The sequence below is a fragment of the Copidosoma floridanum genome, unplaced genomic scaffold, assembly GCF_036245765.1.
Source record: "Copidosoma floridanum isolate Cflo_tuat_1 unplaced genomic scaffold, Cflo_Japanese_pri ptg000006l, whole genome shotgun sequence".
Lineage (NCBI taxonomy): Eukaryota > Metazoa > Arthropoda > Insecta > Hymenoptera > Encyrtidae > Copidosoma > Copidosoma floridanum.
The window spans coordinates 17741023-17799845 of record NW_028321883.1 but is presented as its reverse complement, the minus strand read 5'-3'; the positions used below and the strand labels follow the sequence as shown (position 1 = coordinate 17799845).

General features: G+C 33.3%; 3 protein-coding genes across 3 annotated transcripts; 2 read left to right on the top strand and 1 right to left on the bottom strand.

Annotated features, from left to right (window-relative positions):
• The first annotated feature begins 4805 nt into the window (after nucleotides 1–4805).
• Nucleotides 4806–8365, top strand: LOC106640491 (isocitrate dehydrogenase [NAD] subunit gamma, mitochondrial-like). The gene is made up of 3 exons (XM_014354554.2): nucleotides 4806–5487; nucleotides 6312–6767; nucleotides 7135–8365. Exons 1-3 carry the CDS (start codon nucleotides 5254–5256, stop codon nucleotides 7657–7659), a joined length of 1215 nt encoding a protein of 404 aa, XP_014210040.2. The 5' UTR covers nucleotides 4806–5253; the 3' UTR covers nucleotides 7660–8365.
• Nucleotides 8366–26678: 18313 nt separating this feature from the next.
• On the bottom strand, nucleotides 26679–43443 carry LOC106640469 (organic solute transporter subunit alpha). The gene is made up of 6 exons (XM_023389236.2): nucleotides 43329–43443; nucleotides 40091–40286; nucleotides 36748–36979; nucleotides 29963–30119; nucleotides 27663–27803; nucleotides 26679–26914 (listed from the first exon to the last, which is right to left on the bottom strand). Exons 1-6 carry the CDS (start codon nucleotides 43441–43443, stop codon nucleotides 26679–26681), a joined length of 1077 nt encoding a protein of 358 aa, XP_023245004.2.
• Nucleotides 43444–50728: 7285 nt separating this feature from the next.
• LOC106640467 (uncharacterized) lies at nucleotides 50729–57414 on the top strand. Its single transcript, XM_089598469.1, has 3 exons — nucleotides 50729–50767; nucleotides 53516–55697; nucleotides 56864–57414. The coding sequence occupies exons 1-3, from the start codon at nucleotides 50765–50767 to the stop codon at nucleotides 57337–57339; spliced, it is 2661 nt and encodes an 886-aa protein (XP_089454595.1). The 5' UTR covers nucleotides 50729–50764; the 3' UTR covers nucleotides 57340–57414.
• The last annotated feature ends 1409 nt before the right edge of the window (nucleotides 57415–58823 follow it).

The window sequence follows — 58823 nt, the reverse complement described above, 5'->3', positions numbered from 1 at the left end:
TATCCATTTTCATTGTCGTCTTCCATTACATGGAATTTAGTATACATTCATCAGGTTATTGCCATTGTGTCAGCATTATCTGGAGTGTATTTTGAGTCTTTAATAACAATGCTTTTCTTTTTGGCGATAATTGAATTAGAACAGCTTAAAAACGAATTTAAAAGTACAAAATATTTCAAAGACTTGACTCGTTGTATTTTTAAACACCAATTCATTCTGTGGTAAGGATGCGTTATTGAATCATTACAATAAAGTAAAAAAAAAAAAAAATAAAAAAATAAAAAAATTTTTAAAACACTGTCTTGATATAGGTATGTTGACCAAACCATCGGCGTGGCTCGATTTATTATTTTGAAATCACTAGTATTAATACCTGTATACTTAATTTTTGGAGGCTTGAGGCTGTTTACTGTGAGTACTAAATTAAATACTTATTCAAGACCTTTTACTGTGACCACTGTATCTGACTTGTGAATATAAAAAATTGTTAACGAATAAAATTCATGATAGACCGAGTCTTCAGGAGTAACTCGTTTGTTGAATGCAATATTGGTAATTAACGGACTTCAAAGATTATATATATTTACACTCTGTACTGAAAATTTAAAGCAATTGGTAAGAAAGAAGCACTACAATATACATTGTTAATTTTTACTTTAAATTATTATCCTTACTGAAAATTGGCACGAAGGGGTTAGACGTAGGACTGGCAGTATATTCATCTCACTGGTACGACCAAAACCGTGAAAATGTATTAGCAAAGTCTATCGTAATATGCCGATGTCAAAAACCAATAGTTGTAGCGATCCCTGGAACATCGGATTCATGGGGTATGAATTATTTAAGTCGCGTAAGTATAAACTTTCATTTGATAATCAATCGTGACAAAAAATTAATGAAATGCTTTTCAGTTTTGCTATTTCATATTTTCGTATATGATGACCATTAGAGCAGTACTTAACTTATGAATCGTAAGCAGACTTTTTTATTCTGGAAATAGTATCTTTGAATGTTTGCCTTTGCAAAAAATAAATTATACATTATTAAGTACTATTTAGAATTTTGTTACACCTTGTTAACTGCTTTATTTTCAAACATGAGAATGATAAAATTATAGTCAGCCATATTTATAAACAAACCAGCTGTACTTGCAACTTTATTTAACTGAGTTTTATATGATGTATTGTTTAATTATTGACTATCGTGATGTGTATGTTATGGAAGAAAATATGAGTGTCGAAGACGTCTTAACTTTTTCACAGTAATAAAACAGAGATAATTTAAAATTGATGTGAAGAATTGTATATGTGATTGGTGTATTGGTTTGTAATATAATGAGTGGTTTATAATAATAACAATAATAATAATAATAATAATTTTATTTATTAAAATTTGCCTCACGACTATAACCTAGTATGGAATTTTTTTTTATATAAATTAAGCAATTAAGATTATTTTAAATCGAGAGATGATACAATAAAATGGTATTAAATTTGAAACTGATAAATTGACGTCTTAATTTTGATATTTTTGTAAAACCACCATTAAAATATAAAATTTAATATTATAAGAAAAACTATATTACTAATTTTTAAATCGTTTCTTAATTAAAATTGAATTGTTTTTATTTGCTTTATAAGATTTTTTTTTTTTTTCACGATCCAGCCAAGACCCTGCCAAAATCTTAGTCTTATCTTGTCTCGATGAGTATTAATTTTATTTCTGTACTATCGAAAAAATTATCAGCTGTTGTTAATATCCTGTAATCTTGCAATGAATTTTTCGAAAATTATAATCAAATTCATGTTTTTGCGAAAAACAAAAAAAAAAATTTATTGCCCTTTTAATAAGATTACACCCATTTTTGCTGCCTCGAATTACCTATATACTTTTTTCATCATCAACGAACTAGATTTCCTGGCCTCGCCCTCTTTCATTAAGACAGTCGAAAGGACTTTCAGTCAGCAACGCATCTTTCATTACTAAACCACGGCCCCCGCATCGAAATTCTCGTATACCTATATAATACACACACAAATCTGAAACGAAGCCAGCAGTGGAGCTTGGAGTCAACGGCGTCACTACAGCGGCTCTCCCAAGCTTCGTTTTTCTAAACTGTGGGGATCCACCCACCGAGTTTTCGTTCCATCCAAGCGTTGAAGGAAAAAAAAGATCATCTCCAGAGGGGTAAAAGAGAAGAGAGACAAAATACTTCGGGTGCCATATGTCGGCGGTGGTATGGTGCCAATGACTTAGTTTTTCCCATTTTCATCCGTGACAAGCACCCGTGGCGCTGCAACAGATGGCTTAGTGAGCCGTACATATGTATACGTGAATGCAGAAGATGGAAATGTGTTGGGGTGAAATTTGGTGTGAGTGTGCAGTAAGGGAGGGGTCAAATGGATGAGAATGATCAAGGGAATTTGCGGGGCAGAAAGAATAAGATGAATTTGCGATTTTCCATAGGTATAGTATTAATGGTTGGAGAGTTGTAACTGCCACTTGGTAGTTTTTGTTGATAAATATTTTTGGGGGTTGAAAGTTTGTACTTTTCAATATGTCCTCTTAATTTTGCAGAGTATCATGTTGATCTAGTAAAATAGTGTAATTTTGTTCAACTTGTCCGAGTTTTACGCACAACCGCAAGTTCAAGTTGACTGTCTCAATGTAAATATCGTTTAGATAACGGCATCTATTTCATAAAAATTTAAACTATAATACAAAAATTATGAAATTACGTTTATTACAAAATTGATAATTTGAGTTAATATACGTGTATTCTTTAGCTCTGATATTATATTCTGCTTAATAAGTTACCCAGAGTTTTTTTTCTCCGAGTAAATCAAATATCTCATGGAAGTTATGGCATATTATATTTATGAAACAATACATTTGACTGATATCATAAAAAGAAGTATGGAACAGAATAATGTACGAAATTATACACATCTCTCGTCCATAAGATAAAATTGAAAAAAAAATTTTTTTTGCTTAACTTCTAGAACTCTCTATATAACTGGTCATTTTTATAATATAATGTACATATGTCTCTCTCAACCATTGATTTTTTAATAATGACATTATGTATCCAGAGAATGAGATTATTTCTTGAAAGTAAGTGAAAATAAAAATCTTACCCTTTACGTAATCCCCTTCTTTCTTTCCAATTGAAATCGTATGAATTTTGTAGAAAAAATTAAGTGTCACAACTGTATACACTTCATAAAAAATGCCTTTCCACACCCATAATGCTCTTGTATCTATTTTCTTTAAGACTTTCATCATCAACTTAAGATATCTTTAGTTAAGTTAGTGAATTGTCCTGAATGTAATAAAATAATTTATAATCATGAAAATGAATTTAAGGCTTTATGTATTTTTATAAATTATTTGCATGATACTAAATAATCATTTTCGTATGAAATTACTGATCAACTAATACATTTTTTGGAATATTCCCATTATTATACGTTAAAGGTGGTGCGTCGTTTTAAAACGATTAAAATATGTCAGAAAAATATTTTCAACAAAAGATGACAAATATGTACATATTTTAATAATTTGATATAGTTACTCCATAGGACGTAAAAAAATTAATAAGGTATTTAAAAATAACAATATTATAAAATCTGAAAATGCTTGGAATGCAGAAAAAAAAAAAAAAAAATAAACGAACTATCCAGCAAAGCTACCCTATATGATACACACTAAACGTCATTCTTAGACGTCTTTTTTTCAGTTCACTACAAACGGTACCTTAGAGCACTAACTGTTTTTTCCTTCATGCCACCGGCGATTGTCCGAAAAACTGACCACAACGTAGTGGTACAAATTTTTTCCCTCCCAAAAAAAATGTACGTATGTATATTCATCAAGATCCTATCCAAGTTATCTCGAGAGAAAAATCTGTGCGCCGACAAAGCAAGAAAGAGCAATGCACTCCCCTTCCAGCCCGGGAATGGAGAATTAAAAGCGCTCTGGGAGAGCTATCAGATGAAAGTGACCCAGAAAAATCTCAGCTCGCATTATAGATACGCCCGTACAAATGCGACACTTTTTTTTAGTGCATTACATGCTCTCGTCTCTCTATAGCCCAATGTATACACATAATACACACACTCGAGCTCAAGGGAGCGTGTAACGCGGTGCGCAAGTGTGTCAGGGGCCATTAAGGCCAATTAACGGGCGGCGGAACATCTGAGGAGGTACACAGTATAGCCCCCATCTCTCACGATCCCCCCGTGCTGAAAACGTGTATCTCGTCATTTAAGCGCCATGTAAATGTAAATCTATTCTTTAAGCGTGGTTATAATTATCTCCAAATACATCTGGCCGTGTTTAAAGATTCGGTTGGTTAATGCTTTTTGTATAGCAACAGGTACCTTTAAAAAAAAAAAGATGCAAACATCGCCGGGAATTCTTTTAAGGAATAAATTTCATGCAAAAATTACATATATTCATTCCATATTTATAATTATCAATAGCAATATCGGTGGTCAAGGTAAATATACAAATGGTATTGTTCCAAATTCGTATCAACAACAAAGATAGAACGATTCGTGTTGACAGACTTTTCTCGATTCTGTAAACTCGAGGGTATAAAGTCCGAGGTGAGTGGTAAATCAAAAGCTTTTGCACTTGTGTCACGTGGTGTGTGCCATCCAGCTGACTGTCCCGAGGCATTGAAATTTTCGTAAGTAGCCGACCTTCAATCGCGTGCGAGTATACATCTCTCTCATTTCTCCCCACCACTGGTAACCGAAATGACTTGTTGAGCCTCATGTTCTCCGCTCCGCAATTTTCATTTCTTGTATAGCAAAGGGACACAAACCCGAGTAAAGCCACAATAGGCGCAGTGAAAGTTGGACCCGAGTTGCCATCGGTATACCTATCTGCTACACCATGTGGCAATAAATCCGAAAGTATGACGTGATTCATGTACGCTTACATTTATTTAATGAAACACTGATATGAAAATTTAATTCTTTCGCAAGATACGATTCGAGTTCAGTTGGCGCCGTTGCCTAGTGGAAGAGCGAGCGCGTGGTTCTCGTGCATACGGCATTTTTAACCTGCGAAGCAGATCGGTGGACACGAGTTTTTTTAAGCTATTGGTAACACTCTGCTTGGAGGGACAAGAAAAACTAGAAAATTATCGAGTGTTGCATTATAAATTATCTTTTGAGCGACACGTGGGAAGTGTTGAAGAACTAAAGTTTTTTAGTTGATGGTATTCGTACGTTGTTAGTGGATATGGCTCTAAATGCCACTTTTAAGGCCATCAAGCCGAATAGATTAATCACCACTGGTTGTCGACGACTTGCCACGGGAGTATGTGACACGTGTGTCGACGTTCAAGACGAAATGCCCGCAGTAGAGTGGAATAAATATCATCTGGGGCCACGGACGCATTACGGAGGGCGGTACACGGCGACCCTTTTGCCGGGAATGGGTATCGGTCCCGAGCTCATGGGATACGTCAAAGAGGTAGGTTGTACCTGCGTTGTTATCATCAATTGTACCTGCAATTATTTCAATGTGTGCGTAGTACCTATATATCTCAAACGTTCGAAGATTTATAGAAATTAGAGTTACATGCAGGTGCTTAACTGAAATTGTCGAGCAAAAGTCAATCGCAAACGTCTCGTTCAATAGTAGTTTGAATATTTCATACGAAGATATTTCGTACGAAAGCAAGACTGAGATTGTAAAAAAAGTGTCATTGTATTGTTTGCACCAACAAGTTTAAGATTTTGTGGGAAAATATAAATTCAATCGACCACGTCCCTGAAATTGAATCTCGTCGGAAGCTATACCAATTGAGAAAAAAGTCTTTAGAAATTGATTTATTGAGATTTGAAGCCATAAGTGCTGGTTAATAAATATTAAATTCATGAAGTCCGAGAACAGTTAATATTTAGCATGAGCTTGTATGCATGGAAACGATATCAATGTTCATACAGTTAAAATACATGTATTATCGCTATCTAAAAGTACTTGATAAACATTGTCTTTAAAAAAAAAAACAATTGCTCCACTAATTGGATCCAAATGAAATTGTACTTTTATCAGTGAGCTGTAACTTTTACGTTTCAAATTATTTCATAATCATGTTTTTATGCTTTCGAAATACTGTGGGGAAAAAAAAAAAAACTAGTTTTTAAACATTTTGTGCATTTATCCACAGTTACTTCATTAAAAGTAAAAGGGGAAATTTTTACATAGCATTGCACTTCCGAGTATTGTTTTATTCCTAATATTTTTCGAGCACCATCTAAGATTAAACCGCGGAAAACACCGCGATTTTCCAGATATTCAGACACATCGGCGCCCCGATAGACTTCGAGGAGATAAACATGGACATGATAAGCCACAACAGCGGCGACTTGTACCACGCCGTGACATCCGTCATTCGAAACGGCATAGCCCTCAAGAGCAACATAAGCCCGTGCAATTCCTGCCAAGCAGATAACTACTCGCCAACAGACAACCACGACGACGCGCTATCGACGACCAACGCGAAGCTCCGAAAGCGCCTCGACCTCTTCGTCAACACGGTCCATTGTAAATCATTTCCCGGGTTGCCGCAGCGCCACGAGCACGTGGACGTCCTCGTGGTCCGGCAAAACACGGAAGGCGAGTACGCCATGCACGAGCACGAGAACGTCAAAGGGGTCGTCGAGAGTATGAAGGTCGTCACGCGCGTCAATGCCGAGAGAGTCATCCGCTACGCTTTCGAAAGCGCTGTGCTGCACAAGAGGAAGAAGGTATACGGGAGGGCATAAGGAGATACCGTTTTTTCCTCTCCCCTTTTGAAATTCCGTAAAATAATCGTACGCTAGTGGTGATATCGCGACACGGTAGGGTCAATAAATCGATCAAGGGCTGATGACGATCGAGAACAACCAAGTGGTCTTACAAGTTATACCATGTTTGCTTTTCGATCGAAATTTTGTACTTACCGATAACATTTTTGTTCTCGTTTGTACGAGTGTTCACTGAAAGGGATAACCGATATAATTCCAAATATATGTTTATTCATACGCGCACACACTAGCATTTAGCGTCTTTGGCGTATCATTGATTGAAGTTAATAAAAAAAAAAAACAAAAAAAAAAAAAAAATGAATTTCAGGTGACCACGGTGCACAAAGCCAACATAATGAAGTTGTCGGACGGCTTGTTCCTCGACATATCGCGGGAGATCGCCAGGGATTACCCCAGCATCGTCCACGACGACATGATAGTGGACGCGGCCTGTATGCGCCTCATCTCCAATCCGAGACAATTTGACGTCATCCTGACGACGAATCTCTACGGGTCCATCGTTTCCAACATATTGTGCGCGATGGTGGGTGGAGCTGGCCTCGTGTCGGGAAAAAACGTGGGCGAGTTCTGCACGAGCTTCGAGCCAGCTACGCGTAGCTCGGGCTTCGAAATTGCCGGGTTGAATTTGGCCAACCCCATTGCCATGCTCAACGCCGCGGCTGACATGCTGGCCCATTTGGGACAAGAGAGCCATGCCCAACTCATTCACCGTGGGATCGAGGGTTGTATCAGGGACAAGGTGTGGACCAAGGATTTGGGTGGCACGGCAACGAGTAGGGAAGTTGTGGACTGCATCTTGCGACACATTGATGTAGCTATAGCTGAGAGCTAGATGATTCGTGAGCGTGCTTTTAGGTTTACTGTAATTTTGGTTTTTATTTTTATTCTTGATTCTTTTTTTTTTTTTTTTTTTTTTTTTTTTGCCGATGAGCAACCTTAGTTGACACTGAAAGAACAGTTTGTGGTTCGATAAGAATCTTTTTTTTTTTTTTTTTTATTCGATTGTTTAAAATATCCTGCTTGGAGGAAATATATTGTGACCATGCTGAGCTGTAACATTGATCACCACCATGGACCATGAGCCAATTAATTCTCCTTGAGTGCAAATTAATAATTTGTCCCTAATGTATTACTTTATGTGATTATACTTGTGGATAATGATATTAATTAAGAGTGTTTATTATGACTAGATTGTGAATGTTTTAAAAGAGGTTCTTTTTGTACAAAGCTAAACAAAAGTGCCATTTTATCTTTATGCCACCTAACCAAGTTGGTTGAATAATTTTTGTACTCAGCACAAAAGCTAGTGAAAAGGCTACAGATCTCGTGTTTTTTATTTTTACCTGTAGCTCAGTTGATAATATATTTATCACTTGAGATCTGAAATATTGTGATTTTATACTTTTTACATGAATTAATTTTATGCCACAATATAATTAATTATGGTATTTTAAATCCTTGATTATTGTATCATTTTAAATATCTTACGTTGTATGTAGGATTTTAAATTACTTTCAATATTTTTTTTAATAGTGAATTTTTTTAAGGGTCTTCAAAAAGTCGAAGATTACATTTTTCTGATTATAGTTTAAAATATATAATTGTAACTGATTTTTCAGACTGTTTTGTCAAAAAGTCTGGTTATAAAGAAAGATAATGTTTTACCATTAAAACTGTAAAAAAATGTGTGTCTTCTCTGAATAAACATATTCCAATACAGTGATAATAAGTGATTATTATTAATTAATACTCCAAAGTCCATATACTTAAATAATTTTATACTTCGAAAACATTACAAACTGTTTACAAGTAGTGCAACTGTTTATTTACTCTTAGACCTCCCTGAAATTTCAGGATCCAAGCTCCAACAGAAACGTATGTTGCTAGACAGTGAAGCACATCCTCATATTGTAAAAAATAAATAAAAATTCATAAATAAAATAAAATACAATACTATTTTTGTAGCATTAAATATTAGACGACGTATCATGGATCAGTATCACTCGTAAGGTCATTATGTATGAAAACAGTCTGTAAAGAAACTAAAAACAGATGCATATACATTACATGATCCATACTTTATTTTTCATTTTAAATTACAATACTTACACGGCTTAAATATTTCATATCCCATGATTCCAATATTCCAGGGAATGATACACCGAGTGCCTCTTGACTTCGAAATATTACAATAGACTTAGTTAACGCAACTTTATGATTTTTCTCGTACCATAGAGATGAATATACTGCCAATCCTATGTCGTATCCCTAAAAAAATATTCATAATTCGTTACGTAAGAATTTAAAAAATGTATATTTGTACGAGTCGTGCTTACCGATTTCTTCAAATTTTCAGTACAGAAAGAGAATACGTATAATCTCAAGATGGTATGAATTATGGAAATTTTTGGTACCATACGCATTGAAATCGGTAACTCTGTCTGCACAAGAGAGAAAACACTTACACTTAAAAACTTTTATGAATCTTCTACCTTAGTTTTCTCACTTACGCTAGAAACGTTCAAACCATGCATAATAAAATACAAAGATAACATTGTGATGGATTTGAGAATGTAAAGACGTGCCAGATGGTTCGTATCATGTAGATATCTGATAAAAAAATTTTAAACGTTACGCAATTTTTATTTTTAACGAAAGTTTGCATAGTACGCTTACCTTATTATACACTGATGTTTAAAAATGCAATAAGCCAAGTCATTGCGATTGTCCGCATTTTTTAATTTACCTTTAAGCTCTTTTAATTCGACTATAGCGAGAAAAAAAAACATCGAAATAAGAGAATCTAAATAAGGAATACATACGGAAGGTACCATCGCAAGCAATTGATGGACATATAGTAAGGCCCAAAAAACCGATGAGCTTATGGAAAACGGATAATGATTCAATAGAGGAAGTTGCATTGGTACGCTAAAAAGTGACTCAAAAATAAACAAAGATACTAAAATTGCTGTGATTCCAAGAGAGGACGCATGCAATTTAATGTAGTGTGAAGAATATTTTTTTATTAGAAAAGTTTTCTGATTATCTGCGCATGAGATGAAATCTTCAAAAATTTTTAACAAATTCTATAAAAATAAAAATTCATTTTAGCAGTAGTGATTTTTTTTTTGTATTAAAGAGATAATTATGTTGGTTTACCTGTATCTGTAGTTTCCAAGCCTTAGAATACAACAATATCAGTACGATTTCCAGACAAACGATTAACTCGAAGCCATATATTAAAAAAGTAGATAAATTTGATCCAGTATGATAATTTGACAGAGAAATCGACACTGCAAGGAAGGTTTGGTTGAAAATGTAAAAATACCAAATACACTGATATTTCAACTTTGCCAATATCGAAGCATTCTCGTGTGGTGAAGAAACTGCACAATATTTTCCTATCAATTTGTATACTTGAAAGTTAAAGAGTATCGATAATAGTGACACACAATTTTTCTTGATCTTGTTAACAAAATTTATTCCTTTGTTCCCATGCATTTTTCAATTTTTCAATTATACTATTTAATTAGATGCAACTAATAAGTTTCCTAATTTTGTATTTCGGTATACAATTAAAAAAAGTATACGTTCAGTAAAAACAATAAGGTAAAGGTTGAAGTCATAAAGAATATGATACACATCGTATTGCTTCAAGTTCAATAAGGTAGGAACACTAATTGACCAAATGAATATTGGGTACGTACTGTTAATGCACTCTCCTAATAATGTTTAAATTGTAATGGAACCAGTCAACCGCTTGAAAACTTCTAATAAGTGTAATGACAGATGAATAATCGTATACGGTAATGGCGTGTTGCACATCGATCAATTCATTATTTACAGAATCAATAAAGAAATAAGAAATGATTGTTACATTGTCATTACAATATAGTGAGTATTTGAATACATCTCACGATGGCCCTTAGACCTTTACCAGAATGAAATAATATAATACTTACACTATTTTTAATTTAATATTTACGTCACCTGAAAGTACATTCAAATTACATTATAGAATTTAATAAATTTGCAGGATAGTCTAGTAAATCAATAGTAAATACAATTAAGAAAAAAAAATACTTTTAATAATAAAAATAAGACATTTACTTACATACTTCCAAGAAAATAATCTATCAAAATAAACTTAATTTTATTACATCAAGAAATTTTTCTTATTTGAAAAGAATATTTGGAATAAAAATTAAGATATTTTATTTTAATTAAGAGAATATTTACTTAGAATTGTTCAAGTAAATATTTTATTGAACCTAAGAAATTTTTTTTCAGTGTATATATTTATGTAATCAGAAAAGTTAGGGCAAAGAAAGATCTAATTTACATTTTTTGTCGATCTTTTTAGTTGATTAGTCAAAAAAAAAAATTTTACTTCATAGATTGCATACATAACTTAAGCCAATACTTTCAATTCAATACTTTTCAATTTGTACAATAAATTTTTTCTTTTGATTTAGTTTTAAACTATAAAATTCAAAAAAATGTAAGTATCAATTGAAGTCCTCAACATTGTGAATATAGTAAACGTGACAGTTACAAAGAATCTTACTACAGATACACATTATTTTAAGCCAATCACAAAGACATCTTTGCGTTGTAATTATAATTTCAATTAATTATAACGAAAATCTAAGAAGCCCAGTGTAATAACTTGAGAAGTACTTGGAAACATAAATACATTTTTTTGAACATACGTCAATGATATTGGATATCGATACTTCAACGGGGCACACTTAATAAGTCTACTTAGTGAACGATAATTACGTACAATAATAAAGTATTGATTAATTAATTAGTAAACAAATTAATTATGTAACAAAAAAATTATAAAAAAGGTATCAAACAGTATTAATAGTATAAACTTTAAATTTATTCTAGTAAGATAAGTGTTCTTTTTTTACTAAAAACCTAATAAATAAAGAAACATATCGAACTTTGTAGGTTAACATATGTGGACCTTCACAAAAAATAAAACTGTTTTTGAGAAAAACCTCTAGCATCATACGTTATATATTCTTCAACTTAATAATGCCAATAATAATAATATATAATAGATGAGATTTTTTTCAAGCAACGATTTAACTAGAAAAATGCCGAAGAAAAATTCCAAAAAACGGAATAAACCTAGTATGAAATGATTAACGTGCAGACAGTAAAAATATAGCACCATTTTTTCCCTTCATCCCGTAGCGCATTGCAAACGCGGCTCCTCCCTTTGCCTTCGCACCTTCAAAATTTTCTTGACAGCACGATGCGATATAAGTTTTGCCGCCAGCGCCAGCTATAGAGCTACAGTAATCAAGAGTGGGCGTATATATAGGGTGTTACGGAAACGTTGTACCTTCTGTTGATTCCATCGTATGCACGTTTACAATACGAACCACATGCATACAAAAATAAGTAGCCTTTGGGCATGTGCATGGTGTCAGAAAGTGGAGCAGCTCGTAAAGTGAAATGATGATTGTAATTTTTCGAAAGTGGATGTATTGTGTTTTCGGTTTCTTTTTTGTCCGAGAATCGAGGTATTTGTTGCTTTGATGAAGCCATTCTTTCGATCGCTAGTTGTTTTATGACTTATTTATGACTAAATTATAAGCTTGTAGCTTTAAAATCATTTTTCAAGGTGGGTGCACGAGTGCCTTTTATGCTTCCTGCATCATTTTGAAAAAATACTGTTAGGTGTGCAGATTTTTTTTTTAATAAGAAAAACAATCGTCTGGATTTACTGCCAGAAGGAATAGTCCAAAGTTAAGGCCTACAATTTCTACAATAATAATCATGCACTTTCCACACATCATGTTTGGATATAGTCAATGAGACAGAATTTTCTTACGTTTTGAGTTTTCCCGCTTGATATGAAGTGCAACAAATAAAACTGGTACATCTTTCTTGCATTCAACATCCAGTAGATCATACTACATCAATGCCGATCCAAGAAAGTCCCACTTAATTTGTTAAAACAAGCCATGTTAAAGAATCTCATGATGAACCTTTGGAAAATCGCTTCCAAAAACTCGTCGGGTCAATTCTCTTTGAAGATTTGAGCTGTTTTGTTCAGTGAAGTCGTATGCTTTTCTCATTTCAAGATGATTTTACAATACAGACTGAATTTTTTTTTAGTTCAAAAACGACTTAAGGTAATATAATAAGCTCTCTTTATTTAATTTCATAAAAAATTTAAGGATCCTATAAAAATGTTTGAAAAGTAACAATTACACCAGATTATAAAGTTTCTTGAATTTGTGTGAACGCTATTTAATGAATATTTATATTTAATTATTAATGATTTTTTCAATGTTTTAGCGATAACTTTATGAATATTACCTTTAAACCCATAATTTATTTTGGTTATGAAACATACGTAATTAGGCGTCCTACAATATCATTGTCAGAGGTTTTCCAATCGTGCAGTTTAATTTTCAAGACATCTTTTACAACATCATTGAACAGTTTGTCGATACTAGGTAATAACTTGATATTAGTTATAAATTCAAACGTTACATTCAAATTAAACGAAAAGAAAGTAAATACCTAAATATACACTAAGTGTGCTCGTGCACATATAATTTCGCACCATAACACGAGAAAAAAAAGGTTTCACGAGTAAAATCACTCGGAAGAACCAGAGTTTTCAATACAAACATCAGGCACGCTTAGGTATGGTACGACATAATGGATAAAAAAAAAGACGTAACAGAGTGCCACCTGAAAAACCAAGTTCAAAGTAGTTACACGTGCGATACGGACGGATGGACGAATTTTCCGCCAATTAAAGTTTTCCAGCTCGCTCGCCTCCGCCTTTCATACATCCACCCGCCAACACGTAGTGTATTCGTCCTTTGAGATTATCTGTTGATTGTACGTACTCGTGTGTGTATTTGTACGCGAGAGGGAGAAAAAGGCGTCAAGCGGAAGCTCTCACGGTTAATTGACTCGCACCAACAGCAACACCGTGACCACCCCGGAGTGCTTTGAACGTGCTCGAGCATGGGAGCTGTGTTTTTTTTATTTTAATTTGTTTCTCTTTCTTTTTCTCTTTTTTTTCTTTTCTTTTTTTTAGACAATTGCGCGATGACGGGACGCTTATTTTAGGAAGCGAAGAGCTGTCGCCGTCGGTTTCGAGTACTTTGTCGATCTTTCTTTTCTTCCTCTTCTTCTTTTTTTTTTAATTGCATATTCAACGTCAGTGTATTACACTCGAGAGGGTGATTGAGTGCCAATTGTGGTTGTACGGTATTGGTGTGTGGGTTGCGAGAATATGTTCCTAGGATCTAGCAAACGGCCATTCGTCGAAATAACTTGGAGAACTAGTAATTATACAACGTGAGAAGCGTTTATTTCTCCTTGTTCACTTGGAACGCTTTGTCAGCGTTTGGTATTAGTTGTGAGTTTTCATGATTGAAATTTCGGAGAATTTTCTTGTATAGCCTACTGCTGTTGTGTTTAGTGCAGTTATGTATCGGTTTATTTTGTAAAATGTTTTTAATTTTACCACTATTTTGTTTAGTTACATCACAGGAAATTCACATTTATTAGGCTCCTCATCTGTTGTTGGCATCATTAAAAAAAAAAAAAAAAAAAAAAATATCTATTTCCTGATACTTTCCCTCGATTGCTAAAAATGTCAATGTCAGTAGAAAAAATAAGAAAGTGCCGTACTTTTATCCTTTGTAGTGTTATATACAAGAGAAATTTTACATAAATAACAATGCATGAAGGTGTATTAGTGTGTTTCTATTAAATTGGCCATAACTCAAAACTATTTATTAAGATAAAAATAATGGAATTTGTGTGTAAGTGTTTGTGGAAATTTTCTTAAATTTTCTGAACTCTGAATTCACACTGTATGTAATCGTAGGAAATCTTTTTGTTTTTGTTTTAATACTCTAATATTAAAATTTTTAGAAATTTTCTAAAAAACATGTATCATTGTAATTAAACAATGTATAAAAAAAATTTGAAATAATATCTAAAGGTTTGCGGGTTGGTAGTATTATGTTTTAATTGTTAGAAATAAAAAAATGCTATGATATGAAATAATACTTAAAAGACCGAATTCTGCTTAAGAAAAAAAGAAAAAGAAGCTTTGTTCAATGAATTAGTAGTGATTTTTAAATTCTCTTGTACTTTAATGCAATAAATATAAAAAATAAAAATTATGAAAACACCGAATATTACGTTACTACTAAACGCCTTTGAAACATCAAGTTTAATTAATTTAGTTTGTTACAATTAAAACAGTAGATCTATAGATCAGTTAAAATATTGAATAAAAAAATAAGCATGAAATTTTGAAAATTCGTAGCAACAGATAAGGTACGACAATGTTTATTTGTAGTTTAATTATTTTTTTTTTTAAATAGTAGACTATTCACCTAAACTTCGTATCATCTGATGACTACACAAATTTATCCGGCTCTATGACGGTTTTAATGCGTAACTACAGGCTTTTTAATTTACAAAACCAAATTAAACTTTTTTTTTTTTTTTTTTTTCATATTCTAGTCTAATGAAGCAAAAAGAAAACACAAAAGCCCACACGCAACAACAGCAACTCATGAGAATCCATTTCTTCAGTGACGGACCCACCTCGAGAAAAAAAAAAAAAAGCAACTCGAGTGTCCTAGAAAACGCATCCCTTTTTTTCCATCCTCTCCATCCACGCTCCCTCCGATCTTCCATCCACATCGGCGTACTTGAAAAAAAAAAAAAAAAAAAAAAAAAAAGTAAACGCTCATGGTGCAACGAATAAAAGATTCAGCAGCCGAAAGTCCTTCCTCCTCCCGGAGGAGAAAGCCAATTTGAGCACTTCATTGAACGGCCAAGCGATAAATTGGCCCTTGCCGTGAAAAATCATTCATTTCTCCTTTATTCCCATCATTTCTCCTCCCCATCTTCCCTCTCCCGTACCGCTACTTTGAGAAAATCATCCTCGTCTCCTTTCTATTCTACCCCAGTCCAAAGGATCTCTCTCCTTTTTTTTCTCTCGTCGTTTCCTTTTCGGCACACTGTACACACAACGTACACTGCCTCTTCACTCAAAGGACACTCGCAACTCACCGAAAGACCGAGAGAGAGGGATAAAAAAAAATGAAGTGCACGAGAGAGGAAAATCATCGTGTCCTCACCCCGTTACGTACGGAAGGAAAAAAAAAAAAAAAAAAAAAAGGAATTGGGACTCTTTATTCATTGTCGAGAGATCGACGATGAAAACGCTGGCCCGTTCCCTCGATAATGAAACAGAGCGGTTATACTGTTAAGCTATTTACGTGCACACGAAAAAAAGAGTCGAATAACAAGTGGGTATACGCATACGGAGCTTACATTTTGGAGATTCACCCGGAGGCGGAACTCTTTTACGATCTGACCCGTGATTTTGGTAAACAGTAACATTGCACGCATACACACATATGTGTGGACACTGGGTGAAAAATTCTGGGAGCTACTGACGAATGCTTTTATTTTATTTTTTTCTTTTGCTCGGAGGTCTCCTAAGCTTCTAAGGCTTCGCAGCTGGAAAATCGTTGAGTTATGGGTGGATGTTGAGTAATCCTTAAGGTTGTCACTGTTGTTGGATTTTCATGCGTGAGAACGAGATCACATATCCGGGCGTGCTCTCAGTTAAAGGTTACTTATTACATCATGTGTACAATAGTATTTAGATTGAGCTTTTAAATACTCGAGTGCATTAGGAGTTAACCAACTGGAGAAGGTATGATTCTTTTTTACATCTTCTAATATGGAGCGCACATATGCGGTCCTGGGGAGTTTAGAGATTTGTTGGTATTTATAAATATTTTTGTGGGTTTCTTTTTCACGAAGATAGTTCGAATGCTCATAATTATAATGTAGAGACAATTTTTGTTTGTTTATTTTTTAAATTACTTTACAGATGTGACTGATGGATACTTCAATAGCAGATTTTCTTAAAGGTATACTATTTTCAATATTAGTTAAAAAAATTCTCGCCATGACAAAGATACTTCAATAAAAATTAAAATTGTTTCTCATTGGGGTTCTTTCTCATGGGTATAAAATTGTTTCTCATGGGTGAGATGATTATATTTTCAACTCGCTTGATAAATTGATATCAAAAAACTGTATATTCATTAAGTAGGTCCTATAAGTTTTGTCAGTTTTTCTTCATCATATTTATTTCAACAATTTTAAACACATAATCACCAAAAATTATGTAATGCATTGATATATTTAGTGTTGTCAGTTCTGCCAGTTTTTCTTCATCAAAGTCAATTGAACAATTTTAAATAAATTTTCACGAAAAATTATTTAATGCATTTATTAAAATAGTACTGCAAGTTCTGTGAGTTTTTCTTCATCCTGTTGTTTTAAACCATCTTAAAACTGTTTGTTTTTTTTCTTGACTACATCGATTTTAACAGCTTACAGGTACTAAAATATTTATGCATATATCCTATAATCCTATTCCTCCGTAAAAATCACCCGTTTTGAATTTTCAACTCACCACAACCTATTCGCTTCATCGCAACCAACTACACCATCAAAAAAAAAGGAAAATCAGATAAATTTATTACAACAGCTTGACATTGTAAGCCTGAAAAATAACAAACACTTTACAAGCAAAAAGTGATCAGTGTCTCGCTATTTCATGTATCCCGACGCTTTGTTTGTGCTTTCGTAAAAAGTCACGTACGTGAACGAACAGTCCTACCAAAAGCCGTTCCGTTCCCGAAACAAATGCACTTGCGCATTCACTCAAAGTCCCAGCTAGGCTTCTTCTCCCATATTAATATAAAACAAAACAAAAAAATAGGCACCTTGATCTAGACGAGATAAAAAAAAAATAAGGAAAAAAAAGACACGCACCTTTCTCGGAGAAGGGGCGCGTGCCAAGATCGTCGCCGGCTGATAAACGGGCTTTCCGAATACGTATACACTCCAGTGCGCTTTTTTTATCCCGTGCACCGATCTCTCTACCTTATGGACATAAAAAACTGGGACTCTGGTTCTAGTCCGATGTGAAATGTAAGAAGACGCGAGTAGATCCTTTTTCCCGACGAGACGAGAGAAAGAGATTTTAATCGAAAGATGCGTCTTTTGGATCCACGCGACGTACAGTTCATTTCTTTGGAGATGGATTAGAATTTTTTGTCTTTTTTTTTTTTTTTAAGGAGTGGATATGCATGCACAATCACGTAAAAGGATGGGAACGATTGGATATAATAACACGAGGATGAGAGAGACAGTCGACAGATGAGTGAGTGTTGGGTCTTATTGAGGATCAAATTTTCCTGGGGAAAGCCGTGCGTGCAGGGGATCGTGCATTCTGGGGGAGGGTTCAGAACAGGGTTTCGTGTCTTTTGGATGAACCTGTATGGGGATGGAAAATGGAAGAAGTTAGATTTTTTTAACAGTTAAATATTCAACCATCGTCTTGTTGTTTGAAAAACTATGGTTTGTGTTTGAAAAAAAGTCATTGAGTCAGACATTGTACAATTTCCGCTGACTAAAAGATACACCAGTTTGACTCCAACTAAGAGTATAGTCAAGTATGTTGGGTCAATATGAAAAAGAAACTTACTTTATAGAGTGACGTGTAACAAATAAATTTAATCTTGAGTAAGCATACTTGTGGCCAAAAGATTTGTCAATCACTGAATTTTATATTAATCGTGAGTTGTTTCATTTTTTTTATCTGAAACTGGAAAACGTAAAAAAAAAATTCATTAAAACAATATTGAAAATTAAGAATGAAACCAAAAAATTAATTTCAATAAATTTCACAATCTTACTAGTTGGATGGTTTTTTTTTTCAACAAATCTTATAACAACAGTATGAATTTCATCAAAATATTTTCAATTCCATCGTACACGTAAGAATTTAGTGTGTGGAACTTGATAATATTTTTATAGTAATAACTATTTAAAAAAGTCCTAATGCTTCATTATAAGTCAATGAACACTTCAATAAAACTATATAAATCTGAAACTTTACAACATAGATATTAAGCCTATTGGTACTCTAGAAAATTTGATTAGTGCAAACAACATCTGATTGTGGGTAATTATTATAGCAATAGACTCAAAAAATAAGATTAAATCATTTCTATTAATACAATGATTTACAACAGAGGTATTTCCTTTTGTATTTCTTTTCAGATATTTTATTTTTTTATTAATTTTTTATTTAATCTTTATGTGCTCTAAGCATATATTTTATAAAACTTTTGTAAAGTAGTATCTTCTATTTTTTTCAGCCAAGTATATAAATAAGTAAAAAAATGACTCCATACAACTATATCGTATCAGTTGTACTTAATATTGTTACATCGAGGCTGCGCTCGACGTACCTTTTTTTTTTCCCCTCTCCTCCTCCTCTCCTTATCCTCCTCGTAAAGCCGCGTTTTCGTAGCAAGCTAAATGACATACACGCACACATACACCAAGTACCGAAACTAAGGCTTCGTGACACACAAATAAGGAGAAACCGAGCAAGACAAAGAAGAACTAGTCTACATCTCCCTCCCTCCTTATACGTCGACATCGCCTGATGAAATTTAATAATTTTCTATCCTTTCCCTCTTCTGTGTCCTAACCATTCGTAAATAACCCGACGCGCGAGCCGGGATGTTGATCTACACATCGGCCAGCGTTCATGCAACGCGACTTGACAACAGCATGCTATACTCCTACCACCTTCTTTCTCTAACACTCACATATCCAGAGACGCCAAGCCGAAAAATAACGCGAACTATAATACGACCTAATCCCGATAAGCAAGCACTGGGACCAGTATCGTTACTATATTATATTCTTTAGCGAGTAAACGTCACCCCAAAACCAAAACAACATATGTAAAGGAAGACGGAAAGCATATAGGAAATCTTTCCCTCTCCCTGCCATGAGATGATGCAGACTAATTCTGAGAACCTATGTGCGTCTCGTCGTCTCTGGCCGTAGTGGCAGTGATAAGGAGGCAAGATCTTCGGCTATATAAGCCCATGGCCTCCTGCACGAGCAGCTCAGTCTCAAAAAAATTCGTTCAATGGTCAGGCCAGCCTGGGTGTATACCTAGAGCAGTAGCCAGACTAAAGGCATACGACCTGGAGAACCCGGTCGATGCATTCAACGGTCAGGCCAGCTTGGTAAACCACCGAGAGTAGTAGCCAGACAGGAATACACGACCTGGAGAATCCGGTCGAAGCCTATTCGTGACCTGGAGAATCCGGTCCACAATTTCAATTTAAATTATATCCGGCCACCCGGATCTTGCCTCGAGAGACACTTATATTCCCCCTTTGTTTCTTTTTAATAAAAGTAAGTAACAATACTTTTTAAACTTAATTCTCATATATCCCCTAATAGTTTTTTTCTTCTCTTCGTAAAACCCACTTTGCGTGCCGTTCAATCCGGATATTAATGGCCAAGCAGGTGGTGGAAAAATTTTTAATTCAAAAAAAAAAATTTTAATTTAAAAAATCAAGCAACGCTAAGTTGTGTGCCGGTTGGTGCAAATGCCGATGGCCAAACAACTAGCCTCCATTTAAAAAAAAAATCAATCAAGCAACGCTAAGTTGTGTGCCGGTTGGTGCAAATGCCGATGGCCAAACAACTAGCCTCCATTTAAAAAAAAAATCAATCAAGCAACGCTAAGTTACGTGCCGTGGGTACAAATACCGATGGCCAAGTAGCTAGCTAACCCTTCTCTCATCATCTACCCTGTTCCTACCCTAGTGCCTCGTCTTCAACCCTTGCTGTCGTGTCCCCAGGCTATTGAGCGAAAGCTTAGGCCTAAATACAGAATTTACTATTACGCCGTCTTCGACGTAACAATGAATTGTTTGGTTGTATTGCACAAGTCAAATGCACTCATGGATTAAAAAAAAAGAAGTCATTAACAGTAACAGTCTCGCCAAGTAAGCGTAGTGACATTTATCTCATATCTACAGTCCCTCTTTTTCATTTCCTGATTTATACATGACGAAGTCATTTATCTCGTTTCATTGAATATAGCATTTGACGTTGCACCAAGTTGATTTAGTCTTTCACAAAGGTGACAAGTTTTCATTCTACAAGCCACATCACGCCCAAAAATTGGAATAAACACTTCTTCAAAAATGGAATCTCGAAAGTCAAACTTTGGCAAGAATAATAACAATAGTGACAAAGATCATAAAAAATCGCAAGATGAAGTACATCAGAAAAAAGAAGACCAGAAAACTTCAAGTTCATCGTCTGATCAGTCCTGTAAACACTTGGGTCTTCCACACATGAACATTGGAATGTTGCACAAACTGTATAAATCAAAAATATGAGTTCTGTGGATCCCCCTGCAAGACATCAAAAAGAGGTAAGATAAATTTACAAAAAGTTACAAAACATTGAAAACATGGTTTAGTTTTCTTATAGCTTGATTTTAATTTTCTATCTTACGCTTGTACTCGTGTAAAAAGTAATTCCTAGATTTTTTTTTAACAATTCCTTTTTACTATCACACTGATAGAGAGTACATTTTTTGAGTTTTGGAATCTTATCCGTGAACCACAAGAAATAAGCAACGAAATTAATAAGCAATAACGTTTAACAGAAGTCATAGTGTCATAAGCTGAATCATGTCCATCCAATGAATACAATGATATTAAAAAAAAAAAACTTTCTTATTGAATGATTTTTATGATACAAATGAAGAAAATAATAAAGAAAAGCTTGTACGCTAGACTAATGTTGATCCTCAAACAATTCTTTAATGTACTATATTTATATTTAATTAGTCGATTTTATTTTTTAGAAAAATAACAAGAATTCCTGCTATGTTATCCAGGACAATGTTGGTATTATGGAGTTTGGTTGTGCTTATGAGCACCATTAATTAATCATTAATATTAAGTTTAGTAAGCAATACTAGCCAAGTCAAATAAATACTCACTACCCGAAAAACTTTGAAAATTTGACAAACACGTAAAATGTTTGAATAAAAATTACTTTTAGAGATTTTTCAAAAAAATTTTCTTTCACAACTAAAATTAAATCTTAGATCAATAAAAATAGCAAGTAATTAAAATAGTTTTTCTATAATTATGATCAGAAATAGTGTCAGGGCAAATGTTGTATACGAGAGATACCGGTTAAAAATAAATGTTTATTCCTTAACGTATTGTAAAGACGCTTTTATTGCTTAAAAAATATAATGCTGATCATACGAACACTTTGCAAAACTCTATTACTTTTTGAATTTCAAACAACCATTACAATAAAATTTTTTTTATAGATTTATTAAAATGGTGAGATATAGAGGAAACAAGTTTAAGTATTTTGAGAAAACAATAGTTTTATCGATCAAACTGTGTTTATTTTTTACCACTGATAGTTTATTCATAGATAATTAGCTACATATATAAATATGTATATTTCTTTACGTCTATTTCATAAATTTCACATCATAGTGTGTATCCAAGTTCTGATTTAATAAAAGATATAAATTGTGAAAAATACTGTCTAAAAGTTTCAAGAATACCATCACTTTAAAAATGTTTTTAAATAAAAAGAATTTTTTTTTACATGATATTTCGAATGTAATGATACACACAAGTTATATGGAACATCCTGTGCAGGCTGTTTTGGAGAAAAGAATTTCAAAAATTGTTGTAAAATAAATAAGACCTGACAAAAATTATTAATATTTATGATGATCCAACTGTTGCTACAACGTAAGCTTATTAGGTATACCGAAAATTCAAGAGTGCACGCCTTTATCATAATATAAAGTGCCAGTGGCACGATGCAGAAAAAATTATTCAACACAGAACATAATTTATGCAGGGTTTGTATGACAAAAAAATTAAGGAACATCGTCAAAAACCATCTCTCCCTTTCCCCCTTAATCCAATTAATTACACATTACATGGCGTGTACGACACACAACTCCCTTTTTGTGTATCAATATATACGTATACTGACATTCTCACGTGAACATGTGGAAAGGATGGCTTTTAATTATGCGAGAAAAGCGCAATTTTGCCAAAGTGTCACGGGCAGGCGAGTGAGTTAAGGCCCATCTTCTCGTTAATTGCAAAGCCGATAAAAACCAAGAGATAATGATCGGTATGATTTTTATCCATCATCCACGCATAAAAATTCATAAATTTGAAATTGGATGCCTGTTCGTGAAAAAAAGGCTGCCCGGCAAAGGGAAAAAGAGGGGAGTGACGTTTGGCCCGAGGCCTGAGCGATGGTTTCCTGGAAAATGTTTGATATTTCGTGCTCGTAATGTTTTTTTTTTCTGTTTCCTCGGTCCTTTTTTTATTTATTGCTGTACTTTTTCTCGAGTCTGAGGGTAGTTCAAAGATCGTGTACGTCGATCGTGTCCTTCGCGCAGCGTACAAGCAAGAGGTGTACACGCGTCTGAGCTCTTGCAACGCTAATTTATTGGCCTGTCTCTGGGACACGCGCGTGGAAAGGAGAGAGGGCGGCTCGGGGTTCGTTTTGACGAGATTATGCGCTGAAAACGGTAAAAGCGAGATCGTCCGGATGATCCGGGGAGTCGGCGGTCCTTTGGGCCTCATCAGCTTGCTGCCCTTGTTTCCTGCGCGTGACAGTGTTGCGGGAATTTTTCTTCTTCTTCTTTTTTGTTGTTGTTTCCTTCGATTTATGAATATGCAAGTGGGCATTTGTGCTTCTTCGGGGAGACAAAGTGCATCCCGTGTTGTTCTGATGCGCATGAGAAATTTACATGCTCCATGAATTTTTCTTACATATTCATAATCACATGATAACAAACACATTTTTTTAAATAATTCATTACTATACTGGTTTCATCTTACTTATTATATATTCTTTTTCCGTAGAAGGATTTAACAAGCAGGAAAGAGATGATTGATTAAAAAAAAAAAAAAAAAAAAAAAAATCATTGCCCAAACTATACTCCAAACTGCTGCGCATCACTGCTAAGTTTCAAAAGGCGTCTTACAATTGGGATGCCAATTAAAAGCTATGACAATTATCTTCATATTGAAAGTATGGAATTTTTTATGAAATGAAATTCGCAAAAATTATTTAAAATAAAAAACACTAGAATTGACTTGATGGGAGAACTCTTAAGCGCATGACTGGCTGAGACCTTAAGCCCAGATGATTGTGCTCCATCGACAGTTCCGGAGCATCAGCCGATAAATAATCAAATGGAGCCCTTGCCTTGGCCGAAAAAATATTATCATTTCACCGCGGAATGCCAGGGCTTCCTTCGAAGCCACTTGTTGGCGTGTCAACTCCATCAGCAGAGGAGAAACAAGTCACCCCGTGCGCGTACGGAGACTCTCGAGACGATCAGTCCCGGGCAAAAGAAAAGTGGACAAAGAGAGAGAGAGAGAGAAAGGAGGGAACGACGCGGATCCCAAGCATCTGTTTGGGCATCTTTGTGCCAACGCGGCGCATTACGCGTATAATGGCCGGGCGTGTTGATTTTTTGACTTAGCGCTGCGCCCCGCGTGCTGGCTGCCGTTGCTCCTGGATTGAAGGACCCCATTGAAGGATTTCTTTGCTGATGCCTTCTTCCCTGCATTTATTGTTCGGCGGAGAAGTCTGTTCTTTTGACCTTAGTGGATGGATGAAAAAAAAAAAAAAAAAAGGATACTGTCGAGTGCAACCAGAGCGTCTTGTGTATATTTTTTGTATTTCCAAGTGATGGATGCCTGAAAAGGAAATTGATCATTTTTACGCTCTGTAGGGTCTTTTTTTTCATTTTTTTCTTCAGTGGGAAATTTTATGCCTCGATCGATGCAATGTACCATTTTTTACCATAGATGTTCGTTCCACGGATGTGTTGAAAATTAAATTAGGAGTGAAAGGACGGTATTTGTTGCTTTTGTTCGGTTCAGTTTGTAAAATGAAAAGGAGCAAAAATTCGATTGTTGTCTCCGGCTTTTATAGTTATGGAAATTTATAACGGGGCCGGCAACAAGCGTTGATGGTTTTAATGGACCCCGTTCAGAATCGAGCCACTTAGAAACTTAAACTCTCTCATCTGAGATCATCGAAAACTGATTGGATGATTACTGTGATCACGCGAGGCTCTTTAAAACAATTTTTTTTTTTTTTTTTTTTTTTCGTGATAAAATCGGCATGATGTACCATAAAAAACGAAATACCGTAAGATGATTCAATCAAAACGGAGTACCGAGTGTCAAAAATACATTACTCAAAGTGAGATCAAACTCCTATAACGGATAAAAGCTTACGCGTCAAAATATCACACTCGACATTATCGTCCTTCGAAGACACTTCCTCTCTTTCCTCGTGATTCCGTTAAAGCAGTGCATGATGTCCTATGCACACTCCCAAGTGACGATTTTTCTTTGAACCATTTCCAAAAAAAGTGTCAAGCCATTAGGCAACTCTCGAGGGACGAGACCAGAGAGCACGTATATTTTATGGAGCGACCGCGTATAGACTGTAGGCGCTCGCCTAATTGCCACCCCGGGAACGGAAGAGAAAAAGGAAGCGAGCCGAGCGTTTTTCCCCGGAAAACCTTTGCTCGCGCGTGCTCTCCATTGCCGAAACCCATGATAGATGCGCGCACGGCCATTGTATACGTTTCTCTCTTGACGTTAAAAACAGTTATACGATTTCAAAGCCCCCGCTGCCGGTGTTGGGATGCGTCGAGTCATCTGGGCCCTGTCGGAGAGCACCTCCTCAAGGATGATAATGCGATACGTGTCTCGAGGGGAGTCGGAGCTTAAGGGGGGTGCTTTTGGTGCTTGCCTCTTGTCTTTTGAACTTGGTGGCACTGGTGCGCCGATGAATAAACAAATAACATACGCACGTGTGGGTTTTCATCTCGTCATTCCGGCTGATGGCCACTTTGCGTTTTCGGCTCGCTGTTTGCTTAGTCTCCTTCTTTTATTTTTCTTATCTTCTTTGTTTTTTGGAATTCGTGGGTGGGAATTTGGTGGTATCTTGGAGTCAAATGTGTGTTTAACTAAATTCGGGTGAAAAAATAGGTTTGATTTATTACATACTTGAGGAAAAATATTTTAATATTTTTATTGAAAATTCAAAGATTTGTTTGAAAGTCTTTGGATGATTTGATAAGATCTAGTACGTAGCTGTTACGAACGATTTTTCAGTGAATTATTCGTACTATTACAAGAATTTTTAAGTGTTTGCAATAATGATGATTTTTTAATTTATATTCCACCATTTGTATCTTTAATTGTGTTTTAACATTCATGTTGTGTCTACCATTATAATAAGAGGTTGGTACGTTTAATCATGGTTTTATAAAACAATAATAACAATACGAATAATAATTTAATTTGGATGGTTAAATTACAACGAATTTCTAATGTTTTAGGTATCAAAAATAAGGTTTCACGTATAAAATAATAACAGAGCCGAGAGTCTTCACTATTTTTCTTATAATTTATTTAATTATATACATATAAAAATACTTATTTCAGCAATAGCCACAATTAAAAAAAAAAAAAAAAAAAAAAAAAAAAAAAAAAAAAAAAACGTAACGTACAAAAATAAACCACAAGTGGAATTGCTTCCATCGTTTTTGGTCTTCTAACATTTTCATTATGTTAAATGCTCATACAAACATGAATTCTAATTGCTAAACATCTTTTTATTATGCTAAGTACTTTTACCATCAGTTAAAACCATTTTACTCGATTATATCGTACTTGCCACATTCTCTAGACTTTACATATTTCTCACGTTAAAATCCAAGCACTCACGATCTAAAACAACTGATAAACAAATGGATCACACACGTAAAAGCTATGTCTTTCTGTAAACAATCGATTTATCTCTAAGAGGCTCCAAAAAAAAAAAAAAAAAAAAAAAAAAACAGCATCAAGCGGCCACGCTCCTAGCTTGCTGCTGAGGTGCATTATTTGGAGCTCGATTTTGTCCATCACTCGCCATCATCTCAACGCCCGTGGTCCAGGCAGTCGTTCCCCCGTTGATAGCGTCAGCTCGGCGATCCGGCGAAGCAGAATTTTCGGGCTCGATTTTGTCGGCAGCGTAAATTAAACGTGCCGCGTAGCAGAGCAGAAGCATCTCAATTACCATCAGGGCGTCGTAGGTCACTAGAACACAGAAGACACAATACATAATTTTATGCAAGTGTCAAAGTATGACGATGTGATGGACAGTAAGAAATCGTGTGGGTTTATACTTTTTAGGGCAAGGTTATTGTACGTGCCAAAAAAAAAAATAGAGAACAACTTTTATTGTAGTGTTATTGGATTATTACTAGATAAATTAGTGACGATATTTTAAATTGTACAATTTTTTTAAGGAAAATAGTAAAAAAGTGGTGCCATGTGTTCAATATAATGTCTTATGCTGCCTAGTGCAGGATCTATTGCCTTATATAAAATTAATGCGTTATTAAACTGCTATATTTGGGCTTGAAAATAAATGCTTGGTAGAGTAAACTTATTTTTTCCATTTTACTGCAATATCGTGGGTGCTGAATTTTTTGTATTTTTACAGAAATCAACTACATCATTGGCAGTAAAAATTATTGCAAAATTCTCTGAACCAATCGTTAAATTTATAGGGCACACATTTTTGTTTTTTTGTACTGCAATGTAAGAATAAAAAAAAACAAATATTCAACAACCAATCATTCAAACGCTACTTCGTCCCAACAAATGCGAAAGTTGTCATTACCTACTCCGAGTAAATATCTTTTTCAATCAAAAATAAAAAAAAATAAAAAAAAAAAATAAAAAAAATCAGAGATTGAAAACCACGACGGATACAACCACTAATAACATACTCAAGAACAAAAAAAAAGCCGGCACTTTTTCGTGACGTAACAACACTTACCGTTTGCGTAAACGTGGGGCGTGAGGGGCGGGTCGCAAGGAAAGAGGCCGGTGCCGACTAGACTCTTGATAATGAAGCCCTGCAGCTTCGAGAACAGCAATACCAGCTGCACCACCAGCGTTTTCGACGGCAAAGCCGCTTCTGCGAGGAAGGAAAAGAAAAAAAAAAAAGAAAAAATTGAAGACGATACCATCTGAGGTCAGAGTACACACGCTGCATGACTTCCTGCTACACGTCGTATCCTCTTTTTTTTATTCTTGTTTCACAAACGTACTCGTACGTATACGAGCAAGTACAGCTTGAGGGTAGAAGAAAAAAGGGGGGGAGAGAAGATGAGCTGCGTGTGGTCCGCTCACGCGATCGTGTCGCGATCGAACGCGCGTATCGTGTACATCGCGAGTTTCGATGATTCCGTGCGCGAGGAAAACCCGTTGGCTCTCTTTTACTTTAACGCGTGTGGGCTCGGGGTAATTTTGGCAAAATGGGGAGAACCGACTCGAATTTTCATGTTACTTTTGACGCAAAACATTCGGCCGATCGGTGGATGGGCAATCATGAAATTATCAGTGCAATTTTTTGGCCGCTGCCGCGTGGATGAACACGTCGAGGCAGAGTAGATCGAGGGGTGGGGCTCCGGTCGATTTTCGTGCCCCGAGATGTTGTGAATGCACTTGCAAGTGAGTCGTCCGGAATATCGACGTGTGCGTTGTGTCTTTTGAAGCGTGCGTTTTTTTTTTTTTTTTTTTTTTGGCTACTTTTTTTTGCTCGAGTCGACATTATCATTTGCACTTGGATGCGTTTTCGGGCATATACATGTAAGTGCAGCATTATTTTGATGAAAAGGTAAGGGGCCGAAATTATGCTTTTCGGTAGGAAAAAGTTATTACGATTGAATATTACGTTGTTAAAATGCCATGATTGGTTTGAATTACCTTGAAAATTATTTGGTAGGAAAAAAAAACGAACGAAAATTTCGATACTCAGCAGAGTGAGACACGTTTTTATGTCGGGCAAATTGAATGTCAATTACACAGTCCCACCAAAAAAATTTCTCGGTGAACTAGACTAGGCATTCTCTTTGCGTTTAAGGTCAAAATTGATATTTTCACGCAATCACTTTACTTATAACGTTGTTAACAATCAATCATCAACGTGTGGTGTTGTTCAAGTTAAATTTTTTAGATCAATGCCTGATAAAGCTACTTTAACGTGTTTTGGTTAAAAAAGTAATTTAATTGAAAATTTTTGTAAAATAATGGCTCTTTGTAATTTTGGTTAAAGAAGCAGTCAATTTTTTTTATTTATTAACTCCATAACGGTAGGTAACGTCTTCTTTTTCTTAGAATTACATTATGTTGCATCCACGTTATTAGAGAAAAAATTCTTGTAACTAGCTGCTTCCTTAACCAATTCCTGATATAGCTGTTTCTATTATCTATTTGTCGATATTACAAGAACACAGATGCTGATATTAGACAATTGTTAAGGTAACAAGATCAAAATAATGTTTAACCATGTTTGAACTACATCATGTGCTCTTGACTTGTTGTGTATAGCCCAGTTTTTCTTCGATATGATTCATATTAGCTCTACTTATTTGAGATCTAAGAGCTCTCTTATTGTTTTGGTTTCTGTAGTAATCTGTCAACACGAGGTCATTATCGGTCACAACGTATGCTGAGCTATAAGTAATTTAATGTCAGGGACGTTTATTGAGAAACCGAATGGACGTATTAGGATTGCACACCGACTGTTCGAACATCATATCAGAATTTTGTTAAAAGTTCATCAGTGAGATGAGTGTTCTAAAAGTTGATATTTAATTATTTGTGGTAGTACAAAAATAATTTGTCTCTTTGATATATTTTATTGATGCTTATTTTTCAAGTGCCAAGCGATACTTATTTATAAATTTTTTGTACTTATCTTTTAAGGCGATACTTGGCTATACCATCTGGCTTACTAAATGCTGCTTTTATTTATATTTCTACGTACATTTTTTTCTGATTAAAAATTTAAAATATTTTATTGATGGTAGTGGCCTCCATTTCATGATGTTAATACAATATTGACGTTATCGAGCAATGACATTGTTAACTGCATGATTTTCTCTGACGAATGATTACATAATATTTTACATCAATATCACTAACTTCCTACTCAAAGAAAAGTAAGAAGAAAACATTTTTAAGTAAAACAAAAATCATTTAATAGTAATGATAAACAAACAAAAAAAAAATTAAAAAAAATCACGTCCGCATCTTCCTCTTAGTTATCTTTGAGCGTACACAAAAACATACCTGGAGCGATAGCATGAAGACTCTTGGTAACGACAGTAAGACCATAGATTGCAAGAAGTATGCTAATTAAGACAAACGGCTGTAAAAAGACTCCGTAACTATTGGCAAAAACAGGCGCCTCCGCAGACATGATCAGCAGAACGCAGCAGACAATTCCCTGTACAGAAGAGATAAAATAAAAAATAAAAATAATCTGTTGCTAGCACTTACTTAGGGCATGTACATAATCTTTGTTAGTAGCTTATTTTTACTAACATTTTTTTATTCAGCAACGTAGAACTTTATCGCAACGTGTTAGGGAATTCTTATACCAATAAAATACTGAAAAGGTTACAACTAAACGTCCATTATCCCATTTTTTTTCTCTTATTTTCGTTCAGAAAAAACTTTAAATTTTTAAGAAAAATTATTCAAAAGTCATTGCATTCATTGCTTTTAATACATTTTATCAAAATCAGAAAATGTTGTCATTTTTTTAATTAATAATATCGTATGATTCTTTGTAACAGTTACTAAAAAAACCAATAAAGTAAAAGTTTACTGCACGATAAACTATTCCATATTCATAAATATGTGTGAGTATGTCAAGTATATCAGAATCATAAAATACCGCTTTTTAATTTGTTAGAAAAACAGACAGTGCAATGACCTCAATATCTCCTAATGAATGTGCAAAAAAATAACGTAAAATGAAGATGGACTATACATACATCTTGCACATACATGTGTATACTGTTCACAGGCTAACTTTTTTATCTTGAGGTAAAGAAATATTCTGAATGATTTTTTAATAATTCGAAAAAACTTTTTTATATAATTTGTGTGGTAAGTAAATAATTTTTAACAATAAAATATGCTCTATATAATTATTGATTGTGTTATTCTGAACACATTCCCAAATTTTTCTGAGTCCCAAGGTGTAATAACTTGGTGACCTTGAACTTTTGGCTAATTAAATTCATCATTAATTATTCATTAATAACCTTTTTTCACAAGCACCTAATCGGTGTAATTATTTTACATAGTAAGTAGGCAGATATTAATTTACTGTTGACTACAGGTTTGACCAAATCTGACTGTTCGTTGTACTAAGGTTTTTGATTATAAGAGTCGTTTTTGACGATCTCCCATAAAAACGAATGTAAAATACATAAAATTTATTTCATGACTTTCTCATTTCATAAGCACCCAGAGTTATTGAAATTTTGCATGAATTTTTTTTATACACTTTTGAAGTTCTGCACAAATTTTAGTTAAAAACTGACTGTCAATTGCTTAAGGTAGTCAACCTCCGTAATAACGAGTATATTTATTAGAATTACTGCTTAAAATTTAGAAGTTGTAGGCGATGAGCATTTTATTTGCCAACTACAGTTATTTTATTTTTTAAACATGTGCCAGCTTTTTTGACTTAAGATGGTTCATACAAAAAGCGATTTATTGACATAAACGTCGAATCTTGGAATATAAGTTCTTAATGTCAACATACAGAAGTGGTTAAAGTTATATAAGGGTTTGTTCCAACGTATCTAAGTTTAACATGTATAAAAGTCTTTTTTTTCATAGATATAACTTTGTGTTTCATTCAATATTAATAGCATGTCTGTATGTTTCTCATAAATATCCAGTAAACGTTAGGCGTCACTTCTATAAGGCGCATATTCATTATGATTCGTTATCATAACAATAAAAAAAGAGTGAATACAAGTGTTTAAGTATCGAATCACTAATTATTTTGATAATCATGAATATTTATAAATCTAGACACGAAGCTAATTTTAAGTCAGTTGAAAGTGATCGCTTAGTTATGAATTCCACAATAGTAGTCTCCATTTTTTGCTTGTTCGTGACTTTTACGGTATGAAAATCCTATTGAATTAATTTATGAATTTGAAATGAAATTTTGGTTGTCTATTCTATTTTAATAATGTAAGAAATTTTAATAAAAAAGATTTAACCATAAATAACTCACTAATAGATGTTACAAGAAATGATATCACCTACTATTAATATCATTTGAATAATGTATTAACCAGTTGTCACTGTTATAATATTTTGTTAAATATATTTAAATACATCATTAATTTCATTTTAAAGTTAATATGCCAAAAATTTTACACTCACCTACAAAAAATTCATCATTTAGAAGTAGAAATAAATAAGTGGGTAATGAATTTTAATAGTAATTCTAGTATATTCGCTAAATAAAGCCTTCAGCTGAGGTAGAAGGCAGTTATCTTTAGAAGACATGAACTTAGTCAACACAATTACAATACGATAAATTTTATTTTCACCTAATTTTCAAAATTTATACGTTACATTGAACCTACGGATAAGTCATTACGTCTGTCCTCAAATAAGTAATTATTCGACTTCGTATTTCAATCTCAATATTACATATCACCCTACGAGAATTACCGATGTGAATTCAGTTTCAACAGTCAATAAATACTATTTATTTAACGTAACTTTTGTTTAAATTATAACCATGTTGTTCTTTTATGGATTTTTATCAAACAAATATTTTATTCCAAGAATCCAAGGATCAACAAAAGCCAGTGATTTCATCATTTTTACTTCATTTTTATGTTATAACATCTTTTTTTACAACTTTTTTGAAAACTATCTAATAAAAATTAGGCTGAAAAATCAAACTGATAAAACTGTAATTTTTAAAACAGTTTTTTTGCTCTAGCACATGTTATACATACTAATCTGCATTATTTCCAAAATATGTGTTCCACTTTGGTAAGAACTATTTTCCTTTAATTATCTACAGTTTCAAATTAAATAAAAGTTGTTTGCGCGTTGCTTTAAAAATACGACAGTGTTTCCTAATTTTATCCCTCGTGAGTGTCATTCAAATTAATATAAAGTAATGTATAAGTCAACTCAAACAAATTAATTCACTTTATTCAAAATTATTTTTTTTTAATTGAAAAAGTATATTTAATGATCTTTATGGATCATTCAACATAAAAACATTTATAATTAAAAACTTTTTATACTTAGTTTATGAATACTTAAATTATTTTTGAAACGTAACCATAAGCTTTTTATATACTTTCTGAAAAAATATTTTCAATGATAAGTTTTTTTACAGATGTGTTTTTGCTTTTGATTGTACAATTTTTTTTTTTTACATTTATGAATCCATAAAAATAAAAAAAAATAAAAAAAATTAACAATAATACTAATAAGTGTGACTCATCTTTATTGAAAATAGTTTATTAGTTAAATATTTATTAGTTCTATGGCAAATTTTTCGTGGTTCAAAATAAAACTTTTTAATTTTTTTCCATAAAATCTAGAAGTCATTTATGTTAGCATTCATTTATGCAATTGAATTTAATGGGTACTACAATACTTTGAACTCTATAGTACTCTGAGCGTTTTTTTTTGTATTTATACTATATACTATACTTTATATTAATAACTATGTGGTTCCAGCAGGATTCTAGAAATTAAAACTTGTTCTGGTCACTGACGTTCCCAAAAAAATTTTTTTAATAAGAAACCCTATGTTGATCTTAGTGCATAATGCCGGTTTTTGTAAAATCATCCATATGTATGGAATTAACTTCATTAATGGTTAAAAAAAAAAAAAAAAAAAAATTCATCTAAGAAACAGTTTAACCTACTTCGTTGCATACAAATTATTAATTACTTTTTATTGTAAAGGACTCAGCACATACGAAGATATTATTGCATCCAAAGTTAAAGATCTGCCTTGCTGAATTTGGAGTGAATTCAGGTACATAATTTTACCTTTATGAAAATGGATTAAACTTATATTTTACTCTACTGCTTATAGATGTCTATAATCAACAAGATGTTGCGCTTAACAGTAATCAACTTTACTGTCCCATTGCGTGTCTGTACAAAAAACTAGGATTTGTAAGTTCAACAAGTTTCTTATTTTTTCTATTCTTATTTAATATGTTTAGTTTTGTGATAGTTCACTTCATTGTACAACTTAAAATGCAACGTTTCCCTTCCTTGGTCATTCTTTAATCCAGTTTTCGAAAAAATGCATAGTCTTCTGTTACTTAATATAAACATGTTTGTAAAAAATGTTACAAAAATTATAAATTGTATGATTATATGAAGTTAATGTGATGTATGCTTGATAAATTTGTTTGAAATAAGGAATGTATATATATATATATAACATATTTCAGTAAACAAAGTTATTTTTTGGTAAATAACAACGAAACAACTTTTTTGTCGATTTAATATTAAAATTGTAGACTTTTCCTTCTACGTTCGTACAACAGTAGGCTATTTAATATAAATTAAAATAAGTACATTTCGGAAGCACTTACTATTTGTTTTCTACTCATCAGTACACTTTCAAAAACAATGTAGTATAGTAGAAAAGTTACTTACGGCAAAATATTTTTTCAAAATTGTAACGCGTATTACCAACTTCATTATTAGCATAAAAAAGAAAATAAATTTAATGCTCCAAATACGTGCAACACAAATGATATATTTGGTTCAAAGAAAAACTAACGCGTAGAAAAATTTTGCAATTAAATACTGCAAAATATCGTATTATAACATGAGATAACAAAATGTGTCTGAACATTTTATTGATGAAAATATTTGCTCTTATCATGTTGATTACAAAAATATGAAACTGATTTTTGTAGATGTATCCAGATGGCTCATTTAATGAAGCTGAAATGGTGAATCGGATACAGGATCATAATAGTAAAGACACAATTTCTCAAAGAGCTCAAATCTGCCAAGGTAAGTAATTTTAACTCGCTACAAACTAATCCTTAAAAATTTGCTATGCTGTAAGTAGCATTTAAGGTCTTTTTATATACTTAAAAATCTCAGTCAGTATCACTGCAATTCAAGTAGTCAAGATTTTATCAATATTGTTTGTTGAAAAAGTTGAAGCCAAATATATTTCAAACACAAATTTTTTTCTTAGTTTAAAAGCAAGAAGTAGAAATGACGTAAAATTTGTTTAAGACGAAAAAAAGTTATGAAGCTCCAAGTGTTAATATATTTTAACAAATTTTTAGGAGAAGTTGATTGCCGTTTGACTCAATGTTTGTCACAACATAAGCATGAAGATGATGAATCGAGATGGTATACTTACTTTGAATTTATAAACTTTATTTTTAACGACCTCATGTTTACGAAGTAAATACATGTAATTAATAATCTTACAAGGGCATACTTTAAGGAATTTCTTTCTAAAAATAATATTTAAAGTGATTGTTCTTGTTGCAAGGAAATAAAACAAACCGTTTCACCATTTGAATACGTAAACATTACTGGTTGCATCAAACATACATTAAAGTAAGCTGACAAAACGAGAATTTTAACGAAATGAAAGTTCTACCCCCTATAAATGTACAACTTTATTTGAAACTACATCTTCGTCGTAATGGTAGCATAATTATGAAATAACTCCATAAACTTAAGTTGGCTCAACAAGCATCAAAGTGCTTCAACGTTATTTAATAAATATCCATCCAGAATCTGTGTATTATAGGCATTCCAGACTAATTTCAAAATGCAGCAATTGATGAACGTTTAAGAAACTTTTTGAAATCATAAACTAATTAAACTTACACGAATGTATCTAATAAAAAAAATTTTAAGGTCAATTAAAAATGTATGTGTTTGTTGTGATAAATAAAAAAGCCGATAATCCGATGTCAAACACTTCCCCTCGACCAAAGATTGATTTAAAATTTTTTTCATCACTGATTAATTTACTTTAATTTTTTTTCGTATAAGATTAAAAAAAGCTACACTGATTAATGCACTCTTGGATTTCGACACTCTAGACACGCTTTTCAACGACACAAGCTATTCATCACAACGGCAAGCTTATCGGATTATAATATTAAAAACTGGTGACAACATTGCTGGCTATAATTTACCATCGTTAAGTCCTTCCCTGTACTCCTCGAAAAAAAGAAAAAAGAGGAATAAAGGAGAAAAAAGTGTTGTCAAAAATACAGATGCATTTCTGGGACAGAATCAACAGAGAATCGAGAGGAAGGATTGGAGGAATAAAAAAATTACGGTGTGACTCTTCCCTTTTCTCTTTAAGCTTTCCCGAAAGGGAGGTATTGGATTTTGCTGAGTCTTTCTTTTCTCGGGCACCGGCCCCTCTAGCTAGCTGTGATTATTCTTAAAGGAAAAAAAAAAATTCCTTGAAAAAAAATCCCAAGAGTAGTCTCTAGTGATGCGCCCCTTTCTTGAACGAATCTTGTCTAATTTTGTCAATTAATCATTTGTGTTTTTTGCAAATGTATATATCTGTGTGTATAAAACATTTTTAAAACGAAAGAAAAATATGGAATGTGTAATAGGCGATCTCAAGTTTGACTGCTGATTTCAATTGTTGCTTCAGTTAGTGAGAAGAAACCTAAAGTTTCATAATATGATTTACAACTTGTAGCACCACCTTTTTGTATGTTTATACACAAAAATAATTAAGTGGCACTATTCGTGATTTAATAATTTTTAAAAATATTTCGCAAATTATATTAATTCTGTTCAATTAACTTACATATTTTCATCATATTAGCAACTATCAAAAATTTTTTGTGGGTCTACAATTAGGTATCTCGTTAAAAAGACATTAAAAAATAATATCATGTAATTATTAAGATTAGAAGCAATTACTCTTTGGACAAAAAAAAAGTGATTGAAAATTCCATTACCACAAAATTGGTAAAAAGGAGGCAAAACCTTTGCTGTTCTTTGAGAACAAATACCCTTTCCCATGTGTAATATACTGTTCACTATACCTGAACGATAGGAAACTGCAGTACAGCTATGCGCAGCCAGAACAAATTGACGTCGTTCATCTCGAGGGTGGGGAACTCGAGGCACGGCCAACAACAGCACGGGCCCACCTTGAGTGCCAACTGAGGCGCCTTCAGGGCTCTTCGTCTCCCGAGTTCTAGGAGCAAGGCATAGAGACGGTACAGGGCGATGGTTAGGGCCATTGATGTCAGTGCCTCGGCTAGCAGCTGTGACCTGGAGGATGATGAGGAAGAAAAAAAGTTTTGTTTTTCGAAAAACTCACATTATAGGGAAAATGGTCGTGGGTTGTTGGTTTTGCGTGTCATTTGCATACAGTAAATCACGAGAAAGAAAGGAATGAGAAATAATAAGTAATATTTATCATTCTGAGTAGGATAGGCTAGTTTAAGTGTTTGTGCGTTTATTTGGAAAATTCATGGGCTGAGCTTGGTTCTTTTACTGAGATGAACAAATGGGAAAAAAGGACCAAAGTAAGTTTTACAGTAAACCTATGTAACGCCAAGTAACATGATTTTTAGCGTTATTTACTATAATTTATCGTAGTGTGGTTTTACTGTGGATAAAAGTTCGTGGATTTCGAATATTTATCAATAAAACCATAGTTTTACAATAAAAATGATTGTTAATCAATAAATCTGAAAGAATGAGTTCTTACTTTTACTAGAATTTACATTTTTTAAACGATTTAAAACAATTTTTATTTTAATACCCATAAAGTTTTATGGCTATCAAATTATGTATTTCAACGATGCAATTTAAAAACCTACAGTAACATCAACCACTTTATACTCCAGACTATAGTGCAGCTGTGGAGAAAATCTTGTAATATTTTAAAGAAAAAAAAAAACAATCAGTATAATCAACTAATACAATTACACCATAAATTGTACATTCAATCTCGTTACGTAAGAGCAAAAAACTCATAACTTCCGATCGAGGTATAAAATTATCCAACAGTACCACTGTACTATACCTTCGCGAAAATGATACAAATTACAGGAATACCCGGAATCGAGCCGAAGGGCGTGTACTCTCGTGCAAAACGTCAGTAGGAAGAGATGAAGGTTGGAAGAAGAGAAAACCAAAGGAACTGAATGAACGAGGTGTACCTCAAAGCTAGTGTATCATTTGCAGACCGTATACAAATTACTATCCCCGAACTCATTAGGACCGGCGAAATTTCGGCGAAGGTTATCCGTATGGCCCACATTTCCAGTGGCGTAAGCGGAAGACAGATCGATAATGAAAAAATAAGCCCAGTGATTGTGTACGTGCATGATTCGGTTGAGAGGAGTCGGCCGCTTTCGACAGGTCAATTTTTTTGAAGAAAAAAAGAAAAAAAAAAAAAAATAAATAATGGATTCGTGTCATTCATTAGCGCGATTCTCCATACACGACTTAGTGCTCGTGACGCTATATTCCGGGATCGGGTAGAGCGTATCTGTGTTGCTACTGGTGATCTTGAAGCGATAATTGTCGATACAATGGGCTGCTGCAGTGTAGGAAGCTGGAGAAGATAGTGTTTGAGGAAGTGGAAAGACTAGACACGATTCTCTCCTTCTCTCTCCTTGTGATTCCAAAGGATGCAAACTGGTAGTATGTGGCGATCTTTTTTTTTTTCTTTTTGTTTCTATATGTTCAGCTCCAAGGAAAGAGGAAAAAACGTCTTAGCTAGGGGCACGAATTTTTTTATTTTCGTACTCCAAAAAAGTAAACGGATAAAACATGTTACGGTTAAAGGAATAAAAAGTTTTCCTAAGCAATCTATTAAAAAATATTCAAATAATCTTATTGTACATTTATGGTGTGACTAGTTGATTAAACAAATTACAAGTGCGAATATAATTAATGTGTTTAATTACATAACAAGTAATATTATTCCAGCAATGAATTGTAAATATTTGCATGAACCGTGTGTGCTTAGCGTATAATGGCATTCATTTTTGGATGAAGATAAAAATGTATTAATTAAGAAACGTTGCGTGCAAATCTTAAACAATTTATTTCTCCTTTATTAATTCCTAAATTAAAAAATATGGTATTTAATTTTAAGCTTCATTGAAATATTATTTCTTAATTAATAATTAAACATTTTTTTCGATAAAATATCTTCCACGTAATCAAATTGTATAACAGTGTTGAATTAACAAACATATAATTGTTAGAATTTTCATTCATGAATATTTACCTAATGTAAGAATTTTTAAAGATAAAACGCATAAAAATTATCTGATTGGGTGATATTTCATACGGATTGGTGTCTTAGTTTGCCCTGTTCATTGTCAGCTCAAAAGCCATTCATTATTTAATTTTATGTCTCCTCCTACTGTCATAGTTCTATGTATTTCTATGTTTCAGAAAACAAAAGTGCCATCCTCTCCCCAGAATGTTCCCTCGCCATATCTATTCGTTCCACGAACAGGATGTTTTTCAACTCGCTCTCTGATATTCTTTCCCATTCTTTTTTCTCCCGTATTTTCTTTCGATCGGGTGGTCGTATGGTAGTCACTGTCTTTGGCTGTCCACTTCACGACGACTTATATCTTTCACCCGAGATTTTTTGTCAGTCGATCGTTCGAGACTTAAGCACCTACATGACTTTTTCTCTGTTTCATTTAACTGGAAATTTTGATTCTTGTGTTTAGATAATTACTTTGGATAACCGCTTGGATCTGATAAATTTTTTTGATTTTTTTGTTCCACCAACAAAACTAAGATATTATTTAAAATCATTTTTTAAATTTCGTTTCGAGTTACTGGAGTATATAAAATCAACCAAGATTTCAGTGTAACTTTAATCAGAGTCACTTCTGTCCTAAACGACAGGGCCTAGATTACTGAAAATACAGCCAAATGAGATTTTCTGCGAAAACTCAGCTATCCAATTTGTAGGGTATAATTTTGTGCGTATACGTGAGACAAATATTGGAATCTCACTACACAACACTAAACAATATAGGCTTGATTTAGTGCAAAAACTGGTATTGTTTTATCCAAATTATTATTCTTTATTAAAATGAACAAACTAGTCTTTTGCTCTACTATCAAAAACACATCGTTTTCCACTTAAAAAATGTTTACCTGCTCTATATTTGCCAATTCACATGCCAAATGTTGTAACAAATTACATGTTCGAGTTAAAACTTTTTTTTTTTGACGATCCCAACCCCAAAGCAATATATGTATATATGAGTTTAAAAATACTGATCGTAAAAAAAGAAATAGCAAAAATAATCCCAGAGTTTCCTTCAAGTGTCGTTACCCTCTCAGAAGTACACACGCTCACCAAGACACGTCACGCAGCACGTCAATTTGCGTAATTACCTCGGTAGCGCGAGTGCGGTGAGGCTACAGAGACTGGCGATCGGATAGACGGATAAAACGGTGCAGGCGTTGATCTTGAAGGAAGTGGTCTCCTGCCGATAGCAGATGTTGCTGCAGGCATCGACGCCGAGGTAAACGGTCGCGGCGCATAGTGCCGAGGCTATCGTTACCAGACCAACTCCAAAATTTCCCAAGCCTGGAATGGTAGATTACGAGTACAGATTAATGGCCACGTCACACTGGATTTTTACGTAACGAAGAATTTTTTTTTATTACATCGTCACATGTATATAAATATTTTTTAAGGAATGGGGTGTATTGATTTTGTGGGACGCTCAAAGGGGATGGGTAAGTTTATTGGATTTTTATTTGAACAATAATGATGTATATTCATAAGACTGTTAAACAAATTTCAGTCTCCAAATAGCTGTGGTTCATATATGTTTCTACGTCTAAGTAATCAAGATTTTAGACTAAGCCTAGTTATTTTCCATTTGATTGAAATTTAATTAGTACATGTTGCAGTGCGGAGTTAGATATGTTTCAAAGATAAAGTAAAAAGCCTTTGTGACAGAGTTAGGAACGAAAAAAAATTCTTACAAAATCTATGTTTTTTATTGCTTATCTTGATTCTAAGTATACTTAAAATTGAAAATGTTAAAAAAACATGATTCTGCGTACCTAAAAATTTGATTTTCCTAATAATTGATGAGTCTATTAAAAAAAATGTATTTCATAGAAACAGTTATGTCACTTTTTACGAGAAAATAAATAACTGCACTTGTTTTCATGATGCCTATCGAGTTGAGAAAGCGTTCATATGTGTTGCAACGTGTATGAATTAAATCTTACTTACTAATTTGATCCTTACAAAATAATGAAAGTATTAGTTCAGAGCACAAATTTTTCGTAAAATTATAAATACAACTTTCATAGTTTTATAGAAAAAAATATGACTGAAAGAACAACAAAATAATTTTTTATGCTGTGATTGTCTATATTAAATTAATAAATTTGTACATTCTATTCAAATCAATTTTTTCATAACTCGCAAACATATCATATTATTTTTGTATTGGTAAGAGTTTTTCCCAAATTTTTTTTGTTTTGACTTTTTTTTGTAATTTCTTGTGCACGATGCATGTAGGAAACGAATAGGATGTTAGAATATTTATCCATTGAAAATTGTGTTGACATCATCTTACGTGGTGTAATTGGTAACTACTTAAATCATTAATTTAAATTTATAATCAAATTAAAAAATAATGAAATTTAATGAATGATAAGTTAATATTGTCATACGTTGAAAACATTTAAAAGGAAAAAAACAATTTAAAAGACTGTATGATTAGAATTTTTAGTGAAACAGACCAATAACGAAGTAAATAATAGTGCTTGGATTTTTTTACAGAAAATTAGAACTTTTATAAGTTACAATAAATTATTGCCAAATCTAAATTTGCCCTTGCATAAAGGTTTAAAGACGTAATTGAATTATAACTATAGAAATATATAACTGCTACTTCAACTGTTGCAGTGAATCTCACTTAAAAGTGAGAGCTGTGTGTTAGCTAAGCGTTGCGCCATTAATTTCCAATTTTAACATCAAATAGACGTTCCGCGTCGTGCATTACTTTCTGTTTTTTTATGGTATGTTGGTAAATAAAGTAATGCCTGAGTAAATATAAACTTATTCGGAATATATTTTTAATAAAAAGAATTTTTTCTGTATTTTTTTTTGTTGTAACCTTTTTTTGTAATTTCTTGCTCACGATACACTAATATTTATTTTTAACTTACTATTACTTTTAAATTTTAATAAACACAAAAAAAATTTTGATGTTTCTTAATGGATTTATGTATAACTACTATTCTAAAAGCTTGTCAATATGTGAAAAAGAAAAATATAATGGTCACATATGCTGTTAGCAAAAATTTGAAAAAAAATTACTTAATGATATCTTTCGTTTCAAAAATAAATGACAAATTTTAATTAAAAGAAAAATCATAGTTTTTAAGTTTGTCACACTACATGCTTGCATATTTTTTGTCAGTCAGACATACAAACACACACCTCACGTAACCTAAAGTACGTTTATGCATTGAGTTCGCGGCCGCAGTTCAACACGAGACTTTCACTGAGTGTCGTTTATATTATCCATGCACTTGTATACACGTGAGCAAGAGAAGTATGACACCAAACGACACTGGGCTTTAAAATGAGGTCAACACGCCAATTTTGAAAATTTTTCACCAAGTCGGCTCCTCCTTTCGATACTTTGATGTTGGTATATGGCTTTTTTTCAATTGAAGACGAAGCTCGAAAATTATTAAAATTTTTATTTTGATGATAAGTGTGTGCAGTATGTTTTTTTTCGTTTCAGATGTTGGGAAACACTCCGAGAAACTTAGAGCATGTTATTTAAATTATATAAATTATACAAGAATTTCTATTCAGAGTAGCTACTTTTTGCACAAGTTTCTAGTAACGTACTCGTATTCATAGAATTAATCTATTTACAGTACTGGCTTGGTCGTTTAGTCTTGTAGAAAATGTAATTTAATAACATATATTTTATCATGGCTCTGCTGCAGTAAATCATATCGTAGATTAAATCAACATAAAGAAAAATTAATGAGAAATCAGGTACTTAGTGTTGCAGTACTAAATATTTGTACCATCCAATATATTTTTGTCACAAAAGAAAAAGATCAATGAAATTTTTTTTTTTATTAGGCTAGAAAATTTTGCGACGATTGAAACGTCTTTTTCATTCCAATTTAGAAAGTAAAGTGAAATAATCATTTGATGAAAAAAATACTCATTTCAGATTCATAAAAAAGGTAGAAGTGACAGTAGTAGGAATCCTTGTGCGTTTTTCTTCTTCTTTATTATCTGCGATTAAATGTAAGACTAAAACCATTAAAACTAAAATGTGTACTTGAGAAACTCCAACACTTTCGTACCTCCAGTATATGCTAGTAAATCTGATGATGCCCGACAAATAAGAGGATATCTTCATAACTATGAATTAATCAAAAACAGGTTCTAGAGACAGTTATTCTAATGTTCAACTTGTTTTTCTCCCAGCAAAGGTAGAGCAAAAGTCACTGGGTAAAAATTTCTTACAGACACGTTATATAAATATTTCATACCCATGCCCCAAAGATATACGTCAAAGATGTACTCTTCAATTCCTAAAATACTCGTTTTCCCTGACAAGCAATAAGTACTTACTCTCAAAAAGCTGGATTGAAGTCGGCAAGTAAAAAGTCTCACAGCTGAAGTTACCGACGAAGTAGAATTCCTCGTTCCCGAACTGTCCGATCGAGTTAACCACGTCTATTGCCATTTTTCGCAATCAATCGAATCCCAAAACTATAAGTTGACACTATCCTCTCGTTACCATTCTTAGCACTGAATTATCATCTTCTTTAGGATAAAAAAAAAACCCACTGTACTAAACTGCACACTGAAAGTGCCGAGGCTCAGCGGACGTTTGAAAGCGCGATCTCCCAAAGAGCAGTTCACGTACAAGTGGGTGTATTTTCCCCACCTGGGAGACAGTGGCAGCCACCGCGTGCTGGTCCCTGATACAGAGGCCGCAAAGTGAGAGTCCCGGTCTTGGCTACTTTTACTTTCTGCGCTCACGTATAAATTTATATGTGCGAAGGAATGGATGGATGGAAGAAATTCTTACGGAAACTTGCTATTACAATCGTGCATTTTAAGAGGCATCGGAGTAACTTGAGTTCGTGCTTACCTGGTGCTTCCGACGTAACTTTGATCACAAAATTTTATGTTTGACTCATGCCATTGTACACTGTATCTTGAACTAAAGACTTTTATTTTATTCTCTGTGTGGAAAACCATGACGAACTGTGCTATAGAGATCAGATCAATATGTCGGAACAATAGATCATCAGAAATTTTCATACAGGGTATCATATAATAACGAAAGGTTCTATAAACTTCCACTGAACCGATGTTATGTCAGTAAAATCATTTTGAGATTTTTTATCAGTAAAGAATTTTAAAAATTGACTAAATAATAATTCATAAGCACTTAATTACCTAAAAAATAAAAATGCCTTTTCTTCATTATTGTTGCTATCATTCATGAGCATGAAAAAATGTCCAATTGATTTTTGGATTATACCCCGAAGAGAATAAAAATTAAACATATCGATTGTTTTCCACAAGTTTTGACCATACTCACGATGTTGGCAACATCCAATTATTTTGTAATTTGTGGATTTATTTTAAAACTCTGAGGCAACGTACCATCAGCTAATACTGTATGGCCTCACTTAAGCCGCAGTTGGTAAGCTCATGGACATTACCTACAGCAGAAATCAAATGGGTTCTCCTTCGATACGTGTGTGTAAACGTAAATTATTTTTATTCAGGCACTTTCCATAAATAAATGTGAAATTTTACGCTCGAAATATTTGGACGCTTTTTACTTCATATTCAAGTTATAGAGCTACACAAAGAGCTCTTAGCACTGCATGGATATAAATTCTTTGACATTGAGGATTGCCCCCTTGTTGCATATACCACCCTACGGTTTCAAGTTAAAAGCAGCTTACCATCAGAATACGCGTGTTACCTACCCAGCAGACACAGAGCCTACAAACCCCATCAAAAGTCTACAAAATTTATTTAGGAGTATTTAAGTCTGTGTTTGCTGGGAAAATATGAAAAGAAGTTGTTATGGTGAGTTGGTGAGTGTCTCTGGTACACACAATTTAACGCGTGATTGGGGTTAATTAAAGATTAGATATTAGTTATCACAAGAAAGCCAGAGTATTTCCTAACACGGAAAAAGTAATTATAAGGGGCCGCATTAAAAAAGTATGAGTAATATTATCATCTTACTGATTGTTTTTTTATATGAAATTATAATCATTTTAAGAAGATTAAAAAGAAAATGAAAAAAAAAAAAAAAAAAAAAAACTGATTAAAAATTGAATTTTTTTAAGACTAAAGCTTTGGATACGGTAAAAGCTTACGTATAAATCACTTTTTGTTATCAGTTTCTACAATTTCGATTTCTGTCTGTCTACGTGTGCAAAAAAAATATGTCAATCGATTTTTGGACTACTTCTCGACATCTACGAGTGCTGGAGTTTTGCATATAACATACTTTAGGCATTAAAGACCGTGTACTATGGCCCATTTAATTATACAGATTATTTTTTACAATCCTCTTGTTATGGGTATTAAATTAAAATGTACTGCAAGTAGAATACAGGAAGTTGCATGACGTCATTCCTAATTTAAAATAGTACAGTTTACCAAACGTCATATAACAAGATAAACTAAGTACATCAGCCTACATCTAGTTAGGTGGCTACCACAAAATGCCGAACTATATATTCCTCCAAAATTTCTTGATATTAATGTTAAATCGACAGGTTCTAATGAGATATTCATGTAAGTGACATTAAATTAATACATTACCCTGGTAGAAAATTACAACATAAACTGGCTAGAAACGTTTCTATCAGGGTATTGTTCCGACAATATTAGTAAATTTGCAAAAAAAGAGCTAAAGGAAAGCATATTATAAACTTAAAAAGAGGTAGAAAATGAAAGACAAATTCTTGGAGAGGCTTAAATTTTGTATATAAATATTTGTAAAAGATGAATACACGTTTTTTGAGACATTGCATTAGCTTATATTATTTTAACGGATTCTAAAAAGGATAAATTTATTAGGGATGGAACAGGAAATCTAAATAATGCATTAAGATTATACAACATTTATTGTTCACTATATTTAATGAATCAATATAGATTTTATAACTTTGAAGCATATTGCGAATTTGTGTTCCCTGAAATTTTTTTTTGAAAGGTCGTAAGTTATTAAAAACAAAAAACTTAGATTATAGTTGAAACTCTTTATTGAGACTCCTTTTTTGATAACTACCTTTTTTTCAATACAATGTTAAATTCTATATCGATTTTAGGATTACAAGCAAAATATTGTGAACTTGGACTATACATGTCCACGTACTCCAGTTGTAGTTATTAATTAACTTGCGCAGAATGGGTTATTTTTTACAATTACCAAAAAGTGAGCTCATCCCTGGGAAACAATTGCTACAGCATGATGCCTGAGTTTTAGAGAAGCTGGAAGAGCGTTCGTTTAGGACTACAGTTGTTGAATTGTAGATGGCATCGTGTGTCGAAAGTTTTGAATATTGGATTTTGCTGGTACTCGGTGCTACATCGATTAATTTACTCTTCTTTTCAGAAATGAGAATTTTTTGGTCTGCCATCGTCAATGTGGTACACGTGTCAGACGTACAAAAATATATCAAAGTGTAAATTTTTAGCGTGAATAGCAGTTTTTTGTTACTAGATTATCAAACCAAATATTTGGTTTACCGTTCAAGGTGCCAAGCCCAACTAGTTGCTATTTCGTACGTATAAAAGTCAGAAGCTACGATGCGTGGGCCTACAGTAGAGGGGTTTTTATCAACTACTTTTGTCATCAGTCGGGTATCTACATTGCTGGAGTTGGTAAATACTGCTTTAATCAGTATGAGAAAAGAGTACAAAAAAGTTACTTATTGCTGTCCACGCGCAATTAAACTTTGTACAATATTACTGTGAATATTATTTGATTGGCCCACGTTACTAAACCACCATCAATAATATTAGCTTTGTGATCAATAAATTTTTTCTATAACAATACGAAGTAGTAGTCGCGTAACTTGCCCCAGTCATAGTATTTTAAATGAAAATTAAATGAAAAAAACTTTATTGTATTCACACGAAGTTATACCAAGTGAATCATTTTATTGTTCTCTAGATGCATTTTAGTTTTTTTATTACCTTTATCGATATCTTATGATGTTTAAGTAGAGGCTGGTCAATATTCGTTACGGCGCTAGTTGTACATAATCTTTGGGCTCGGATAAAAATTTTGTCCTTTTTTTTCTTGTACTAGAACAAGGTGAGCGTTTTATATATTCATAACAAATTAGGCCAATTAGCATTTTGAGATTCTAGCTATAGTATAACTTTCAAGGATTTCGTTGTTTTGGCTTCGCTCTAAAATAAACTTTGAATACTTGCATGAAGCGATGAGAGCATAAGGATCCTTTAATCGGATATAAAACGTATTTCATTTATCGTGACCAAGAAATAGAGACATCAGCTTTAGTTGCCAGAGATTAGATTAGTTAATAGAATTTGGATAGTGCTTAACTTTCATATGATTTGAATAAAAATCTTGATTTTATACTTTCACTTTCATGAATATTATGAGCACCATGTGTCACAAGTAACTTAAATGCAATAAAACTGTGTGAAATTTTAAGAAAAAAATTTTTCATATAATTTTCTTCATTGTGGGTTTGTCTTGTGATCATCAAAACTTAAGTTTTTTAAATTAGTATTTAGTAAATGGTTTTTTGGAGACGTTGTTTTAAAGTTAATCTAGTTTTGATATTAACTAATTGTTTGTAGTTAAAATTCGGTTAAATGCGAGAATAAAAGTTACCAGAGATTTTACCTGTCTTGCTTTAAATGCAAAATCACCGTATACTATTCATCGATAGCCATTTGTGGAGAATAAAATATCCTTACATTTCCTAACAAGCACCAAACAATTGCAGCCAGGTCGTGATACGTGTGTTACAATTTAATTGAAAGTACATAAATCTTAATTGATCGTATTTTTCGAATTGATTTTCATTCAATGGAAAAACTCTATTTCAACGCTGGCACGCCATTATAGCCCTTATAATTAACCAATTCAACCATCTCTGCTTAGAGTAGCGAAAAACAACCTTCAATGAGGCAAAAATCGAATCCCAAGGCTCATTAAAATACACATAAACACACCTTATCCATTTCACTTTCACGTTCGGTGCAACGTGTAAGTTGTCAGAGTGTGAGGATCTTCCATAAATACAAGGACCATCGCTTTCGTTGCGACCCAAGGAAGAAGTTTCACTTGATCACCATAGTCTCCAATCTGCGCAGAATAGTAGCAATCCACGATGAAATTTCACGTAGAGGTGGTGTACAACATACCTCGTGCATCAATAAATTCTCTCTTTTCGACGCGATGAGTCTTTCGAAATCGAAATCGAAGGACGAAGACAGGAACACCACGAGTGTGTACATATACGTATGCATTCACGCTCTCGTGCTGCACTCGGGACTCGACTCACTCGACCCGATTCTCGAGAGAGCTCCTTCGCTGCTCGTTTTTTTTTTTTTTTTTTACCAAAACTTTCGTTTTCCTTGAACTTGGCGCTACCGAAGATATCAGATAAATCGCGGCGACTCTTCGCTTCTTTCCGTATACAGATATAGAATTGAAAGTGAGAGAATCGAAAGTATAAAATACTTGCGCGCAACTGTATTGAAATGACCCCTTGCATTTACTTATCTGAGGCATTTTGTATTCGGCGAAAGCTTGTAGGCACTATTTTCCTTTGAACACGTGGTATTTACGCGAGGAAAGCATCAGTGCAGGGATGCTCACATTTGCTCACATGTGAATTATTTGGTGCTCTAGAGTAGAGAATGTGTGTGGCGAGTTAAGATCGTCTTTAGGCTGTTGATAGATTTATTTGCCGGACGGGATGAGAGAGAGGAGCTTTTTTTTGTGAAAGCGCGTGTCATGAAAAGTGAGCTTTTACTGGAAGAAAGTTGATTTAGGATTCGAAAAAATCATAGTCACAATGAAGAATTTTGACTCTCGAGAAATAAAATATAAATTAATTAAAATGCATCCACGCTGATTTTTAATGTTATAAGTGCATAAATAATGGCTTTGAAAATTTTTGTATAAATTTTAAAAGAAAAAATTAATACATTAGTTTTCATCCTATTGCTGTAGTTTTATATTTAAAAAAAGTATGTAATAGCCATGGACGAACGAAGAAACTGTTTTTCAAAAAAATAAAGGATGTTGACTCATCAGGTTTTGCAGGAATTTTAATTAAATTCTCAAGGTACTTAATACAACATTTTTTCTTGTATAATCTATTTATAATTGTTTTTAGACCAGAATAACAAAAAATAGTTTATATATTTTCTCCACACGTTTTTTTTATCTTTTATTCATCTAGTAGTATTCATGCATTGTTTAAAATAATTTTCTCAATTGTAAAAAAATAAAAAAATAGTGAAAAGTAATTGGTATAAAAGTATGCAATAAATATTGTATAACTTGACCATGTCTGTACAGTGAGGTAAATCATACACACTGTAGGTATGGTGCCATCATTAACTTTTCATAGTTAGAAAACTACTCGAATGTACTCTGAATGTCTACTAATGTATCCTTTCTTGTTATTTTATTCCTATCAATTTGTTTTTCTCATTATTTGTTAAATTATTGACTATCTTAATTTTTCCTTAGCTTATTGTGGTTAAGTAAATAAATTTTTAACGACAGAATGCATGTATAGTATGAATTTTTACAAAAATGGTTAATAATTTTAATAGCTATTTAAATGTCAAAAGCTTTCTGTTAATGATTTTCATTAACAGATGGACATTAAAAATAACCTTAACAATGTTGACCTATTCCTTTTTACGTAAGCTCTCATTTTATATTTCTATAGGCACATATATACTTTTTTCGTAAACCGTTAGATTCTGCTTCGTAGTCACTGTAACCTCAGTCTTCCTTTTTATCTATTCTGACAACAGTTTTATTTCCTCACTAATTATGGTTGCTTATAAAAAAACTGTATGGACTGTTAAAATGTATCGTTACGATTTGAAGATTTAAAAAATGACACACAAGTTGTACTCGAAAAATCGGAAGTAATATTTCTAATGTTACATGGACTTATGATTCTTGAATGACTTGATGTTCCTCCTGTAACAGTTCAGCTACTTTTAAAAAACCTTGTCATCGAGAGAGTGAGGAATCCTAGTAGACCTACCTTTTCTGACTTCTGTTGTATCTTTATTGTCCCAAGGTACATATTTAAGTAATGAGACCTATTCAAAGTTCTATTAAGTTTCCAAACATTTTTTTTGTATGCCGCAACTACAAATACTCGGGTGAATTTCTAGAAATTAAGAAATCAATCCTCCCATTGTTTCACAACAGGTACTGAATTCAAGAAAAAAGAATAAGACCCCAAACGAGACGGTGCAAAAAAATTATTAAAATAACACACCAGTACACACATCAAAGCCTCTTCTCACTGGTCACTTATTTGCCTTGATGAATTACGCAATTCCCAAGTCGTTGCATTCCTCGCTCGGCCACCCGTTCGACTCTCCGGAGCGTAAAAAAGTCCATACGACCAAAGTACGAGATGGCATCCAACAAACAAGAAATCCTCGCCTTCTCAAACGAATGCACGTATATGCTCTCAGAGGATGTTCATCTATTATTTATCAGCATTATGAGTACACGCACGCATACCGGTATTTGAATATGAACTTGCATTTGAATGCGTCCACGGCATGATGGAGCTTCAAGACGAGCAGTGACAGCAGCAAATACAGGTGCGCGAGTATGGTGGGACGCACTGCTTAAAGAGCTGGGGCCCATCGAGGTGGGAGAGAGAGAGTTGGAAAGTAGGCCCGTCGCCGTACAGTCATAGAGTCCCAGTCAGTTGTCGAGGGGACCTTCGAGCTGAGAGACTTGCCGCGTCCACGAGTCGCCGAGTACTGGGCACGCGATGGTGAGTTTACGTGTTGGTGAGCGTGAAGTTGAATCTCGAATTTTCTGCGATAAGAGGGGATGATTTTCGTCTAGTTTTGCGAGAGAATTGTGAGTTTATTTGGTTTAAATAGGTGCAGTGCAACATAATGTTCATTGATGCAGTGGTGATTATTGGTCGGTAGGTTGGTAGTTGGGTTTGAATTTGCCGGCAAGACGCCGGACCATGTTGGTTTTATTGTTACGCCTTGTTTTGTTGAAACTTTAAGTACAGTATTTTGTACCCTAAATCAAATGATCTTGAGATATCGTAGAAATCGGTCCGCGAAAGGCATGATCGGTCAAGGGTGAAATTTAATTTACATCGATTTCAAGAAACACTATTGCACAGGAAATCATAAGTTATTTGCTATTCTGTTTAAAATCAACCAAGCAAAACCCATAAACCACGTTTTAGAATATTTTTTGCCATGAAAAATCGATGGATACTTATTTACTTGCCATACAAATTTACAATGAGAAAATGTAGAGCAAAGAGGAACACGCACGTGGTAAACTTTTATTCTTGGTTACCTAATATTCAATGATGCAAGCGCATTAATAAGTGCTCTAAACTTCCCTACATGAGTTTAATTTCACGAAGGCTGAAAGTAATGCACTTTCGTTATGGAGAATAGGTGCGTTTTGATCTAGAATATCTAATTTTGTTATCGTATTATACAAGCACATTGACAATTTTTTTGAGTTTCATTTTTCTTAAAAAAAGTTTACTGTTTATAGAATTAAAATTTACTTATATTTTTTAGTGAAAAAATAGAAAAAAAAGAAACAGCAAAAATATTAGAAGAAAGGGTTCTTACAAAGAAACAACAAACTTTATTAAATAAAAGTTTCTATAATCTTAAAGATGTTTGTAGTAAAAAAAAAAAAAACAAAAAACTAACTTAACTATGAGAAAAGCGATTCCTGTCGAGCGATGCAGCTTTTTTTATTAGCATATAGTTTCTTATAAATACGTAACACAAAAAAGACATTCTATAGTTTCAATTTTCTTCGTCTCGAGTCATTGAATTTTTTGACGCTTGTTGCATTCTTTTGATGTCGAAAGTATGACTTTCGATTTTTTTATAGCTGAACAGTCTAATTACACTTGTTCGAGCTAGTTTCACTGGTAAATATACTGGGATATCTGTATGCTTTACCTTGTTGAAATGAAAATTTGTTTGTGAAATCATTGAACTTTTTATGTTCTTTGAAATTCCAAGATATTTTTCAGTTGAAATTACAAAAAAATTATTTAATTTATGCATGGCTACATAATTTCCATTTAATAAATATCTAGATATCGTGAAAGTTTAAAGTGATTACGTTTAAACGTAAAACATGTAGCTGTGTCACAAGAAATACGTATATTGTTACCATGACGTGCTTTAAAAAATAAATAAAGTGTTTTACAAAAAGGTGTTAATTTTGCTAAAAAAATTAAAAATGTAAAACCCGTCACATTCTCAGACGTTTTCAAACGATAAGCAAAGCTGATGAATCTCTCACGGAAGTGCGAAATTGCACAACACCTGTGTAAGACTTCCGGTTATGAATAGCGTTAAAAAGACGAAAGGGATTTTTGCAAGTAGAAAAAAGACATGTGAAAACGAATAATAATTTGCTGCGTCATAAGTCTCAGTACTCGCGGTGATTAGTGTCGTCTTATTGGCCAACTAGACTTTCTCGATGGTGCGTACAGGTCAAGGATCTCAACATGTTGCGATGGCATACGGGAAAATGAAAGACAAAAAAAATTATTTTGCATAAATATCAGTGATACGATACTTATACTTGGTCAAACATAATGTACAATAACATTAAAACTATCTTACGAAACTTTTTATTACATTAAAATTCACACAATATATTATGGAAATTTGAATTATATTTATAAATTTATACACAAGTTTGTGTACGTGGATCTACTTATGTTGAAATGTAAATTTTTGTCTTTTAAAAAAAGGCATTGATTCAAGTCGCCACTATAGATATATTTCCTCCTGCAAGAATAAAAATTAAATACTGATGGATTGACGTACAAAAACATAATTATGCGTGTATTAAGGCCGTATGAAGCAATGAGAACCTTTTTTTCCAACAAATATATACATCTCATCAGCGCCAATAGCTCGTTCGCGTGTTGTTCGCGATAAAAATTATATTCATTCATTTTTTGTGTTTCCTTTTAGCTTTCGATGAAATGTAGGTCGTGCGACACCTTAATGTCCAAACGCTAATAGCCGGCATGACCTCGTGAATGAACGGTAGACGAATTTTTTCGTATATTTTTACTCGCACTTTTACCAACCAGTAAACAGTTATTGATGACAACTTACACGAATTTTTTTCCACAGATGCCAGTCATTAACGTAATTAGTGATGAATTTTTTACTACAGATCATTTAGTTCTATACAATCGTACTTACTGTCACTCATTATCATTTAGGTTCTAATATTCGTAATTATGCGTTTACGTATGATTCTTGTAGACTCATAAAAAATTTAATATTATGCACTTTAGAAAATGAAGTAAAGCATACATTTTACGAGATATTTTTTAACCAGTCGACGAAACGTAGAGTATGATATTTTCTAAAATAAATGAAACATAGTCATGCAAGACTCCCGTTTTATGCCTGTAGTAGTATTTTTATAGAAATTTCTAAGCTTTTTTTGTACTTTTTTCGCTCTCCTTCGTTAATTGTTTATGTTTTTCTGTTCAAAGCTTGCTTACATCTGCCTACTGGCCCTTGTGGGCCTAGGTAGCTGCGTGGAGCTTCAAATGCCTTCACGTGAAGATATCGAGGGCTCAATCAATAGAACGATAGAGGAAGTCGAGAAACTGATGGAACAGAATCCCACCTTGCCAAGACTCAGTAGAAGCGAAATTGTGAATATTTTGTTTAACATTACGTCAAAGGATGTGGGATCTCTTGAGAACGAGGCGCTTGAGGCCATAAGAAAAACGAGAGAAGACTATCAACGTGCTCTTATGGTTGTGTTGCCGTACAAGCCTTCCGATGACGGGGAAAGTTTAACAGAATTGTACACAAAACCACCCATGGTACAAATCGTCCCTGACAACATAACGGAATCACGACAGAATTTAGCAACCGAAGTTGCTCATAGTAACCATTATCAAGCTAGTAATTCTTCACAATCAGTCAGAGTTGATGAAAATACTCACAAACTACTTACTGCTCATATGAGATTCGATGATCCTCAAAACTCAAAATTTCAAGATCAAATGAAGGTAAAGAACGTAGAGAAAACATCGATAATCACTTCTACCATCAGCACCACTACTACGACAACTACTGCAATTCCTACTAGCCACATCCAGAAAATAGACAATGCACCTCAAAAATTTGTCTTCAATTTAAATGTCAAAGATCAAAGAGTTGAAACATCTCACACATCAATCGCAACAAAACGACCTGTATACAAAGGAACGTTTTCAAGATACAGGACTAGCTATAAACCACCTCCTAAGAAATTAGAAATTATTTACAGCAGTACAACGATAAATACACCGACTAAAATGACTGAAGTATTTAAAACTGAATCAACAACTACAAAAGTTAAACCTCCCATAAGTATCTTATCATCAGACCAATGGCGTTATAATGCCCCTCCATTGACCACGACATTAAAAACAATATTGGAACTCGATGACTCTCCTTGGAAACCTATGGCACCTTCGAAAGGATTTTTTTTACCAACCATCGAAAGTCAATCTGATGATTCGCACGTATCTAACTTTGCAGATGTAAAGGTTGAAGATTTTGAAAAAGTTATGGAAACACATGATACAGAAAAACCACTAACTATTTTCGTGACACCTAGTACTATGACAAACCAGAAAAAAACTAATCATTTTGAAAATTTTCCTTCTGGATTTAAATTAACAACGACCACAACAACAACAACTGCTCCATCGTCAACTATGAGGCAAGAAGTGGAACAATTATTGAAATCAATTGGTCTCCAGCCCATAAAGATGACAAAGCAAACAAATATTATCAAATCACATCAAAGTAACGTTGAAGCCCAAAAGAATGAGAATATAATTGATAGCATTAAAGATTCAAATCTCGAAAAAGCTCCATCAGATTCATTGAAACTGGATAAAAATAATTCCTTTCAAGCAGCACAATCGAATGTTAAGAACTTATCACCAGATATACAATTACTGTTTCAAAAATTTGGATTACAGATGCCTGATCGTGTAAACACGCCCATTTCAACAACAACACTGAAGCCCATCCCTGCGGTGAACGTTAATTCTTATACACATTTTAAGCCTCTACCAACTTCTTCAGTCAAAGATGATGATTTTCGTAGTTTCCTAGCAAGGTTTGGATTGGGAGCCGGTGAAAACCGAAATAAAAAAGCGATGGAATCCAGGCAAATTACTAAGAGACCATCATTGTTGGATGTTATACCCAATAACATGAGAAAAGTCTTAGAGAACATCGGTCTAATTAAGAAATCACCAAGGGTTGTAAAAGATACTACTATAGAATCTAAAATGGAGATGGATGCATCAAGAATAGTTGCACATACCACACCTCTAAATGAACACATTTCCAAGCCTCATGAGGGTGTGGTTCTTGTCGATGACTCAGCGCAGAAGGAGAAAATTAAAAATCTACTCACAACTGTACGCATGGTGCAAGAAGGAAAAGCCGACGTACAAGATGTTCAAAAGGTAGCTCGCGAACTACTTCAGAGCACTAAAACATTAGCAGATGGACCTGATCTGCTTAAGTTGGAAGAAATCCTCAACAGTTATAAAAATAGTTTGAAAAACGAAGTCAAGAGACAACAGGACCAGACCGCAACTACATCTGCACCGATCGTGAAAGAATCAAACGAACCAACACTACCCTCTATCAACAATACTGGTATAAAAAAGTTTATGATTAATCTTTTGGGTTCTTCTGAGCTTTGGGTTCAGACGATGATTCGGGGACTTACAAAAGATGAAAGGCTATTTCACCTCCACAAATAATCACAGGCAATCAGCTAGCCATTGATTGTCAACTAACTGCTAACCAAATTCTGCTAACTCGATGCCTACCATTGCTCATTGATTCCATCTACGCTCTTTCTATGGTATCTTCATTTTGAAGGATAACCCTCGCTGCATGCTTTTTCTTCATTCTTCATTAACACTCGTAAGTGTGCTTAATAATGGCTCTTTGTTTTAAGCTGGTACTATCGATTCTTTAAAAAAAAAAACTTATTTCTAACTTTTGGATCAAATCTTCATTATGATGATGAGCGTCAATATCTTATGTTATCTATTTGTTAGTTTATTAATTCAGATGTTACATTATATGACATTGAGTCTTCTTCACTTAGCTTATATTTATATTTATGACAAGATAACATCTATCTACCATCTAACTTATGCAAGAAAATAAAATATACAAAAAACAGTATTCATGGTAAATTACATTGATGCAAATATAAGTTTCATCGTTTATGCAAATTCCATTGGTATCTATAGATCTCTTCAGAATAATAACACAAAAAATGTATTTTTAGTTAATTATTAACACGCTAAATGCCTGTTTTGATGTTTTTTTTTTAAATTATGAAGAAAAACTCGAATCTTCATATGATAAAAACCATACTAAATATGATGCGCAAAAACTTTCACCCTTCGTCGTTTAACCAGTGCTCGTGGAACGCATCATATTCGAATGGTTGCTTGTCGTCAGTTGGTATGCAAGTAAGCGGAACGTATACAATCAGTTTGTGTTGTAGATATCACACTCGAGTATGTAAAATTTATGGAGACGACTTGATGTATAATGAGCGAGAGGACAAATAACCTGTTACTCGTGGATGCATTTAATGCTATGTTGGAGAAAAAAGACTTTCGTTTTCAACAAAAAAAAATCTTAAATTAAAATTCCGAGACGACGGAATTCTTTGTTTTTTCTATGATGGAATATGTTACAATATATACTTACAATTAATTACAAAAATAATGACAATTTTTTTAAAACATCTGAAACAAATTAATTTGCTGAGTGAAAGTCATGAACGATGTTTTTTTCAGAGTCATCAACTCCAAATGATGAAAGTGACGAGTCCAAGAAAACCGATCAGTCATCCTCATCTTCAACGACAGATGAAAAAGCTGCAAATCCTTCGATCCTTACTTCCTTAGACATTTCTGATGTTGTTAATAAAACTAGTAACACAACTTCTAGTACTTCTGGCACACCTTCAGGATCTGAATCCACCACGAAATCTAATAGTTTTTTCGATAATTTTAATTTGGACGATTACACAACGACTGAAGATTCGGCTAAAAATTCAAACGTTAATCTTAGTGATCTTGAAGATTCATTTGGCGGAAGTACATCTGAACCAGATCCTGTGTTACCAACTCGACCAAAAACTGGGTTCTACTTTCTGGTGGATTGGAATTCATTTTTAGAGGTCGGGGAAGATGGAAAAGATAAAGTTAGTTTGAGATTTGCTCCAAAAGTTGGTGACAGAACAAGATTTATACCTGTCAAAATACCCTAGAGGTTGTTTTATCGTATAACATCACCTAGTAAAAAATAAACATTATATGATAGTTTCAAGACGTTTTATAATGAGAAATGCTGCTTATGTAGCAAAGTAAAAAAAATTTTAATTGGATTAATTAAGCTTTATACTTTGAATCGTTATTAAAAAAAAAAATTGAAGTTCATTTCAGATTAAAAAATATGTACTATAAAGACAATTCTCTTTTTCGTAGAATTTACTATGCAAAATAGGGACTATTTTATCTATTGTATAACAAATAGATGGAATTTTTTTGTAAGTTTTGTAGTTTAATTTTTAAGTTAACTAGTGAAGCCATAAGTGTTTTTCAGTTTAAGTACAACACTAGCTATAAAATCATATGTATGAAAATCGTGTAACGTATCAAAAAGGCAGATTATTATGTTAAAAATGTATGTCTATTTTAATATTTTTAACTACTTATAAGGTCTTAAAATAGTAGAGGCTAGATAATTTTTATTTTTATTTTAAATTAACCAATGATTTTTAAATATCAGTGAATGTATAAAAAAATTAACAAAAATGCAATGTAAAAAAAAAATAATTAAGAAATAATTTATTAAACATATAATGTTAAGAGTATCTTATAACAATGTGTATCACATTTTTTTGTATTATAAAACTGTTGTAGCTTTTTTGTTTGTAAAAATTAAGAGGTAGTAATTTTATTAAAAATTTTTTACAAATAAGTTTGAGGAATTTATTTATCATTGGTGAAAAAGTTTTCTTCAATTTACAATTATGCAATATAAGAAATCCATAAACTTTAAGTGAAGTCAACTTTTTGGATGTTTTTCTAACTGACGTAGAATCATACAAAACAAAATACATGGAACTTTTGAAATGTTGCTCTTAAAAAATAAAAATGGCAACACTTACGTTGTATTAAAATTAAGTCCAATGTGAAAAATTGGGATCGATGAACACCATATGTAGTAAGGATTATTTTATTTTATTTTTCAAAAACATGGAAAAATTTATGTGGAAGTATTATTATTAAAGATAAATTCATGGATGGAGTAGAGATCAAAACAGTTGTAATTAGGAGTATAGTTGTATACAAATGATTAGAGTATTGTTGATCGATGCTTGTCGAATTATTAAAATCATATTGAGAATCAACAAATCTCCTGACTCGATCCACCAACCTTGTAGTCATGTACTGCTGGTTGCATTTCTGCAGGGGGTTTAAGAGCACACATTGAAACAAAACACCGAGGTAAAAACAATTTTTCGTCATGGTACATGGAGGAAAAAATTACATGCATTTTTAAAAGCAACGGTAAAATGGTGTCCAACAAATCTTAACTACAATTTCTACTGAAGTTGTACTTTTTTTACTGAAGTTTTTTTTTTTTTTTTTTTTAACATAAGTATTCATCTCAACCAGCTATACTTTTTACCGTAAAGCTATAGTAATTTTTTTCTTTTTTCTTGAAATTCAAAACGTCAAACATCCA

Excerpts from the sequence above, each read along its gene's own strand:
- LOC106640469 (XM_023389236.2), bottom strand. The coding sequence starts at position 43,443 with ATGGCAATAGACGTGGTTAACTCGATCGGACAGTTCGGGAACGAGGAA. Across the intron at positions 40,287-43,328 it reads TTCAATCCAGCTTTTTGAGA|GCTTGGGAAATTTTGGAGTT; the intron begins GTAAGTACTTAT and ends CTACCATTCCAG. Across the intron at positions 36,980-40,090 it reads ACCGCACTCGCGCTACCGAG|GTCACAGCTGCTAGCCGAGG; the intron begins GTAATTACGCAA and ends ATCATCCTCCAG.
- LOC106640491 (XM_014354554.2), top strand. The coding sequence starts at position 5,254 with ATGGCTCTAAATGCCACTTTTAAGGCCATCAAGCCGAATAGATTAATC. Across the intron at positions 5,488-6,311 it reads TCATGGGATACGTCAAAGAG|ATATTCAGACACATCGGCGC; the intron begins GTAGGTTGTACC and ends GCGATTTTCCAG. Across the intron at positions 6,768-7,134 it reads TGCTGCACAAGAGGAAGAAG|GTGACCACGGTGCACAAAGC; the intron begins GTATACGGGAGG and ends AATGAATTTCAG.
- LOC106640467 (XM_089598469.1), top strand. Across the intron at positions 55,698-56,863 it reads ACCCTCTATCAACAATACTG|AGTCATCAACTCCAAATGAT; the intron begins GTATAAAAAAGT and ends TGTTTTTTTCAG.